Source organism: Peromyscus eremicus, chromosome 19, assembly GCF_949786415.1.
Source record: "Peromyscus eremicus chromosome 19, PerEre_H2_v1, whole genome shotgun sequence".
Lineage (NCBI taxonomy): Eukaryota > Metazoa > Chordata > Mammalia > Rodentia > Cricetidae > Peromyscus > Peromyscus eremicus.
In genome coordinates this window covers 52,967,674-53,039,762 of record NC_081435.1, presented here as the reverse complement: position 1 = coordinate 53,039,762, position 72,089 = coordinate 52,967,674, and the positions used below count along the sequence as shown (strand labels likewise).

Below are 72,089 nucleotides of genomic sequence, written 5' to 3'. Positions count from 1 at the left end.
AAAGGACAAGGCTGAATTCATTTCCCCCATGCCACCTCTTTCTAGTCTCGTAGGAATGACTCCTACATCTGTCGAGGTTGATCCCAATGACTCCACGGGCCACATTTATGGTGGATCTGAGCCCAGAAATCACCAAGATGAACCTCCTATGTGGAAGGAAAAAGGAACCATTGAGAGCGCATGTGGGAAACATGTGCCCTCTTCAAGTGATCTCACACGGACACCTTGTACTTCGTCTCCCAAAGGAAATGTCACACGCTTGTCACTAAGCCGTGACATTGAGGAACTGAAATCAGAAGAGCTCCCAATTGCAGAAACCAAACCCCTAAACTCATCCGACTCCCCAACAAAGACCTTGGCTTTCATTTCAGGAGAATGTGAGTCAGAGAAAGCCCCTGAAGGCTTATTACTTAAGGACCTGTGTCAAAAAGGCTCCACCCTGGAGAGCAGGAAAAAGTCCAGAGAGGAACAGCAGAAGCGTGTGGCGGCCCCGACCAGCAAGGCACCTGGGGCCCAATCAGCCATGGCTGGGCCAGAGGGGGACAAGAAAAAACAAGAGGGGAGTGGGCATTTAGCGGCAGGGGTGAAGAAAAAAATTCTATCCAGGGTCGCAGCCCTGAGACTGAGACTGGAGGAGAAGGAAAATCTGAGGAAGAACTCCGTTCTGAAGAAAACGCCCAAGTTAGAAAAGTCCCTGTCCCGCACTGACGAGAAAAAAGACCCCACAAAGGCCCCTTGCAAAGCACAAGGGAAAGGTGAGGCCTCGCTGCTTTTAGCATAGTCAAAGGGCTAGGCACGAGGCTCCTGTGTCCCTCTGAGTCCTTGTCAGCTCAGGTGAGCATCTGGTGGGTGTGGATGTCACGACTGTGGCCAAGTGTCCCACGGTTCTCAAACTCGGGCGGGCACCAGCTCACTGGTAAGCTCGTTCAAATGCAGGTTCCTGAGCACCACCACAGTTTCTGATGTCTTGTGTGTGTGTGTGTGGGGGGGGGGAGGTCCTCAAAAATCTGCACTTGTACCCAGTTCCCAGGAATCTTGGCAGGAGATGCACACCCGAGAACCCCTCGTCCAGGCTGCCTGCTGGTGTGTTTGATAGAGGGGGTGTGGCGAAGATGCTTTGTGGCTTAGTTATCCCCCTTAAAAATCTCCTTTAAAAGATAAACAGAGGCACAGGGGGTGTAGCACATCTGTAAAACTAAAAGGACCACACACTGTGCAGGGTCCATAAAGAAATATTTCAGCACAATTGGAGATTTTCTCCTTTAATTGTTAATTGCGCCCCACACACTCACATTAAGCCTAACTTAAGGGAACCTTGATTTTTCTTCCAAATTTAAGTATAATATTTCTTCCCAACTCTCTCCAGTACCTGATTCTACCCTGGTTTCAGTCCCTTTAGCCGCAAAGATTTTGGCATCATCCCCTCTGTTCTGTCTAAGGGACTGTTCAACCATGCCCATCCCACAGCCCCCAAACAACTGCATTCTTCTGGCCTTGTCCCTTCCCATGCTGCCTGGCAACAGAAGTCTGAAGAGAAGATGCCATGGGAGCCGCTGGGATGCTGGGTGCTGGAGCAGAGGGCTCCCCCACTGCTGGTTGGAGGAGAGTTTTCTCCATTCGTAACCTGAGTGTCTGATCTGGAGGCTGAGGTTTCCTATGCCCAGCCTTTAACCCCTGTGACAGAAAGGGTTAGAGACAAATTGTCATCTGCCAGAGTACAGACACACCCAGTCAAGTTCTTAGTGCATACATTTTATTATTTAGAGACACGATCTGATGTATCCCAGGATGCCCCATCACATCCCACTTATATGGTGATCAAAGTGGAACCCGGGAGGTAGTGCATGCTAGGCACGAACTCTATTGAAAGGCCCTTGCCCTTTCTCTCTATGTTTTAAGCATAACTAGAGAGAATGAAGCCATGTGTTTAAAGGTCTCAGCAGTGATTTCCGAGCCAGGTGTGGTGATACACACCTGTAATCCCAGCTCCTGGGAGGCCAAGGCAGAAGGATGGGAAGTTTGAGGTAAGCTTGAGTATAAAGTGAGTTGAAGGCCAGCCTGGGCTACATAGTGAAGGTCTGTTTCAAAACAGCAACAGAATGTTTCAGTCCAGAAAGAAATAATTCACTAGGTGTTCTTGTTCATAGTTTTTCAAGTTACACAGAGGCCCTGGGGTGGCGACCAAGACCGTGAAGGCCATGGAGAGGCAGATTCAATGTTAAGGTTTCTGCAGGTGTTCGCTGTTTGACTTTTCCTAGGGACACATGAATAAACGTCTGTTCATCCCAGATAAGGCATGGGTGCCAGACCAAAGAAATGGTTCCACTCAAGTCTGGTGATCCAATGCATTGACTGATAGTACTCAAGTCTGGTGAGCCAATGTGTTGACTGGAATTACAGGAGAATGGACAGGGGGTTACTCATAGGCACATGGATGTCTCAAAGCTGAGTCCCGGCAGGTCCCTGCACTGACTTGCAGTCAGCTCCCGGGGTCCCTTCCCCAGCTTTTATCCCGGTTATACAACCTTTGGGACGGGGCCCTGAGATTCTTGAAGGTTCCCGAAGTTTCCCAGACTTGTGAGTTTGCCTTGTTTCTGGAAATAAATTTCACTGGCTTCAATTCAGAAGAAACAGCGACACAATGGTGTTTGTGTTGCTGTGTGAGGGACAGAGGTTAGAGGTCAGACTGCTTGGCTTGGAGTCTGGTTTCTGCCAGGAACTGAGAGGCCTTGACAGATGTCTTCTCCTCTGGAGCCTCCTTCCCTTCACCTGTGGACTGGGGGCGCTAACGACGGGACTCATCCTACACATGAATGGAAAGCTATAGGCGAGAAATGCCGGACGTAGGGCACAGTGGAAGAACTTAGTTCAGACACGAGGTCACTGACACCACAAGGTTGATGCCACATTAGAAGGAAGAGCAGTTCTTAGCTGTCCCCCCACAAAGAATATGGTTCTTACAGAGGTGTGGGATCATCAGGTCTGAGGAAGTGGAGACCCTCACCTGACTTCCTATGGAGCCCTCAGTGCAGAGGAAGCTTCGGGAAGATCTGCTCACCTCTGAGCAGGGCTTTACCTGGTCCCTTTCCAGCTGGGAAGGGTCAACAGAAGGCCAGCCTCTGCCCTGTTGAGTGGCAATTTCCTTTGCAGGGAAGGAGACTGCTATGTGAAACATTGGCGCTCACTGTCTTAAGCTCCCAGCTCCCGTCCTACCTGCAAACCAAACCCAGGCCCTTACCTGATTTGGTGGCTGACTAAGGACGTGTTGTTTTTATGTGCTGACCCCAATTATCCGTGATGATTAGTGTGTTTCCTTAGTAAGCACCTGCTGTGCGCACTAGTCCACAAGTCAATACACAGATGAGGATCGGTGACCTGGAAAATGACTTACTACTGTGGGATGGTGGCTTCCATAAGCTCTGCCCTTGACAAGACCTGCTTTTTCCTTTTTTTAACTAATTAGCTCTAATTACCGTATATGAACGTGTCTATCAGTGACTGATACCTTTAAGAATCCACTTCAGCAGTGAGCGCTCCAAAGGCCTTAGCTTAGCTTTCCCCAGTTTTTAGTTTGTTGTTGTTTAATGTGAGCACTAGGAAAATACAACAGAAGTCTTCAGTTCTGGTGCTGGGGAAGGGGGAGGGCAGGTTTTGTAAGACCTGGGTCCTCATCTCTAGTCTGGGTGGGTCGCGTGATGCTGGGTGCTGCCTTGACCGCATGGATCCAGAAGCTTGGTGCTCTCCTTCTGAGCAGCCCAGATTTAATGCCCTCCTCCTGGGGTGTGGCGGGATAGGAGTCGGGTGAATGTGCTCAGGTGATCCCGAGAGAAGCAAAATGGATGCTGGTGTCCTTGCTTTGGTGTCCAAAGCTTAGCACAGTGGAGGCTTCCTGTACAACAGGAGACTCTTTAAAAATTACATTTAGGGGTGTGTGTGTGTGTGTGTGTGTGTGTGTGTAAAGACAGCTCACAAAAGTCAGTTCTTGCCTTCCACCAGGTGGGTCTCTGGGACTGAACTCAGGTGTCAGCTTTGGCAGCAGGTGCCTTTACCCACCAAGCTGGCTCTGTAGCAGGGATTTTTTTTTTTTTTTAATTGTCTTCCCTCAACCAGGCTGGGCAGAAGACAAGCTTAGTGCCATACTCATGTACCTTTGCTCACGGGCTGCATTTCTGCGTGTCAGCCACATGAACAGGGCCTTGGCTGGCTTCCTGTTTCCCAGAGTCCATCATTTAGCTCTGCAGCTGTTTTATGCCCTCCTCTCCATCCCACGGTGTGATCAGCTCTCGTAATATTGGCAGCAATCTCACTGAGGTTCTAATTGAGGGATGTGTGACACATCTCAGGGCCAGAGTCCGATTTTAACTTTTGTTCCGATATCTTATTATCTATGGGGTCAAGGGAAAATTGGAAATTCATTAATGCAACATATTCAGTGTAGCAAAATTCAAGGCAACCAAGTGAGTGAGGTCCTTCCGGCTGGCCTGTGGACTAGACAACGTTCTGTGATGGTGTGTTCTTTCGTATTACCAACGCTGCGGAGCTCTGCCACCTGGACTGTAATAAATTGATCACATTTCCCTTAATGACAGGCCTAATGAACTGTTCTCTTGACTGGGTCCCACAGCCTCCTGTCGTTCTAATGCCTATACTGCCGCCCAGTGGCTGCCCTGCCCAATTACACGTTTGCTCATAAGAGTCAACTCTCACTTTGGCTTAAACTCAAGAGGCAAACCCAAATCTCAGCCCAACCTATGGGAGTCATCTTCTTACTATTTCTGTTTCATTCAGGTAGATGTCACATTTGCCAGTGAGGTGGATGCCAGCCACATGACTCTAGTCCACCAGACCATCTTCACAAAGACAACTGCACTCTGTGTGTGTGTGTGTGTGTGTGTGTGTGTGTGCATGAATTTTATTAGTAATTTATTATTGAATTGTCTCTTATATTTGGCAAACTTAACCTCACTTACCTTGATAATGCAGATTTTATTTCACTCCTGAATCACCAGTTCTGATTTTGATCAGGTAATTGTTTAACAGCATCTTATTTGGGCCAAACCCTATGGACTAGGCTTCTATAATCTGCTAGACCTTGCCTCCTTTAAAGAAAAAACATTTTGGGCCGGAGAGCACTTGCTGCTTTTGCAGAGGACCCAGGTTCAATTCCCAGCATCCACATGGAGGTTCACAAGAATCTGTAACTCCAGTTCCAGGGAATCTGATGCCCTCTTCTGACCTCTGCAGACACCAGACACACATGATGTTCATACATATTTGCAGGCAGAAACACTCATGCATATGACGTTAAATAAATCTAAATTAAAAACAAAAAATAACTCAAGTTCTATTTTGCCATGGGCGTTATAGACCTTTGGAATTTAAGTAATAAGAAGCAAGTGCTTTCTTTTAGAATGGTTCATTTGGTTTCCTGCTGTTATGTTTGAGCCAGTCACATCTCCTCTCAGACACTTGGTTGCTTCATTCATAAGTTCGGGACGTTCTCCGTGACTCTCAAGATTGCTGCAGATAATTAACTGAGATGAAATGTGAAAGTCTTTTGCCCACACTAACCTGCAAATGTGCTTCTAGCTCCAGTGTTGCTGAAGAAGATCCAGGCCGAGATGGCTCCCGACCACTCTGGAAATGTGAAGCTGAGCTGCCAGTTTGCGGAAATTCACGAAGATTCTACCATCTGGTGGACAAAAGATTCGAAGTCAATAGCCCAGGTCAAGAGAAGGTGGGACACTTGTCCTCCCCGACTTTCCACACTTACTGTTTGTCTGTTTCTTACTGTGACTGTCAAGGAAAATGATAAGAGGAAATGAGAGGCAAGTTGAAGCAGAGATTCCATATCCAACATCTGTTATGGTTTGGATATGAAGTACATCCCCCCCTCCCCGCCCCAGGCTCATGAGCTAAAGGCTTGATTGACAGATGATGGGCTTTGGGGAACCAATTAGAACATGAGTGCTCTGACTTCACTGGCCGATCCGCTGATGGCTTCACAACTTGATGGCATTACTGGGAGGTGCTGGAAACTAGGATATGAGGCTTATTTGAAGCAGGTTATCTGGGGTGTACCTTTGAAGGGTGTGTCTCATCTGTGGCTCTCATCTGTCTGTTTCCTGGATGCTACCAAGTGAGAACTTTTATCTTCCATGTCCTTCTTCCATGAAATAGGCCTAGAAACATGGTGTCAACTGGCTATGGATGAAACCTTGAGTCAGAAAGAAGTCTTTCCTCACTTTAAATAGTCTACGCCAGATATTTCTGTCCCAGTGAAGAAAGGCTAACACGATATTCAAGAGGAAGAGTGGAGCCCAGCTGTCCAGACAGGGAACATGGTGGCTGGTTTTTGCTTCAGCTCTGCTGCCTTTGAGTTGTGTATTCCTAGGAGCTGACAGACTGGTTACAGTTTTTAAAGTCAGGATACATACAGAATAATGTTCTAGTTTGAAGCTCTATGGGCCTATGGATGTATACAAAACACTGGAACTCTTACTTATGGGTGCTTTCTGATTCATTGCTCCCCATTAATCTAACAAAGATCAAACAGAGCTAAGGAGAATCAATAGAGGGGAAAAGCCACAAGGTCCCAGAAAAATAATGCTTTTGAGGAAGACAAACAGCCTCCCTTAAGATAGAGCATATTATACCCGTGTACTTAAGATGTCACAGGAATCAGAGTAGGAGGTGAGTGTGAGGATCATTGCCCAAACACCTGATATAAGTCAAGCCCACTCAGCTCCCTAAATCAGCCCCGGTAATGAATAAATGCTTGTTCAAAAAAAAAAAAACAAAAAAACAAAAAAACAAAAAAAAAACTAGTGAAGTCCAGGTTCACCTGGCTGGCAAGTCCTTGAAATAACTCAATGGAGATCAGCATAATTTATGCAGCTCCCAGAAACTTCTTTCTGCCAGAGAGGCCTCGGGTCAGCTCCCCAAGTCCTTGGACTTACTCCTATCCCTTTGATCCCAACAGAAATAGGCTGAAAAGGTAGAAAATATAAACCCCTATAGCCAATCAAATACTCATGCTTGGCATGAGTGTCTGGAAATTATTTCTCGAATGTTCCCATTACCCTGCCTGTCTTGTGCATGACTTAAAAACAATTAAAATAGCAAAGAAGTGCTTTGATTTTCAAATCATGGCAGCTCCCTAGAGCTTTATTTTTAAATTACTCATTATTGATTTTAATTCTTTTCTGAAACTGTCAGTCAAGAATAATGATCCGGCACTTCCAGCAATTTTTAATGAACTATTCCTGTTCTAGGCTCGGATTAGTGTTTGCACTATCCAGGTCTTTTTGCATATAAGGAATATTTCCAAAAACCCAACCTCCCTCTAGGGAGCACACGTCACTAGGGAGCACACATCACTAGTAAGCATTCAAGGCCTTTAAAGTCTTGGTAACGTTTCTCTGTTTCTTCTTGGAAATGGCTTTGTTAGAACAATTTGCTTTGTTGCTTGAGAAAGTTTCCAAGTCACAACTCCCTTGTCCGTAGATCATATGCATGATTTCAGGTGGGTTTTCAAATGCTTGTTAGTTCCTCTCACCCCTCACTTCCAGTGGAGTGCTTTATTTTTATATGTCCCTACCCGAAGCAGCTCAGTGCCTTGCGTCAGCTGGCTCTCTATCCTTCTAGTGAAATAACCCGAGATAACTAACTCATAGCGGGGCTTATTTTCTCACCATTTTAGAGGTTCCATCTAAGACTTAGCAGACCTATCACTCTGGGTCTGGGATGGGGGTTCCAGATGCCAATGAGAGGGGCCTGTGTGAGAGTGAAATGCTGACGTCATAGCTAGGAGTACAAGCCTGAGAGCCACAGTCCCCCTGGAGGACATGTCCTCAATAACTTAAAAACCAATTTCTACGCCTTACCTCCTAAAGGACCCACTAGTACCACCCTGGGGACAAATTTTTAGCATGTGCACTTTGTGGGGGACATTCACCACCCAAACTATAGCACTTGCAAAGGTATAGATTTCAAAGAGTTGAACTCTCTCAGAGGTGACCTGAACCTGTAGCAAAGGTATTAAACTCACCACACGGGAAGGGAATAAATAAGATGATAAAACTGCTCAAATGGGCATCTGAAGAACGAAGATGTAAATAGCCAATAAGGCAAAGAGATATATAAAATGTATTTTCAAATAAATATAAAACAAGCTTATGTTTTACAGGAACTAAACTTGGGAGTTACCTTTTCTTCTGCAAAGAAACCTTCAAGTCAATACATGACTCAAAACTGTCTGGATGGATCATTTTATTGTTTGTTTTTGTTTTATGAGAAGGGATCTCACTAGTTGCCCAGGCTAGCCCTGAACTTGTAGTCCTCTTGTTTCAACCTCCTTCGTAGTTGACAGTACAGGCATGTGCCACTGCCAGAGCTGGATGTGTTCTATTTTAAATAAGAAAAAGCAAGGGCAAGCGTAGGGGCAATCTCCTATAAGTAAAGTAACCTTGTGGTGAGCCTACCAGAGACACGCAATCACCTCTGTCCAAGTTTTAGGTAATTTCCTTAACAGGCTACAGTTTGGAAGTTTCTTGTGACCAGGGCAAGACTTGTAAACCCTGGAGACACCACAAAAAAAGAAGCATGCACTGTGTGTGTGTGTGTGTGTGTGTGTGTGTGTGTGTGTGTGAGTGAGTGATGTGTCTTGAATGTCATGAGATTTTGAAGGAAGCGTTGTGCACAGGGAGTAGTCCAGCTGATTGCTGGGCAAGGTCTTACTGCTGGACTCCAGACAACAATGAGCTGGATGCTGCTGAAGGTACATCCCCGTCAAATGATCATGGGGAGGGAAAAGCGAGGACTGTTCAACCCAGCTTGGGTGCTGAGTGGATGCTGCCAGCTGCCCCTGGGTCCTTGGGAATGAGGTTGGGTAATTTCCGAGGAGTCTCTGGGTTAGGCTTCTCTCCTTCCAGCCAGTTTCACCTTTGGCTGTGTTCTTCTGGTCACACTCTTGGTATAGACGTCTTTGACATTTGTTTTCAGAGCTGAGCATCTTCTGTTCAGCCTTGGCTGCATGTAGCCCTGATGTCCTAAAGACAGAGAAATTCCTTCCCTATAGAGTATAGGATAAGGACTCAGATTTCCACTGTGGCTCAAAAGATACAAGATCCTTTTTTACTTTCCATAGTGACATTGCCATATCTCCTCTGGGTTAATGACTGCTTTTCTTCCATATCACTGAATCCCCATGACTAAACACATGACTGCCCTCTTGGAACACAAAGAAGTGGTTTTCCTTCATGGAGGAAGTCCATTGACACAAACAAACCCCACCTTCATGACTCACATCCAAGGTGAGGCCTTTTGCTAGAGACTCGAATGCCTGGTGTCTGCTACTCCCCATATTCCAGTTAATAAGAGGCCTTGCTCCTTCTGGGTTCACACACTGGAAGCTGAGGGTGCAGCTAAGTAATGTGTCCAAGATCCACCACACGATTGGAATCCAGGCCCTTCTGACGTCTCAGCATTTTTTTCCCAGAAGGAACTGGGGCAATGAGAGAAGGCAGCAAGTCAGATGAGATCTTCCTGAATCTGGACCAAGAACCAGAGAATTCTTGAGCTTCAGGGATGATGTTCATGGGACAATTTTCTTGAATTTAGTCCCAGCCGTTTAGGGGGATCTTAACTACCCCTTTCCATGAGTATTGTTGTGCTGGTCTATACATCCCTAGAGAGGGAGTCCCCACCACTCTCTAGGACTCCTCTGTATTTACTCTGCCAGGAAATGCTCCCCTTAGATATGGACCTGTTCCTGTCTAGTCTTAATCTTCTTCAGGTTTCGTTCAAAGTCCCAAACAGAGGAGAAAGTGCTCTGATTTGGTGGACCTTGGTTTCAACCACTGGTCTATTCCTGGCAGTATAAATCAAGGAGTTGACATCTATCGAAGAAACAACCAACAACAAAGCCTTATGTTGAGAGAACAACTGAGACAGACCTCGATGAGGGGATGCTTGTGGTCAAACTATGAGGCAAACCCAAACGGAAGTGCACACTGTTTGCAATCCTCAGGTGAGGACGCAACTACAACAGTGTTTTAGTACAGTTTTGCAGCAAAGTACATTGTTTTCAATTTTCGAATAAAGACCGCAGCTCTAACCATTGACATAATTATCTCCGACTTAAGGTCAGGGATCAGAAGTTACTTGGGAAGCCAGCCTAAGGTCCAGCTCCAATCTTTTAGTGTCTCAGTTCCCTCATCATCTGTGGACTGTCAGCAGTGATTGTTGGTCTCTTACGCTGTTCTGAGGATGACATGAAGATGATTTTTCATTTGCCTGATACTTAGCAAGAACAATACATTAGCTGTCACCATCATTATCATCATCATCATCATCATCATCATGGTCATCATGGTCATCATCGTCATCATGCTCTTTATCCACCACACCATCAGTTTTTGTATTCATAGTAATTAGTAATTAGTATTGGGCAGGTGGATGGAGAGACAGACACAGTCACTAAAGTGTAATTATTTAAAAGTGCCCCGTGTGGTGATATATTGTGTACCCCAATAAAGCTTATTTGAGGATCAGAGGACAAAGCCAGCCACTAGATTAGACATGAGGCCAGACAGTGTTGGCACACACCCTTAATCCTATCACTTGGGAGGCAGAGATCTGTCTGGATCTCTGTGAGTTCAAGGCCACACTGGAAACAGCCAGGCAGTGGTAGCACACACCTTTAATTGCAGGATTTGAGATCTCATGCCTTTGCTTAGAAAGTACACATGCCTTCAATCCCAGGAAGTGACATGGCTGGGTGGAGAATGGTATATAAGGCATGAGGAGACAGGAACTGAGCAGCAGTTCAACTGAGACCCTCAGGGGTGAGGACTCAGAGGCTTTTAGTCTGAGGATTCCTGGAAACAGGATCGGCTGAGGAGTTGATGAGGCGAGGTGGGCTGTGGCTTGTTCTATTTCTCTGATCTTTCAGCTTTCACCCTAATATCTGGCCCCGGGTTTTTTTTTTTTTAAATTAATAAGACCATTTAGCAATTTGTGTTATAGGCCTGAACATATTTGAAGGGAGACTGAGGCAAGAGGATTGCTTGGGGCCTGGAATTCGAGACCAACATTGTGAGATCCCCATCTCAAAACAAAATCACCTACCAAGTGGGAGCCCTCAGTTCTGAATCCTCATGTAAAGCTAGGAGCCATTTTCTTCTGCTTTTTTTTTTTTTATTGTATCTGTGTTTAGACTTGGAATTAGAGTCAATGATTTCTCTTATACACAGGATACCTGGATGATCAACCTAAGTCAGGTGAACTCTGAGCTATCTATGCTAACAGCAGCTCCCAGATTTTAGCATTCCAGCTCCTGCCTTTCCTGCTGTCCACCCTCCAGAACATTTCTGCGTATTCATGTTGTGTGTTGGAGTAAGAATATTAAACTGAAACCAGGCAGTGGTGGTGCACACTTTCAATCCTAGCATTTGGGAGGCAGAGGCAGGCGGATCTCTGTAAGTTTGAGGCCAGCATGGTCTACAAAGTGAGTTCCAGGACAGCCAAGATATTACATAGAGAAACCCTATCTCACACAAAAACAAAACAAAACAAAAAAACAGAAAAAGAAAATGAAAGAAAGGAAGGAAGGCAGGCAGGCAGGCAAGAACATTAAACTGCTAGGCAGTGATCCTCTCTATGTGTAAATACATTGTTTAATTAGCTGATTGGGGGAGTCGAGTCTATCAGCCAGCCCATTGGCTGAAAGCACCGGGCAGGAAGACGTTAAATCCTTCCTTCTCGAGAGCATTAGAACTTCAGAATGACGAAGCATGTGAATGTTAATGTCCCCTATTCCAGCGCAGGGGACAACTCCAGTGTTTCCTTGGCCATCGTCCAAGCTGGTCAGAAGGACCAGGGCCTCTATTACTGCTGCCTCAAGAACAGTTATGGAAAAGTCACTGCTGAGTTTAACCTCACAGCTGAAGGTAAACCTCGGCTTCTTCTCGGCTGCTCGTCAAAGCCCCGGGCCCCCGCCAGCTCAGAGGGACACCCATCCTGACTCCCATCTCTTTGTTTCCTTCTAGTTCTCAAACAGCTTTCAAGTCGCACGGAATACCGAGGTAAGTGACGTGAGCCCGCCTGTCAGAGAGTGGGTTCCCCACCAAAACACAAACCTGCTCCTTGAAGAACACTCATTGTTCGTGCACTCTTCCAACCAAGTGGAGCATCTTTCCAGAAGGGCTGCTGAAGTGCATGATAACTCGGGATCCGTTTCCATGGGTCTGGGAGGGCCATTCTCCCAGTTAGAATTTCAGGAGATTACAAATACCTAGGAGTGTATTGTTTGTGGAAAAGATTGAACAGTAGCCATGCAGTTTGGGGAAACAGTGCAGGGAAGTTTGGACTTGAATTTTTCCTTTAGGCATAAGCCTTCCTTGTATGGAACTTTCTCGCCATTGATGCTTACATTTTGATTCTTCAATTTTCTTTTCAGTTTGCCTAGCTAAGCAGAATATAACCTTGTTTGGTTGCATTCTAATGAAAAATGAAAGATGTGTTTTGGAGCTGTCTTTTAGTACTTCTGGTGTTCTGTAGTCTAATAGCTGCTCCTGAATATCCATGAAGCTAGCTGGTAGGCCATGCACTGAGTTTCCACAGCCTGGGGCAGTCTGAGCTTGCCACGCCATGTATTATTCGTGCTAGGAAAATGACCTGTCGACCTGCACCCACCTACCTTTACCCATTGTGCTAGGAGAGTGGGCAGGCTCTCGTCTATACAGTCTTTCAATTCTTGTGATCTAAATCACCCCCACACAATCACTTTTTGACAAGATGTGATGCTGGCGAGAACTGCCCATAGCAGCAAGGCAGCTCCACACACCCCTGCAGACAGTCCTGCATCGCCACAAGCTCAGGCAACCTCTGCCACAGCATAGCACCATTGACCGATTTCAGAGGAGATGAGCATTGATGGTTATATTGGATGAGCATCTGGAAGATGTGCTGTATGATATTTACAGCCAAGAAAATATCTGAGCCCTCTGGAAAGCAAGACAATGGAGAGAATCAGGATATTCTAATGGCTAGCACACAGAAAACAACAGAGATTGCTGGGCGTGGTGGTTGTATCTGTGACCCCAGTTCTGGTGCGTGAGGGGGTGTGTGTGTGTGTGTGTGTGTGTGTGTGTGTGTGTGTGTGTGTGTCTGCCTCTGTGCATTCAGGCCAGAGGCTGCCAATGGGTGTCTTACTCTACTGCTCTCCACTAGTGTTTTGAAACAGGACTTCTCACAAACCGTTTCTGCCAGGCTGGCTGGCAAACCCCAGTGGGTCTATCTCCACCAGGCCACCCCTCCCCATGCTAGGATTACAGGCACACAGCACTTTGCTCAGGTTTTTTTGTTTTTGTTTTTGTTTTTAATGTGGGTTCTGGGAATCGAAATTCAGGTCACGCTTTGGCAGCGAACACGTCACCCACCGTCTGTTTCTCCTGTCCCGTGGGCTGCTCTTAAAGCTGTGGTTTGAAAATACTCCAAGAAGAGAAAGATATTCCTGTATAAAATTGTGAAATGGGATTTTCACATGCCCATGATTTATAGCTTCTTGTAAATACTCAGAAAGATTTCAGTTTTTACAGCTTTGAAGAACAGAAAAGTATTTTTAAAAATGTAAACATTTTAAAATGTCAGGTGTGGGAGTACATGCCTTTAATCTCGGCACGCAGGAGGCAGACAGATCCCTGGTGCATTCAAAGCCAGCCTGGTTGACACAAGAAGTTTCAGGCCAGTCAAAGCTACACAGTAAAATCCTGTCCAAACATAAACAAAAATCTAAATAGTCCTATTTTATTGAAAGCTATCTATTTTGTTCACTTAACAAATAAGTCTGATTTGATCATCTCTAGTTTAGGTCAATTTTGGATTGGCTCAATCCACATCATGAAACTCAGAAAATAATCTATTGCTCTTTTATGAAAAATCCAAAATGATTCTACTTTCTAAAAGTTCCTCTTTGATGAAAATTCGTTTGACTCGTGCATTAGTTACTTTCCTATTGCTGTGATAAAACATGACTAAAGCAAGTTATAAAAGGAAGTGTTTGATTATGGTTCCAGAGGGTTAGTGTCCACGATAGCAGAGTGAAGGTGTGGCAGGAGGCAGCTGGAGCTGCAGCTGAGAGCTCACATCTTACAAACAGTAGACAGACAGTACCCTGGGAATGATCTGCGGTTTTTGAAGCCTGGGAGCCCACCTCTATGTCATACCACAAAAGAGGCCACACCTCCTAATCCTTCCCAAACAGCTCCACCAACTGAGACCTAGGTAGTCAAACAGATGAACCCATAGGGGCCACTCTTATTCAAAGCACTACCACTCTTGCCTACCGTGAGTGTGTGTGTGTTCCTTTCTTAGTGGAGTCAGTGTCACCCAGATGAGGGATTTTACTGTTCTTGTATATAAACATTGACATACATAGGGTACGTGAATAATATTGTGTGTGGATATATATATGTATATATTAGTATAATATATATATTCTAATATTTGTATCTATACACTTAGAGGTGAAATGGCTAGAAAGAAAACCCCAGAGCCCCTGGGGAGCACTGATAAACAAATGAATAGGATGCTGTCGGATCTCAGTGGTGCTCCCCTCCCCTGCTACACCCATCTTTTAGTCTTGCTTTTGGTTACTCTGCCTGTCTCTGCTTTTGTTTTCTAGATATGCCAAGGTCTTTCCTGGCCTCCCCAGCTTTGCTCCAACCAACCTTCCCTTGCACGGCCCTCTGTCTGCTCTTCTCACACTCTCCTTCAATGACCTCTGTCCTCTGCACTCCCTGCCACCACTCCTGTGAACTATGCCTCTGTTGGGCACTAAGCATGATCCGTCCCTCTGGGTTCTACAGGTCCCCTTCACCTTTATCCTTAAAAAGGGATAGTAGTTAAGTCACAGACCAGGACTGGAGAGATGAGCCTGCTCACTGAAAGCTGTACTATGTTTTAGGATGTGAAGAGATCGAATTCAGCCAGCTCATCTTCAAGGAGGACGTCTTCAATGACAGCTACTTCGGGGACCACCTACGTGGCCAGATCTCCACGGAGGAGCTTCACTTTGGGGAAGGGGTGCACCGCAAAGCTTTCCGCAGCACGGTGATGCAGGGCCTCATGCCCGTCTTCCAGCCCGGCCACGCATGCGTGCTCAAGGTGCACAATGCTGTTGCCCATGGGACCAGAAACAATGATGAACTTGTGCAGAGGAACTACAAGCTCGCTGCCCAGGTGGGTGAGTGAGCCCAAGGGGGTCTCTTTGTGTGTGAGAACAACGTATAACATGAGGTGAAAATGGGACTCAGGTTTGAGAGGAGTATTTCCGCAAGGGCGTTCGGCTTCTTCAGGGTGCGGATTAAGGCTGAATGTTTGGGGGACTTGACTTCTCGGTTTTCATGAGGAATTGGGCTTAGCTCAGGGATAACTTTCCTCTTGTCATCGGGGTCCAGTGGGCTGTGGTCATGTTGGTCCCTGAGGATATGAATCCAACTGGACAAGGGGTGATATAGAAGAAGTGTTTCTAAGTGACAGTAGATTCTGGGATCCCCGAGGACAGATAAAACCAGCATTAGTCTGTGAAGAAGAGGGAGAGAATGCTCAGAAGGGTCAGGATATTCGCCATATTTCTTGCTTTTCTGGGTTTATTCAAAGTCTGCCTATAAAGTCTAAGGAAAGATTGAGTGAAATGTCTAGCTAAATTTCCTCTCTCTAAAAAGGAGCTTCGGAATGAGATAAAAAGGGGTAGGAAGAAAGGAGATCAAGGGGCAAAGAACACTAACTTATTCCTTCCTGTGCCTTGACCCCTGTGGTTCACCTTGACCCCTGAGGTTCACCTTGACCCCTATGGTTCACCTTGACCCCTGTGGTTCACCTTGACCCCTGCGGTTCACCTTGACCCCTGCGGTTCACCTTGACCCCTGCGGTTCACCTTGACCCCTGCGGTTCACCTTGACCCCTGCGGTTCACCTTGACACCAGCAGTAGCTAAGCTGATAGGTTTAGGTCTAGAACTTTCCCAATGTGCCCCTTTAAAATGTTACCCACGGAATTGGTAGACAGGATTGGGTGAAGCTCTCGTGTATCATCAACCATTGACCACCCATGGTCCTGTCGGGCACAGAAATGTCCCGTGGTGCTGTGTGCTGATAAGAGCAGTTCCTACACTCCATGTGAGACAGTTTTCCACTTGTGTTGACTTCACCCCAGAAGCCAACCTATTCTCTTCTTCTCCCCTTCTTCCCTGCCCTCCTCCCCCTTTCTATCCTCTCAAGTACACCCATCATGGGAAGTCCCCACAGCATCCTGACTCCTGGGTAAAAAACAGAATCCATTTGGCTTTTCCTAAGGAACAGTCTTACCAAATGTTCACTGTTTACTATTCAAATTCCACCTCTGAAAAGGAATCGGGGAGGATCCTGGGGAAAACCAGGAATGCCCTTACTAACCATTGTCTGACATCATGCCAAAGAGCCAGTTCCCTTAGGTCAGGGACAACCTTCCTCCATGCTGGTTCTAGAAGTATAGTTCCCAGACACTTGGCCCGACAGGCCATTACCCGAACGTGGCTTGGGTAAAGAGCCCTTTGTAACTGGTACCACATTGTAATTTTTGTTTCTGGGCTATAGTTCACTGGTGGAACACTTCCCTAACATTCACCAATTCCTGGCAAGGGTCCCTGGCACTGAAAAAAAAGTTGCTTCTGTGATGCCAACTAGATATGATGGGGCCTAGGAATCTATTTATCTGACTAATCTTAGGAACATGTATCATCTTGCTGAGCAATATTCTGAATTCTTCTAATCATTCGGATTTACGATGTATTTGGGTAATACAGGAATGCTACGTTCAAAATACTGCCAGATACTATGCCAAGATCTACGCCGCTGAAGCTCAGCCTCTGGAAGGCTTTGGAGAGGTGCCAGAGTAAGTTTGTTTACTGCCTGTGACTTTCAATGGATGTGGAGGGTCTGGAGGGTAGGAGGATAAGAAGGACCCATGGACAGGTCAAGTGTTGGATTTTGTCTCTCTGATTCTAAACTCTGTGAGGGATCACATAGCTACTGTCCTGTTCTGGTTCGGTCTCCAGAGGTGTAAGAGAATGCCTGGTAGATATTACATCTTTAAATTTAAAACATTTAATTATATGGGGCTGGAGAGATGGCTCAATGGTTAAGAACACTGGCTGCTCTTCCAGAGGACCTGGGTTCAGTTCCACTCACATGGTGGCTCACAACTGTTCTAGGAATTCTGATGCTCTCTTTTGGTCTCTGTAGGCACTGTACACACGGGGTGAACAGGCATACACACATGCAGGCAAAACACCATACAAATGAAAATAAGTTAATTTAAAAATTGTAAATTATCTGCTCATATGTGTGTCTCTGTGTGGGAACGTGCACACGTGAGTGCAGATGCAGAATTCAGAAAGGGCATCTATTCTCCTAGAGCTGGAGTGACAGGTGTTTGTGAGCCACCTGACATGGGTACTGGGAACAAAACTAGAGTCCTCTGCAAGAACACTGAGTACTCTTAACCACTGAGCCATTTCTCCTGTCCCTTGATAAATATTCTTTTTTTTTTTTTCCTGTGCTGCCAGAGGGATGGCTCAGGGTTTAAGTGCACTTGCTGCTCTTCCAGAAACCCAGATTAAATTCCCAGCATCCACGTGGTGCCTCATGACCATCTGTAACTCCAGGTCCAGAGGATCTGATGCCCTCTTCTGGCTTCCACAGGCACTGCATGGATATGATGCTAAGCTATAGGAAGACAAAACACCCCTACACATAGAACACAGACACTATTTTTAAAAAGTTTATTATCATTGTTGCATATGTGTGTGCATGCACAGTGGGGCTTACATGCCACGGCACACGTGTGGAGGTTAGACAAGAGCTCTGTAGTGCTGGCTCTCTCCTTCCACCTTGATGTGGGTTCCAGGGGTTGAACTTAGGTCCCCAGGCTTGTAGAGCAAGACCTGATCAGTCACCTCACCAGCGCCGCTATTCGTTAAGTAAATATATGGGTGAATAGAAGAGTGGATTCTACCATGTGAAATAGATACCATGGGATCTAGAAAACTGGACACACTCCCACTCACAGACTGGCCTTCATCACCTTGTCTAAAGAGTGAACAACAAATACAAGGGAACAAGAGACTATCACAATACAGCTCATAAGCTATGATGACATGGTGGGGAAGACCAGGGACACTGGGGCAGAATCCACCTCCCGTAATCCTCTGGACAGGAATTATACGCTTGATCCACTCATTGCCTAAGTATTTTGAGGCTCAGCCAATTTCTGAGAGCCCGGAGCCTGGTTCATTAGCTGTTTCTATGATAAGGTCATGTTTGCATGCTAAGTAGGAAGAGAAAGGGACATGTCAGGACATTCCGGAAACGGAGGCAGAGCGGCCATTTATACATCAGAGAAAGACAGAGGGAAAGAAGGAAGCAGTTCTCGTCTGCTCCCTGTCACTCAGAAACCCTTCCCCTTGGGTGCTATGATATAGTAGGAAGTCCAGTACTTTCTACCAAGAAGCACTTGATGCGTGTCTAGTACAAGGAGATTCGGCAGCAACTTCAGCAAAACTAATACGCTGCTTTTCCTGTTCAACACTAAGACAGCAGTTGGGATGAGTTCAATTTCATGATGTAGAACTTGCCTGTCCATTGTCTTTCTTGTTCCCTTTCTCCCGCCTCTGTTTTCTTAAGTTTTACCTTAAGGGAGGAAAGGTAGAAACTGTAACATTGTCTTCAGGCAAAAGCTACGTCCTGGCAGTTCCAACAGGCTAGGCTTGGACCCCTGTCCCATTGTGACCAGTGATGGTGAAAATCGGAGAAAGGGGATTGAACTCGTGCTTTGGGAAGAGGAATGGAAAAGGAGTCCCATGACTTCAGGTTCATCCTTGGGATACTGAGAGCTGAAGGTTGAAATCTAAGAAGAGCCAGGCAGTGGTACACGCCTTTAATCTCAGCACTTGGGAGGCAGAGGCAGGGTGGATCTCTGTAAGTTCTGGGCCAGCCTGGTCTACAGCGTGAGTTCCAGGACAGCCAGGGCTACACACAGAGAAACCCTGTCTCACCAAAAAAAATAAAATAATTTAAAAAAAGGAAAAGGAAAGAAAGAAATGTATCGGGAGGCAAGAACTATGCATAACTAAGCAATGTAGAGGGCCAAGTGTATGCATAATTAATCCTCTATCTTCGCTTCTGCAAGGTGCGCCAGGGTTGTTAGTGCCGTCACCCCTGAGGATGTGACCTGGTTCCTGCTGCTGCTCCAGGGTGCAGCCGCATCCTAGCGGATGATTGACCTATCTAGGGTGTGGTCTGTCTTGGGAGGTTTTGCTGTTTCTGGAATCCAGGGATTGGGAGGATGGCTGGTCTCTGTGGCTTCAACCTTGACCTGAGATGAGACAGGTTCGGTAGGCAGGCACTCCTTAAGTGTTTAACATGTCTAGGCAAAATCAAGCAGGACTCTAGCCCAAAAGAAAGGAGTCAGATACAGAATGAAGGCACAGCTGCCAGGCTTCCAGCCTGCTTTTAGTTATCTTGTGGCCCCAGATGGGGAGTCAATGCTTTTATGGTCCTTTTTTTTATTATTACATTTTTATGAAGTGCGTGTGTGTGTGTGTGTGTGTGTGTGTGTGTGTGTGTGTGTGTGTGTATGTGTGTTACAGTGAATGTATAGAGGTCAGAGGACAACATGTAGGAAAGAATTCTCTCCTATGACAGTGAGGGTCCTGGGTATTGCACTCAGGTCATCAGGCTTGGTAGCAAGTGCCTCACCCAGTGAACCATCTCACTGAGCCACATAAGCAGCTTCTAAGTGCCTGTTGTACAAACAAAGCCATGGTGTCCTACTACAAGGGAGACGAGTTTTGTGCAGCTTGTCTCTTGTGCTACTTGGGGACCTTTAAAAGGAAAAGAACACACAATGAATACCAAGATGGGTATCACTCAGAAGGGTGAGTGCAGCTAGGGAGTGGAAGCTTAATTGATTTCATCCATATCCACCAAACAGGACACAGCCCTAAGGACAGATGAGGACATTTTTTCTATCAAAAACTGTTTCTCCTTTCTTACAATAGAAGAATTTGTGACTATATGAGTGATTATAGCATATGAAAAGGTTAGTATTCTCTGAAGGATGTCTAGGCCAGATAATCACAAACCTAAATCTGAGAACTCTACATCAGGGATGAATACATGTGTGCCCTGAGCTGGCCCTGCACACATACACACACACACACACACACACACACACACACACACACACACACCGTGTTTACTTCCAGAAATGGGCCCCTGAAGCTGTTTTCTTTGTAGGAGTTTTAGGGATCTGAAGACAAAACACTCCATACTCCCTGCAGTTTTTGTTTTTGAATTCATGAATACCAATGACATCACATTGTCTATGCAAACGGCTCCAACTGGGCAGAGACCAGGCTAATTGAGATTGTGAGTAATGCCCAGACTTTGTTCTGGCTCCCCAAAGGCTATAGAATTAATAAGAACCCAGACAAACCTTGAGTCCTTTTCTTTGGTGGGTAATTGGCTAGGAGCAGTCTTCAGGAGGTTCCCCGAGTCTTGCAAATGTGACATATTATGATAGACAGACAAAGCCTTGATGAGCAACCTGGTGTTTTTTAGGGATTTGCAGCGGGGCCACGGCTCCAAATATGCCCCCTCCCATCTGACGGCCCCAGATACCTCTTTAACAAGACACAAAGGCTGCCATCCTAAGTTGGCAAAGAATGCTATAAGAGTCTTTCACTGGCTCCTCCTTCCACCTGGAAGGTTCTCTCCTAAGATACCCTCATGTGGGCTCCCAGCTTTCCGCAGGTCTCACTCAAATGTCCTCTCTTAATAAGCAAAGACTTCTGAGTTCCAATAAAATGACAGCTCCTTCCCCCCACACCCTGGTGCAGTATCCTCAACATGGCATTAGACTTCCACCTGACATTGAGCACATGCATTTAGTCACAGCCTGTTACCCCCATTTACATATAAGTTTAATGGGGGGTCAGGAGGGGGGGCGGCAGATGAGTGGAAAAAAGAATAAACAGGAAAGGCCATGGCTGTTTCTGGGTATGGTGGGGGAGAAAGTTTATTGTAGATAAAAGGGAGAATGTCGGCAGGGACAGGGACATCTGGGAGAGTCCAGAGTGGACATGACCCTGAGCTGAGCCATCCGGGAGAGGAGGAGGGGAGGGTAGAGAGGGGAACCAGGTGCAGCAGTCAGGAGGCCAAAGGTACAAAAAGGGGCGGGCGGGTAACCAAAATGTCTGGAATGTATAGGGAAGAGCCTCTGGGGGAGGGGCAGCCCAGCGCCTGGGGAGGTGGGTGGGTAAGGAGCAGGATATGCCAGCTGTACCCTGTAACAGGTAGGCACTGAGGGGTGCTAGGAGAACCTGGCGGCCAGGTCCGCTTTGAGGTGTTAAACAGACACCTCAGCCATTTGTCCCGGGTTTGAAACTTAACAGCAGGGCCTCTGTTATTGATTGATTGATTGATTGATTGATTGATTGGTGTTTGTGAAAGAATATCTGGAACAATGTTAATACACGGAGGCCACTGAAGATGAATGTTTGCTTACTGAATGAAGGATGGATAGGTAAGGGATAGATGGATGGATTGGTGACAGTTACTGATCCAATGGATTACCGAGATAAAATGATAGAGCCTGGCATTGTGGCTCAGGCCTGTAATCTCAGCACTCTGGAGGCTGAGAGAGAAGGAGCTAGAATTGTGGGCTAGTTTAGGCCAGGCTACCTAGTGAGACCTTATTTATTTATTTATTCATTCATTCATTCATTCATTCATTCATTCATTCAGTTATTTATTTAAAAGGGGGAGAGGTGCTGGAGAAATAGCTTGGCAGTTAAGAGCACTGACTGCTCTTCCGAAGGACCTGGGTTCCACTCCCAGTTCACACATGGTGGCTCACAACCTTCTGTAACTCCAGTTCCTGGGGATCTGATACCCTCTTCTGGCCTCATGGGCACCATGCACACATGTGGTGTACATGCATGCAGGCAAAACATCCATACACATAAAATAAATTTTAAAAAGTGGAAGCAAAGCCAAAGCTGGATGTGGTGGTTCATGCTTTTAATCCCAGCACTTGGGAGGCAGGGGCAAGCCAATCTCTGTGAGTTCCAAGCCAGCCTGTTCCATGATAGCAAGTTCCAGACCAGCCAGGGCTGTAGAGACAAGGTCTCAAACAAAACAAAACACAATGATATTAAAAGTAATGATGGAAAGGAGTTTCAAAACCAATTCTAGAAGCAAAGTAGAAATGAGTCTTCTGGTTTCATTAAAATAATAATCGAGAGCACTGCAAAAATATAAAATAAAATATGGGTTGGGTCCTGAATTGACTGTCGTGCCCTGCTGCTCCAGGGGATGGGAATACCCAGACCCTTGTGTTCCCATCTGAGAATGTGACCGTGTGACCATGTCCTCCTCCCTGACAGGATCATCCCTATTTTCCTCATCCATCGGCCCAAGAACAACATCCCTTACGCCACAGTGGGAAGAGGAGCTGATTGGAGAATTCGTGAAGTATTCCATCCCGCGATGGGAAGGAAATCACTTCCTCAGAAGGGACTCGGAGGCTGGTCAGAAGTGCTGTACCTTCCAGCATTGGATATACCAGAAAACCAGTGGCTGCCTCTTGGTCACGGACATGCAGGGTGAGCAGAACGGACCACCCCGGCTCTGGGGATGCTGTGGGCTCTGGAGTGTTCCTAAAGGTAGGAGGATGGAAAGGAAGGGAAGCGAAGAGGAGGAAAGCTGTGCTGGGTACCAGCAAGCATCTTCTCCCCAAGATGCTGTTCATTTCCAATTGGGAATGAAGCTGGGCAATGGATGATTGGCCGAATGAAGTAATAAAATTCATCTCAATAAACTACCAGCCGTGCCTTCCACTATAAAAGGTGGAGGCTGGCTTCATTGTTACACCCCAAAGTTCAGTACATACAGTAGTTCACGTGCACCCCCATGAGTAAGTTGAGATGTAGTATTTACTTCCCAATAAATGAAAGTGTCACTGTAACCTTTAGACCTTGGACTCTTCTGAGGAATTTGCAGTGTGCTTTCCATGTGCAGACAAATTTTAAGGAATATTGCTTCTTATAGGAAGTGGGCGTGTCATAATTAGGGTTCTTCCTGGAACAGACCCCGAGACCAGTATATCTGGGTATCCTCAGGGGGTTGGCTCCAGGACCTCTGGGGATACCCACTTCTCTAGATGCTCAGGCCTCTTGTATAAACATGGCATTGTGTTTCGTGTGTAACCTCTGCCTATTCTTCTACATACTTTGATCCACCTCTAGATGACTTCTAACACCTAATGCAATGTAAATGCTCTCTAAGAGTCATGGGCTACATTGGGTCTGTACATGCTCAATGTAGATTCAATGTTTTTAAAAATATTTTCAGTCCCCACCTTCTTTTAAGTTGGATCTGAGGATACAAAAACCCACCGATGTGGAGGGAAAAACCAGAGAGCTGCAGTCTTGAGTACATACAGCTCACTCTGAGAAAGGAAGCCCAGAAAACAGTGGTAGAAGACCGAGGAAACGCAGGCACTCAGTAGCACATGGGCAAACACTCAGTTTCTACCCGGGGGCAACTGTACTCTGCTGGAAGCCTACACTGAGCACACTTCCCAGAATTCTCTGCCCACGGATTGGGGGAGCAGGAGTGATTAGCTCCCATGTAACACCAGCCAAATACTGCTCATGGTGGGGCATCGATTCCCCTGTACTCAACTCTTGTTACATTGGCAAAACAAAGTTTTCAGGCAAAGTGGTACCCGAAAGGTGGAACCAGGCAGAAAGGACAATGGTGAACTACCTACCCACAGCTTCTGTCTATACATTTCCTTGTCTCTTTTTATTTCCAAATAATGCTGCTGAGAAAAATGTGGACTATGTCATTTGATGACTACAGGGCAGTGTCACATACAAGGTACTAAAACTGTAGTGGGAGCCTCCAGGGTGTCCTTCTTGACAGTGTCACTGTCCCAGCCGTGGGCCTTTGGGCCAATGATATACCTCTCCAGGCTCCAAGTTTTCCATATACCAGTTGTTTTGAGGATTAACCGATATGGTAAGAGGCTTATTGCAGCATTGCTGAGTAATAAATGTTCCCTGTTTTTTTAAAAAAAACTCCTCATTCTGAAGTAATAGACGCATAAGAACTTATAAAAATATAAACCAGGCATGGAGGCACATACCTGTAACCCTAGTGCTTGGAGGTAGAGCAGGAGGGGTCAGTCCAGATGAACCTGGGCTAGAGACTCTGTATTAGTCAGCGTTCTCTAGAGGGACAGAACCAGAGGAAGTAAATATAGGGTTTTATATATATATATATATATATATATATATAATATATATATATATATATATATATATATATAGTAGAATGTGTTAATTCAGCTTGTGTTAGAATAGTACAGTAGTTGTCTCATACCTGAGAGCTGAGAACCCGATGGCTCCTCAGCGCTTGAGACTGGGTGCTCAGCATTCAGAATGGTCCCCCAGTGGCTGACTCCCACTGGAGAGGTCAACAAACCTATAGCAATTGCTGGGTACACAGGGCCCAGGGCCCATGCAGTCCCTGTCTGTTGCCCAAACCCTGGACAATTCCTGAAGCCACTGGCCTTTAGTCCACTTAGAAAAGCCTGGAAACACTGGTTCTGCTCTCAAGGAGAGAAGAGCAGCAACAGGGTGAATCAACTTGGCAGCAAGAGGCCAAGGAGCATAAAGGCAAGTACCTTCCTCCTGCCTCACCCTTTGTGTGAGCTGATAGCAGAAGGTGTGGCCCAGGGTTCGGGTGGGTCATCCCACATCAGTTAAGGCAGTTAGGCCAGGTCTTCAGTTAATGATCCCTACTGAGATGATTCTTTCTGTTTTCCTGTTTTGTTTCTTTGAGACAGGGTTTCTCTGTGTAGTTTAGGAGCCTGCCCTGGAACTCACTCTGTAGACCAGACTGGCCTCGAACTCATAGAGATCTCTCCTGCCTCTGCCTCACAAGTTCTGGGATTACTCAGATGATTCTAATGGCATGTTGACTTTAAAACCATCCATAACGGGAGAGAGAGAGACAGAGACAGAGACAGAGACAAAGAGAGACAGAGAGAGACAGAGAGACAGACAGAGACACACAGAGACAGGCAGAGAGATAGAGACACAGAGAGAAACAAAGACACAGAGATAGACAAAAGACAGACAGACAGACAGAATCTGCAAAAATGTACAGAGCAGTGCCCACATACCCTTTATGGAGCTTTGTTTAATGATCACAGCTCATGTACTGCTGCACATTATCAAAGCTAGAAGGTGAACACTGACCCAGCAGAGTGGCTAGACTCCAGGAATGACTAGATTTCTCCAGCTCTTGCATGTATTCGCTTTTCTATGATTTTCATTTATTCCACACGATAACCCTATGTAGAATATATCCTGCTCCCATTTTACAGATGAAAAAGCTCAGGCATGAGCAGTGGTTTAGCTGCTGCCAATCAGCTAATGATTGTAGAGGGATCCAAGACCCCAACCTACATGTTCAGATTCTGGATATTGCACTTTCTGCACAAGACGACAAACCAACAAATTTGCAGTCGATTCACTCCCCAGGCTTTTCAAGTGTCCCCCGATGTTAAAAGGTTCTGATGTGTGAATATCTTCTACAGGGCTCTGAGGGACTCCTGTGAGTCTGTCCCTTCCCAGGAATGACTTCACACACGCACACGCACACGCTCACGCACACGCACGCACGCACACATTCTGAACAGACAGCTATTCGTTTTATTCAGATTCCAGCTGTACAATTGCTCCCCCTAAGCTGTCACCTTCGGAGTTAATTTTGCATTAAATGTATTTTGGCTACTGAAAAACAGCACCCTGGAGCTTCACGCTCAGCTGGTTTGTCTTCCGGGCACTCGTAAACAACTGCAGTAGAATATTACATCTCTCCGTAGATGATGTGTGTGCTTAGATGTGTTGGCCCAGTGCTTCATAACAGGGTTTATTTACTGTCTGCTGCTTGGAAAAAAAAAAATCTTTTCATTGCCCTGTCACTGTGGTGCCAGCTCACACATCATTCTTTAAGCAATGTCTCGGCTCTGTACACACCACAATTAAAAGTAAAAGAGACAAAACCAAATGCAATTGTCCTCTTCCCTGGGTGCATTTGTTGGTTGATAGAAGTTTGATGGGACTGTAGGTTTGTGGGGGTCAGAGGTGGGTTCGTGACTTGGAGTTAAGACCTGAGACCTGTTGAGACCACTAGGCTTTCTAAGGAGCCATCCCCAAGAGGACCGCAAACTCAGATTCGGAGAATAGACTCCTGCCCTTCCTCCCGTTAGAAACAACCCATAGTCCACTCTCAGCCTCACCTCCGTTTGACAGGTGCCCATCAAATTGAAAGGAATGCCCTCCAGCGATTGTTGAAAACCTTTGCTGAATTGCTGACAAATAATTACAACAAGGGATGAAACTAGACTTCTGGGAAATTCTCCATCTCTGCCTCCCGTTTCCCCAGAGGCACTCTGAGATCACACACACACACACACACACACACACACACACACACACACACACTACATATCCAGCTTCTAGGTGAGTTCTGGGGACTCGGATCAGCCCTCATGCTTGCACACTGAACCATCTCCCCTGACCCCGGCACCCTACTTTTCTAAACCAAAAATGGCAGCTGCCAACCGTGACAGCAAGGGAGGACACTGCCCACGTTCAAGCACCTGCTGCCAAATGACTTTAAAAAATTGAACCTTACTGGAACCTAGAGCTGTGGTGTTTAGACAGGACTTTCCATGGAAAAAGATGTCCAAAGGGGCCTTTGCTATTTGGCGTCTTTTAAAAATGATTGGACTTCCTACAATAAAGTAATGTAGAGCAGGCCTTCATATGCTCGGGTTATTAGTAGCTTTGGAAGAATGAGATGACTCAGCTTTTAAAATGGTCACTGGGATCTCCAAAGTGCCACGTGTAGCTCACAGGTGTGTGTACAAAAGCTGGGCTTATTGCTACTGGGTGACTCAACAGTCTGAATAGCATCATGGCAGCATTATTGCCATACTCTGAGTGGATACTGGTGAACCAGAGCATTCTGCCTTCAGCTTATCTTCCGTGGGCCTTTGGGATGGAGAGCCATGGAACCAGGTTGTCATCCAATCCCATCCCAGAGTTGGTTTTAGAGAGACTCGGAGCCTTCTTCCATATCCCAGACTAGTTTGTCACCTACCTGGACGCTCCATAGCCAAGTTACCTGCTTTGTGGCAGGGATCTCAATGCTTACAGCCCAGCTTACATAGGGCCAGAGTCAGAAATATGTCAGAAGTGTCCAACAGGTCCCCACTGGATTGCGTAGATGGGGTGCACTGAGGTAGGGCAAATGCCCAGAGCCACCATCCTAGAAAGTCAGAAGCAGAAAGAGTACCTGGAGAGAGCCAGAAGATGCTAGAAAGGCCCAGGGACCGCTACACTCTGAGCATGAGAACTGATACTCTTCCTAATTGCTAGCCTGAGCGAGGTTAAGGATGCTGGCTGAGGCTGGGGCAGAGGGCAAGTGGGCAGTCCTTTACTGGAGTGGGATGCTCACCTTCTTCACGCTGGAAGAGCAGGCTGTTTATTTTCCCTTCATCTCTGGCTCCCGAGCTGCTTTCCAGCTGTCCTTTCTGGGAGCACAGTAGCAAAAAGGGTCCTGTGTGCCTGGGGCTTTTTGGGGAGCCAGAGTGGGAGGCTCAGTAGCCATTGTATTGTTTTGGATTTGGTATGTCCCATCACCACCACGGTTCCATGAATGAGGTTATTAAGAGTCTTAAATGGCTGGGCCATGGATTTCAAATGTCACTGTCCCTAGGCCAATGGCTAAAAGGCTACTCATTATTTGTGAATGTTTCATAGCCAACGATAGGAAGCTATCTGAGTAGAAATGAGAAATTACGTATGTGGAGTTTGGCTTTGAGTATGTTACCTTGAACTTGCTTATTGTTGAGATTGACCAAGGCAGTCCATGCCCACGCTTCCTTCTATTTAAGAGTTTCCACTTTCAGTGAGGAACAGGGGACCAGACCTAAGTCCAAGAGACATCATTTCTTGGGAGAAAACTCATGGGGAAAGTGCCAAGTCTCAAATTCATCATCGAGCATCTGAGTCCCTCCTCCATCCTGGGGCAAAAGCTAAGCCTGAAAGAGGCCTGCTCTGGGTCCTGCTGCCCGAGCCACAGGTCTGCCCTCCCCATCATTACCTGCCACAGCAGGGGCAGGTCAGAGGGACTGTAAGTCTCCTGAGGCTCTGGGGGTAGGAACTGGGAGGAAAGTACACATGGATCCAGGAAGGCGATAAACTGTTCCTATCTGGCCTGGGAGAGTTTCTGACCAATCAATCCTTTCTGTGCCTCTCCTAGCAACTCAAACTCCATCTTTGCTCTCTCCTTCTGCAGGTGTGGGAATGAAGTTAACTGACGTTGGCATAGCAACACTAGCCAAAGGGTGAGTAGGGAAAAATGAAGTAGGTATCCTTTCCCATCGGGCTTCCGGCAAACGCGGCTTGGCTCATGCGGACGAGTGGATTTCTTGTCTTTACTGTGGATGACAAATGGCCTTGGGAATGAATTCAATTCAGTTCTTTTACTTACATAAAATATGTATGGACTTTGTTCTCCGAGGGGAACACATTTGCTTCCTAACTTTGAAGCAAACAAGAATGCTTGCAAATGCATTTCCAGACTAACTACGCACAGGAGTGTCGTGGTGAGAAAATTGTCTGGCATTGTTGGGATGGATGTCTTTCAACTCAAATCCCCCAGTTTCTACACTTATCATCATCTATATTGAAAGTGTTTGTTGTTTTGGTTTTTGCAATTGGGAACAATAAGTTTTACATGTATATTTTTAGTTCATTTTCCCTACCCCCCCCCAAAAAAAAATCCTTTGGGTGGTTCATGGGCACGAGAGATTAGTACGGGAGCTCAGAGCCATTCAAACACCCGTGACTGGGTACCTGTCTTTGCTGCTGTTGGATTTGTTCCCCTGGCTGAGTGTAAGGACGCTGGTTTGCTCAGTTGCCCGCTCAGGCAGGTGAGAGAGAGAGAGAGAGAGAGAGAGAGAGAGAGAGAGAGAGAGAGAGAAGGAGGGAGTGTATATGTACACACATCCACGCCACCGTGCACATGTCAAGGTGTGAAACCTATCCTGAATGTGGGAGGTGCCTTTCCAGGCAGATTAAGAAGGAGAACACAAGCTAAACTCCAGCGTTCATCTCTCTGCTTCCTGACCACGGATGCAATGTGGTCAACAGCTCTACTCTTCTTCCACCACTGACCCCAGCAGAGTGCCATGGTGAGCTGGACCCTACACTGTGAGCCAGAATAACTCCTTCCTTCCATAGGTTGCTTTGCTTTTTGCCAAGAATTTTGCTGTAGCCATGAGAAAAGTAATAAAAACCACAGGTTGGATCATGAAGTTGTGATTAGCCCAGGGCCTTCCATTTCCCTTAGAACCGAGGTGCAGTTGAGGTATCTCTTACCCGGTGTCTTCCTTTGGAAACTGGCTCTGTGATGTCAAGCTCTTACCTTGGAACTTCCTCTCACACTCATCCCATGGCACTGAGCCTGATTGCTGTAGGCTTCAGGGCATTTGGTCATGACATTGGGCTTGTAAAAAAAAAAAATGTGTCAGAGAAGCTGTGATGTCCTGGGGGAGGTAGGAGCTTTTGAGAGACTTGGTCCAAATCTGGGCCAGGCCAGTGACCTCTGCTTCTCCTGGTGGCACTGTGGTTCATAGCGCCATGTGCCTTTGTCTGTTGAATGCAATGGCTGGGTAGGGTGTTTCCTCCTGTTGGTGCCATTTTGTGCCCGATGTCCTTAAAAGCCATCCAGTTCAGCATCTGTCCCGGGTGAATGTTCCCATAACCTGTGATGCCCGATTTATGAAGGCCTCTGGTTGTCACAGCAATTTCCCAAATGAGGTCTTCTCTAAAATTCACTGCTGTCCGCAGAACAAGGCAAATTCTATTTCAGTCAGACCTGGTTTGGTTTCCCATCATCCTGGGGTCACTGTGGTCTGCTGAAGATCCATCCCCCTGGCTAATCTACCTCCAGGCCCTGCCACTGGATGGGAGCCCAGTGGGAACTTCCTTCTCCTTACCTCAGCCTGCTGCCAGAAAACAAAAAAAATCTTAGAGCATCACTTCGAGCTGTAGTTCTCAACCTTCCTAATGCTGCCACCCTTTGATACAGTCCCCCATGTTGTGATAACCCCCCAACCATAAAATTATTTTCATTGCTACTTCATAACTGTAAGTTTGCTACTGTTATGAATCGTAATGTAAATATCTGATATGTGACTCCCCCAAGGGGTCGTGACCCACATGTTGAGAACTGCTGACTTAGAAGAACCTTCTACTAAATCAAAGCTGCTCAAGAAGTCCCCAGACCAAACTGAGCACAAGAGCCCGGTGATTTACGACATCTTATGAAGCATGTCAACGGCTTCCAGGAATGGGAGAGCTCCAAATGGCACTACTCCTCCTAATTTAAGAAGAAATCTAAGCCCTCGGTTTTGTCCCCAGCTTTTATGTTACTTTTCTAGCCTGGGACAGCTGCCCAAGGCCCATTAGTAGAGAGGAGAGATGGAGCCAAGGGCAAAATGCTGCCTGTGAAGTGTTACTTATGACCGCTTTCCCACCCAAGGAGAAGTGGGAAAGGAATCCTGCAGAGCTTGAGAGCTCTGAAAGAACACTAGATCGTCTCGTCCAGGTTTTAAAGTTTGCTTTAGGAGTTTGAAGAGAAGTCACACGTTTACAAAGAACTGTATTTTAGGAGCTTGGTTTGGAAAATCGATAAATGGGGAATCTCTCAGAGATTGAGGGGTGTTTGGGCTTCCTTACAAATCCTTATTCTTAGAGTCAATTTTGATGACCACACCCACCACCTAGACTCCCGACTCCTTCCCCCTCCCCCCCCCCCACACTCTGGAGCAGGGCCAGAACCAGCAGTGAACTAGGGAAGGGGAGTGAGGAGGAGGGTCAGTAGCATTCTCTGCATGAAGGAGGGTGCACAGGGGGGGTGTAGGCTAAGCACCCTTGATGTGGAGGGGGAGATCTCAAATGCTAGACAGTAAGATTGATGGAAGAAATGTTCCCCTCAAAGCCAGAGCTGCAAAGGGAGTGAGAACAATGGCAGCCGACTGGGAAGGGGTTCAAGTTCAAAGACACTCTGCAGAGAGGATGAGAAAGAAAGAGGAGAGTGAGCAGCAGACTTTCAGAGTACAAAGCAGGACGTGGGTGAAAAAGGATCCATTGAACCCAGTCTCTTCATTCTGAGTAGGCTTAGCTTATTCGCGATGCAAAGGGAGAGTTGTGTTGTGATGTCTACGGAAGGCTGGTCCCTGGCGGCGCTTGGCTGTAGAGAAGGGCCCTGCCATAAAATGTGGAGCTCTGTGTCGTCTAAAAACATTCCTAGGCTGAAGGGGTGAGGGGGAAAGAGCTGAGTTGGTGAAGGGTTGGCCAGCGTGAGGACTTAGGCTCAATGATAAGAATTCATATGACATATATATGTATATGTCATATACACGGTGTCACAGTCCTCCTGGGTTATCAGTATGATTATGTCCCGAGGTGTCATCTCCCTCCAGACAGACTGGAGATCCTAACTGGCTCTTAGAGGATTACATTTCTGAGTTGAATTCCTCAGCCACCTTGAGTTCTTTGAGAGAGACAAGGAAAGATAACCTGGTAACTGAAGATTTGGAAACTAAACCAAGACCTGCAGGGGTAACAGATTTGTGCTTGTTACCACGGTCCCCTGAAAGCATCTCTCTAGGCAATGGTGGAGGTCCCCCAGGAGAAAGTGGAAGGGTCATGCATGATTTAGCCACTAGAGGGAAGCAGAGGCTACACTCTGTGCTCGCTGGCCTAGATCGAAGACAAAGAGGGGGCTCACCCTGAGCAGATCTTCCAGTCAGTACCTGCTGTGCCCAAATAAGATGGTTATGAGCAGCTACCTAGAACATCTCTCAGTCTGGCTGCCTGCCAGAATGGGCCTTTATACCTTCAGAAGGAAGAATAACCATGCGTAAGGATTCACGGGGTTCTCAGGCATTCCTGATATGGAAACCACATTTAAGAGACTCTCACCACCAAGGACGCTTGGAGGCTTGTGAGGGAGCAGAGATCACTTTACATTTTCTGGCAAGATGACATTATAGCAGTGAGCTGTGTGTGTGTGTGTGTGTGCTTGGATCTCCAGGGCCCAGCAGGGCCAGACAGAACACATCTCTCCACCAGGTAGAAGTAGCATGGTGGTCTTCTGGCCCCTGCCCAGAAATCTTACAAAAAGTAACTCTATCAAAAATAACCTGAGTAGGGAGCCATGGGGATCCTCTTACCCCTGCCTGGACCTCCTCCTTTATCACACCCATGACCATTTGCAGGACCCCAAGGACTCCCCGGTGAGCTCCTTGTCAGTTGTCTGGTCCTATGGCAGATTTTACAGGCAATGTAAAAGGGATCTTTGTCATGGAATCCTGCCATTTTGGGTTGATGTATCTGCTTGCCCTACAAGATGGTAGGTTCCAGAGAAGCCATTCAGCTGCTTAATCCTTCAGTTCTCCCAGTGTCCACCACGTAGCTGGTACCCACCAAAGAAAGAACCCATAAACACGAAGCAATGAATGACTCCGATGGAGTTTCAGATCATGTTTCTAGAATGAAAGACTCCCCAGTGGTCCTTCTGTGTAGAAGATAGCCTGACCAACTAATGAGCAAATAAATCCCAGCTTTATTTTCAGACACACACACACACACACACACACACACACACACACACACACACACCCCTAGGACTTTGTTTTGACCCTTCACCTGCATCCTCAAATTGAGTTCCTTCCCCTTGCAGCCATTTCCTACAAATGAACACTTCCTTCAAAAAACAAGACCAACCTACAAGCACAGATGGCCTCTGGTTTGCTTCTAAAGGGGTTACCAACACAGAGAGGAACTGCTCTTTAGGTTTTTGCCTGTCTCATCCAGTGTTCCTTAAACAATCCCTCGTGTGGCCATAGAAGCTCTGTAGCACAGCCAGACCTGGGGGTGTCTACAGCTTTGGTCTACCAGCCCCTCTCTGGGTGTGTTTGGAGGTGGTAGCTTGTTCAGGGATGATGTGAGCAGAAGATCAGAGAAGCTAGCCATAGTCACCTGCTGATGTTTGTGGGAGTCTAGAAGTCTGCGCCAGCTCTCCGCATGTCTGGAGGAGATAGAGATTCCTCTGAAGCGAGATATCAACCTCACACCATTTCTAACACACAGTGAGTTTTATCTCTCTGTGCAGTGAGGACAAGACTGTTGAAACAGCCTTCAGGTTCCTTCCGTGTGGAATGATATGGTGTGGTTTCGTCATGTTCTTAGCACACAGGTGTCAAGAACCAAGTCTATACTATGTCCTCACTTAAATATAAAGACCTTTCTAAAGCCACATGGGCACGATTGGAGAGTGCTTTGGACTATTAAAAAACTTGTTAGTAGCAGCACTTCAGCCCCTATCCAAACGTGCTGAATCCAGATTACCATTTTAGCAAGTTCCGGATGCAGCTCATACCCACCACTCCCATTAGGGGTGGAGGGGGAAGGAGGGAAGGGAAAGGCATTTGTTAATAGATGCGCTGGATGACGCCCTCTTCAGTCGGTTTGCTGTTCCACTTCTGTATGTTTTGAGTGGCAGGCCAGGTGATATGAAGTTAACTGGGAAATGATTGTAACTGGAGATTAAAAAGCAAAGGTCCAACAAGTAAAATTTAGCACAGCTAAGGTTTCAAAAACTGAAAATATGCCAAAAAAAAAAAAAGGTCTCTAATACAAAGTTCTCTACCCCACTGTGCTAGATTCTTAGGCCACAGATGTAAATGTTTAAATTAACAGGAGTTCATAGCTCTGGAGGCTGGAAGCCTGAAAGGTGTCGGGAGGCGTCTTAGCTTTCTGTTTTTGTTTTTCTGTTGCTGTGATAAAATACTTGGACCAAGGCCACTTAAGGGAGCAGAGGTTTGCTTTGGCTCACAGTTCAAGGGTGTATTCTGTCATGAAAGGAAGCCAAGGGAATGAGTGCTAAAAGGGCTGCTCTCACTTCATGCACAATCAGGATGCAAGCCTAGGGAATGGTACCTCCCATAATGGGCAGTCTTCTGACCTCAATTAGTTTAAAATAACTTCCTACATGCCTGCCCAGAGGCCCCTCTCCCAGGTGATTCTAGATGTCACCAAGTTGACAACCGAGGTTACCTATCACAGCAGGGCTGGTTCCTTCTGGAGTCTGTTTCATGCCTGTCCCCTCCCTTCTGGTGGTTGACCGCAATCCTTGATGGGTTTTGATTTGTAGATGCATCACTAGAACTCTGCCTCGGACATCATTTCTTGTGTGCCTTTGTCTTTTCTCCTCTTCATATGTGAATATCAGTAATGCTGGAATCAAAGACCCGCTCTATTCCAATAGGATCTCATCCTAAGTCGTTAGATCTACAATGGCCATTATTTACAAATAATATTGCACTCTGAGCTTCTTGGATGGACAGACTTTTTCGGTTACTATGCAAATCTGTATGTCTAATCAAGAAAAACAGTGGTGAGTTTCCACAGTGGTTTATGTGCATTGTTCATGTTGGAACAGTGTCACGAAAAGCCTAGGTCAGTAGTGTCCACCAAGCCCGAGGGCAGCAGATGGTGTATGTGGCTTGCAAATCAGCTCACACGCTGAGGACTGTTTCCTATTGCTTGGGTAGATGACAGCTTGGTGAAATTAGACTTGTGTCCTTTGAATACATCTGTGGTTAATTGGTCTAGAAACATACGGATGTTGCTTTATTTTTCTTCCTGGGCAAAAAACCATTTCACGGTAATGGTTGCCAGTTTGAGAGAACAACAGGACAAAGTCCAACATCCTGGTTGAGACAGAGACCAAATTTAGGGAAGGGAAAGATTCTGAATTCTGTAGATACCAGGTGGCTAAACCTAAAACACACATGTGCATCCGGAAAAGCTGTGGAAGGGTTCAGTATTGCCTGAGTCCGACTTCAAAGTGTGCTGTGGTTTGAGTACACCCTCTGGGGGTTTGTGTGCTTGAAGCTTGGTCTCTAGTGAGTAAATCTGTAGAACTGATTGGTTCTACAGTGAGAGGTGAGACCTGGTGGAAGGCAGACCATGGGCAAAGCAACAGGAAAAGATTGATGTTGGTCTTCTGGAATGAGGCGCCATAAACCAAGGCCACAGCACACACTTGGTCCCTTCTGTGCTCGGCCATTTCTCTACCATATGGCAGTGTAGCCAAGGGCTCTCACGAGGACGTTGAGGCCACAGTTAGAACCTTTAGCCACCAGAGTCATGAGCCAAATAAAGTCCTTTTCATTACAAATTACATCTGGGTAGCATTGCGTATTTTGTGATTATAAAAGCAAACAGAAACCCAGCAATGTGATGTGGGAACCCATCTGGGCTAAGATCAAAGAGCCTTGCTGGTAGGGCTGGTATCTGTTTACTTGTTCTTTGAACATTCGTAGTAAAAGCCTCCTCTGGATAGGGATCCTGGACATAAAACATTGTCTGGGGAGAGATGGCCCCCGTGGAGAGATGTGGATATGCACTCCTAATTCTAAAATTGGGATATATTCTCCTAATTCTGAAAAGTGGATATGCACTCCTAATTCTAAAATGTGGATATGCACTCCTAATTCTAAAATGTGGATATATTCTCCTAATTCTGAAAAGTGGATATGCACTCCTAATTCTAAAATGTGGATATGCACTCCTAATTCTAAAATGTGGATATGCATTCCTAATTCTAAAATGTGGATCTGCTCCTCAGGAAGATATAGCGTAGCGACAGGAGCGGAGGATTCATCCTCATGCTGTGGAGAAGGTTCAGAGCGTTCCATGGAGTCTACCCTACAGCATGAGCTTGCAGAACTTGGGTGCTGAGAAACATGTCCCAGAACTGTGCAAGGCTGCCTTTGCTCCCATGCCTGTCTGTGTGTGACACCCTAATGACAGCCAGTCAAATTCTAGTCTCTACTGTGTCTGCACATGCGTACCTTGGGTCGTGTCCCCCAACATACACACACACACACACACACACACACACACACACACACATACACACACATATACATACACACACACACACCACACATACACACACCCCCACCACACCCCCCACACCACACACACACACACACACCCCCCACACTCACATATACCACACCCCACACATACCACACACACACACCACACCGCACACACACACACCACACTCACCCCACACATACAACACACACACAACACACACATACACACACACACAAACACACCACACACATAACACACACACACACACACACACACACACACACACACACTCATGGGGTAGGGATGAGGGATGCTCAGGCAGGCAAGAAGTGCACACAGGCTAGCATCTGACATTTTCTGGAATCTTCTGCAGAAGACAATAGGGATGTAAAGCTGATGTGCTCAGTGGTGGGATTCTCTGCTTCTGCGGCACTCAGTTGCTTCATTTTGGTTGACTTTTTCTTCCGCAAGTACACGTGACCGTTAGAAAGCAGCTGCATCTCAAGAGGAAATAGACTCCTGGAAGCAGAGAGGAGGAGGGGCAAGCTGGAACTGAAGCACACCTGTCAGGATGGGAGTTTCCACACCCCTAAAAGCTTAAGCCCTGGTGTGCATCACCTAGGGAAAACAGCGGAGTCTGACCATCCATGTATCAGGCATGAAAGAGGGCGGAGTTTTGAGTCACATTAGCTATGCAGTGGCATCACACCAGCACTGTGCTCCTCTCTGGCCTTATTAGTGAGAAAGCTTCACACGCTCACACCCTCACACCCAGTTGTGGGTGTGCCATTCATATGTCCACATTCAGGAAAGTGCTATGTTTAGTTTAATCTGCTGTTTTTGTCTTCAAATTCGTACTACTTTTTGAACATCTTTACGTTTGGCACTGGACTCTAAACATCGGGTCAATAGCTCTGTATTGCAGGCTACCTTCATGATTGTACGCTTGTCTGTCATGTACCCGCCAATCTCTGCTTCCTCCTGCTGGAGGGCCTGACCAGTTATAGCAGTGACAGTATCTATAGCTGTGACCACTCACGGCCAGGAACTGGATCTTTACTGTGTGCAGCTAGGCGAATATCACTCATTTTCTCATTTCAGTGGCTCACCCACCCTATAGGGTGGCTGTTCTTCTTCTTCCCATTTGAGAGCTGAGAAAATGGGCAGGTGCCTACAAAGGCTCAGTATCCAGGCTTACTAAGCCAGCAATGAGTTCTTCACCAACATCCATGTCACCGGGTGATTAGACACCTATCTTCCTCTCTAGACAGGAAGTCCGTGGGCCCACGGCTGTGCTGGTTCACTGATGTACCTGTTGCCTCTAGCACAGTACTTGGCTGGGTGCTCTGTGGATTAGCAAAGGAAGAAAGTTGTTAGCACTTTCTACTGCTTGTCTTTCTGTGTGAGAACTCAGTACTGACTCAGGGCAACACAAAAGTGGAACATTAACAAGTACCGAGCAACCACAAGAAAGCACCCAGGCTTGTTTTCACCACCACCCTCTATGTATTGGCTTCCAGTGGCTGGGTGTCAAGGTGAGCCGGTAAGGAGAGTGCTCACCTCCACTCTGTCCTTGTGGAGCCTACAGCCTACTGAGGCCCCAAGTCCTTTGCTAATGATGACAGTGTGTGTGTGTGTGTGTGTGTGTGTGTGTGTGTGTGTGTGCGTGTAGGATGTTGCTTGGCTGGGGAGGTCATTAAAAAGCTCCCTAGGAGAAGCACAAGGAGCTGAGGATGGAGGGTGAGCAGGAATGTGTGGGAGAAGAGAGAAGGGCATCCCATAGAGAGAGCAGTGGTTCTCAACCTTCCCAAGTGCTGTGATCCTTTAGTACAGTTGCAGTGACTCCCCCAATAAAATTATTTCATTGCTACATCATAACTGTAATTTCACTGCTGTTATGAATCATAATGTAAATATCTGATATGTGATCCTGTGGGGAGGTCACGACCCACAGGTTGAGAACCACTGATATAGACAGATTTGTCTGAGCAAATTCTTGGAAGGTACATGCATGGCCTTTCCTGAAGGAGACAGACAGGTCATGGGACTAGAGACATGTCCAGCAGCAGGACTAGGGGAGGGTGAGGAGTTTGCCTTTATCTTAACAGCAGTGACACTTTAAACAGGAGGTGACCTGACTTACTTCACTCGTTACTTTTCTCATCAGTTTGACAAAAATACCTGACTAAAGAAAAAAATAGTTCTGCTCACAGTTTCGGAGGATTCAACCCATAGCTACTTGACCAGAACATCATGGTGGTGGGAGTTACAGTAGAAGAGTGTCTTCATCTCCTATTGGACAAGAAAGAGAGGAATGGATGGGAAAGGACCAAGGAGGGAAGATAGGCAAGGACCTACCTCCATGACCTAGTTCCTCCAGCCAGGTCCCAACTTCCTCTAAAGTTTCCAGAACTTCCCAAAATAGCACCACTAACCAGGCAACCAAGCATTTAGAATATGAGTCTCTTGGAAGAACATTTCCTACCCAAGTCAGAACCCTGACCTTTTGTAGAAGTCAGTCTTGTGAGAGTGTGCAGAATGCCTTGGTGGGAAGGGAACTCGTGGACGTGAGCTGGACTGCATAGGTAGATGTACACATATTGGCTCCAAGCCTTTAGTTGTGGAGATCCAAGTAGCTTCCAAAGACTTTAACTGGGAAATTCAATAGCAATTAAATAAGCTCATGTGTGGTGAGAAGGAGGACCGCTGGAGCATCTCAAGGGAATGCCAATCATGGGGGAATTTATGGCTGCTGAATGCATTCTTCTTGGCTCAGCAACACTTGTAAGGAGTGGAGGTGGAGACTGGAGTCAGCACATGGAACTTGGAATTTGGGTGCAGCTTAATGGAAAGATCTATAGAATCATTTTCCCAGCTACAAAATTAGTATCTGTAGTCTGACTTCCTTGTAAATTCTGCATATGTATGTGTGTGTGTGTGTGTGTGTGTGTGTGTGTGTGTGTGTGTGTACATGTGGGCAGAAGCCAGAGGTTAATATCAGGTGTTCTCCCCTATTGCTCTCCACCTTATATTTTGAGACAGGGTCTCTCCCTGAACCCAGTGCTTCCTGATTGGGTAGACTGGCTGGCTGGCCAGCAAGCTCTGGGGATCCATCTAACTTCACCCGCCCTCCCAGCACTGGAGTTAGAGATGTGTGCTGCCACACATGGCTTTTGACATACATTGTAGGGATCTGAACTCAGGCCCTCACGCTTGTGTGACACGTTCCTTACTGACTGAGTCAAAACCCAGTCCAAAGTGTTGTCAAGTCAACATCAAATCAATGGTTTCCTTTTTTCCCCCTTGTAGTCCTAGGCATTGAAATTAGGGTCCATGCATGCTAGACAAGTGCTCTACCACTGAGCTACATCCCCAACCCTTCAAACAGCTTTCCTGATGAGTCTTGTTCACCCGCAAGTGGAGAGGGACACTTGGAGCCCTGTGCATGTGCCATTTGAGGGGCACACTGACCTGCCATGCTTAGCATGGGAAACCATAGTTACTCAGAATTCAAGTCCTCATTGTCTCAACCCAAAGTAACAGCTCCTGAGAGTCCTTTGTATAGCCAGCTGAAGACAAAAGCCCAGGTTCCTCTCCTCCTGAGGACAGGTAGGAGGTCAAGGGAAGGAGATCTGCCCTCTTAGGAAGACGCAAAGGGCTGCCTTTGCATCTTGGCTTCTGAGTCATCTGGCTTTGTTTCCTTGGGCCTTCCATGTCTCAGATCGAAGTCTTTCGATTACAAATGAAAGGATCTACACTAAATAATATATTCCAGTCCCAAAGTTCTAGTATTCTTTATTCAGAATCTCTGAGTGGGGTATGATAGTATATTAGTTGGTTTTCATGTCACTCCAGCAAAACACACAACAAAACTAGGAGAGAATGGCTTATTCTGGCTCACAGTTAGAGAGTAACCATCCAGGGTGATGGGGAAGAAAAAAGACAGAGCAACTCATCACGGCAGCTGGAATGTGTGGTGTAGGCTATTCACATCATGGCCGACAAGAAGCAGCCTAAGACAGGAAGTGGGAAGGGATAATACATCCATATCTTCCACCTCCCCAGCTTCCAGTGACCTACTTCCTCCAGCTAGGCCCCACCTCCCAAAGTCTCCAGATCCTCCCCAAATAACTCAGTCAGATGAGGATCAAACATTCCAAACATAAGCCCATGGGAGACCTTTCTGACTCAAACCACAGCCACTGGCTTGCAAGTCCAGCCACACTCAGTATTATGGCCAAGAGAAAAGGAGGCCTTCGTCTGTACTACATCTGCCAATGACTCTTGGTTTTTATTGGATTTACACTCTTTTTTTTTTTTTTTTGGTTTTAGTTATTTATTTTTATTTTATGTTAATTGGTGTTTTGCCTACATGTATGCCTGTGTGAGGGTGCCAGATACCCTAGAACCAGAGCTATAGACAGTTGTGAGCTGCCATGTGGGTGCTGGGAATTGAACCTGGGTCCTCTGGAAGAGCAGCCAGTGCTCTTAACCTCTGAGCCATCTCTCCAGCCCCCGCCCCTTTTTCTTTTAATTGTCAACCACGTGGCTGTTGTTACCGAAAACAGGAATAAATGTATTTTCCATGCACCATGAGTTCCTCTTTCAAATATTTCCTTTGAAACTGGTAAAATGTCTTCTTTTTAAAAAACGGTTTCTTTTCACATCCACTTCCAGGTACAAAGGATTCAAGGGCAACTGTTCCATGAGCTTCATCGACCAGTTTAGAGCACTGCACCAGTGTAACAAGTACTGTAAAATGCTGGGGCTGAAATCCCTCCAAAACAACAGCCAGAAGTCGAAGAAAACGAGCATCGGGAAAAGCAGAGTGCAGCAGACAAGCTCGGCGCCAGTGAAGACGTCGGAGCCTGGGACTCCCACAGAAAAGAAAACCTAGCATCCATCCCTCGTCCCTTAGAAACCAGTGACCACCCGCTGGCGGCACACAGGCTTCCAAGTGGACATCTGCCGAGACACAGGGGACAGGAACCTGCAGCTGCAGGGTGTCCCAGTCCTCCCCAGCCCGCGGTCACTCGCAGCCTGCCCAGATGACTTTGGAATGGGTCTTTGTGACTAGCCTTGTAGGGAGACCCGTCGGCTCTATTGTCGATCTCAAAGACAGTCCACTTTGTTGTGGACGCACTAGCGTTTCTACCCACCTCACGTCGTGTGTCTTGTTTGTGTGTTGCACGTGGCTTGTTGTCCACGAGTTCCATGCTGCCTGGCAACCGGCCACCGTCAAAATCCCTCCCGCTTCGTCTCCTCACCTCAGGATGTCTGGACATTTCTGAAATCATGAACGTCAAGTTGCTGTATGAGTGTCACCCATGCTATTGTTGCCGGAGGTGGCTTCCCGGGGGCGAGGCCGTTTCCACGCACTATTCACACAGCCTGGCACAGTGTTCTGTTTCATTAAATTCATATCTAAGCAAAAAGGATAGAAGGTGTTCACTTGTTCATCTGAATCTGTGCTCTTTCCACATTCCTCCGAGATTTTGTAATTTAGAAGTTTCCTAACAGGTCTACCGGAGCACATAACATTTACATCTGTGTTTTCTCATCTTGCAGCTGAGGTTCCATCACTTTCTAAACGTGGTCTCCCTGGGGTGCTCCTTAGGTAGGGTGTAACAGCTGCAGAGATCCTGCCCCGCCCCCTCACTCCTTTTGAGTCTCCTCGAGGCCACACCCCCTTCCCTGTGGCATTCTGGGAAGGGCAGAAGCTGTGGATCATGTGCCTGCCGCCTTTTCGGGTCGCTGCCTTTTAACACGCCTGGCTTCTTTAGCTTTAAAATCTGTTCTCCGCTGGGTCTTGGCGGCAGAGACTCATCATCCTAGTTCCTGAGGAGGCAGAAGCAAGAGGGTGATAAGTTCAAGGTCAGCATGGATAGCTTGGTGAGTCCCTACCTCAGAGAAGAAAAGGGTAAATGGGCTGGGATTATAGCCCAGTGGGGGACGACTAGAAGGCCTTGGGTTCAATCAAACGATGGGAAACAAAACCCTCTTCTCTTCTACATGGGATATTTGATGAAAAAACGGAACACAGGTGAGATTTTTTTTTTTAAAAGGATTCGAGGAGAAAACAATTGCTAGTCAATATCTTGTCTTTTTAAAAATAGTGTGCAATTCTAATCTTTCTTTTGAGGTGGCTCCCCTGACTTTCTGAGGATAAAATTGTCTTTTTTTTTTTTCCTTTTTCTCCTATGAAGGAGACTGTGGCCTGACTTGTTCACAGAGATTTTAGAGATATGTATTAAACAGTGACATTCTATAAAGTTCTATAGTAGCAGAAAGGCACAGGGCATATTTTGATTGGGTCAATCTGTCTATCTATCTATCTATCTATCTATCTATCTATCTATCTATCTATCTATCTATCAGCTATTATCTACCACATGGAATCTCTATCACCTATCTAAATTGGCCATTTACAACTTACCTTGTGTCTATAATCTATCATTCATCCATAGTAATACACACACACACACACACACACACATCCTGTTTATCTTACCCATCAATCATATCTCTCATCTATGTGTGTGTAAGTGTGGGTGCAACCAGAACCCTCTTAACAGATTACCACTCCTTCTTGGGTAATAACTTGTAATTATAAAAATATCAAAATTCATGTTTAAAACAGCATAGAAAGGCTTGACACAGAAGCCGAAGTCATCTGGGAGCCCTCCTCTGTCTGGCATCAAAATCTTGACTTGAGAGAGCTAGAGGCTTTCTTGGTGGAACTCTCTCTGCTTCCTTTCGTGGATGCTTAGGCTTTTATTTTCAAAGCGCCTGTATTATTTATTGTAGCGTGATTTTTACCAGTTTGCAAATATTTGGAGGCCCAGAGACAGAAGGCACACCACAGTGAGATTTGTCCCAGCCAAAGCTCTTGAGGATGGCCTGGTGTGACCACACGGCCACCCAATCTTCCATTATGTGCTAGTTTCCTTGTACAGTCAAACAACAGAGCGAGCAGGAAGCAGGCTTTCTCACACCAAGGCACAGCTCCAGGATCTCATAATACCCAACCCCATTGCTATGGTTTTAGTTCAGCCAATTGCTGTTGATTCTCCCACAATGCAACCTCAGGAAGGCTATAAATACAACGGATGCTCCACTCAGCCAACAAACTAGGGAGGTCCAGAGAGCCCAGAGGGGCTTTTGACACCTGACAATGATCACATACAGACATGGCTTAGCTTCCTCAAAGGCTTGGCCATGGAGTTCCGTGATGGGCAGATCATACAAATGACAGTGTTATGGGAAAAGGCCCATATTTCCAACAGCAGGCTCCTCACTAATGAGAATGGCTGGGAAGTCAAGACTTCTTGCCAGTGGGCACCCTCTCCTGGAGAGGTCCAAAGCTGGCCACACGGACAACTGGTTTGTATTTCCTGTTATCTATTGTACCTGCGCCTCCCAGCCGTGCTTCTGATGAACTTCACCACAGTAAAGGTTTCAATGGAATCTGATTAAAAAGAATGCCTAAAAGATTAGCAATTATTTTCTAATTACACGGTCCTCTCTTTTCCAAATATGCATTGCATTTGTGTGTGTGTGGTGGGCATGTGTTCAGCTGGATGCAGATGGGAGGAGCTTGCCAACCACCCCATTCTGGTTTGCTTTCTCTGTATACTTTCTGCTCTGCTGGACCATGTGTGCCATGGGAACAGAGCAGGGCTTCGCCTACTCACACCTACAGCTGCTGCATTGGCTTAACGAGTTTTCAAAAAACCAGAGAGGCACCCAGTCCTCTTCTGTCACTGTGGCAGATCTGCTTGTTCTAAGATCAAAGCTGGGAAGCAAGATAGCAGCCATTTCCAGCCACAGGATCGGATGACCCTTCCAATACTATTAGGAAACGTTAACACTCATCATGTCAATTAGTCATGATTTTCCAAAAATCTTCTGTTCTTCATTAGGACCAAAAGATCCCAAAGGCAAAGGAAAAGTACCACAGAGATTTTTTGTTTTGTTTTGTTTTGCTTAGTTTTGAGACAGGGTTTCACTCAGCCCTGGCTGGCCTTGAACTGACTGGATAGTGGAGAATGAACTTGAACACCGGATTCCCCTGCCTCTCCCTCCTGACACCTGGGATTTACAGTCATGCACCACTGTGGCTTTCAAAAGGCACACTCTGAGTCTCATCAAAGGCTTCTGCCTTGCAGCCTAGATGAATCGAAGCAATTCTGTCGAGGTGTGGAGGTCCTGTCGCCTCCCAGCCCACTACTTCCTCTCTGTGTTTCTCCGTCTGCATGGGAGGCTAAGGTGGGGGCTTGCAGTAAGCTGCTTGCGGGACTTTCTTTGGTGCTTGCCTTAACTCATAAAGTATAGCCTGGCATAATCAAATGACCACAACTGTTAGGAGGCGCATTATGTATGGAAGCTGGGAATCCTACTTCTCCAGGTTGGCAGGGATACAGTGGTTTCTTTTACTGTTTATTATAATATTAAACTCGGGGACAAATATAAGGATAAGGACCCGAGACAATTACCATGGCCGAAACACTTCCGGCACCCCTTGCTTTCAGCTCAAAAGGGCCTGCACATCCTTCTGGCCCGCCTCCTCTTCGGGGCCTCTCTTTCTTAAGTTTGGGGAAACTCTATGATCAATCTAGACCAGCTGAATATATGTCCTTGAACCCATGCCTGGCTCTAATTGGACAATGGACCATAGCATCGGTAAGATTCCGGTAACACAGGGCTATCTGTATCTCAAGGTACAAAGGAAGCCTCTGCTGCAGACCTCTTTCTTGCTTCCAGAAGGCCCCTGGCTGATGGCGGCCTGACCCCAGCGTTCACGGCTGTTCTCTGTGTCCAAACTTCCCCTTGGCATATATCGACACCAGCCGTGTTGGATTAAGGCCCTCCCCCAAGACCTCATTTTTAACTTGGTAAAGGACTCTTTAAATAATGCCACATTCTGGGGTTCTGGGGAGTAGGACTGTAACCCAGGCATTCCACACACAAAGGTGACCAGTCTTGCACTTCCATATCACTTCTGGGCCCCTTGTTCAGGCCAGAGGCCCAGCTGGGAGCAAATAAAGATGGCACCTTAAGGCCCCCCAGTGCTGCCTCATGGCCAGCTAGTAGCCTGGTGTTGAGAATCTGGTTCATAGGAATGTTCCCTGGTTCCCACGGAGCTTACTTGCACCTTTAGTTCTGGGCATTTTTTTTTTTTTTTTTTTTTTTTTGAGGCAGGGTTTCTCTGTGTAGCTTTAGAGCCTTTCCTGGAACTCAGGCTGTAGCACAGGCTGGTCTCGAACTCACAGAGATCCACCTGGCTCTGCCTCCCGAGTGCTGGGATTAAAGGCCTGCGCCACCACTGCCCGGCTAGTTCTGAGCATCTTTAAAGAGAGATCATCATTTGGTGTATCCTAAGCCCTTTTCTAGAGTGTTGAGGAACTCTTTTTTTTTTTTTTTTTTTTTTTTTTTTTTCGGTTTTTTGAGACAGGGTTTCTCTGTGTAGCTTTGCGCCTTTCCTGGAACTCACTTGGTAGTCCAGGCTGGCCTCTAACTCACAGAGATCCGCCTGGCTCTGCCTCCCGAGTGCTGGGATTAAAGGCGTGCGCCACCACCGCCCGGCGAGGAACTCTTTCCTCAAGAGCTGAGATGGTATGCCTTGCCATCTGTGGTACAGCTGTCCCCAAATCCCAGGGGCCAGGGTGATGACCACACTGTCTTCTCTCAGCCCCAACCCCCCACAGTGTGACGTCAGCATCCTAGTGGAAAAACAACAACAAAACAACTGTTCTCAGAACCTAACTGCCAATACAGTTGTACCATTCTCCGCAGCTGACCCAGAGGAAACCAGTGACAAGATGTACTTGTCTTTTAACAGCTTTCCATCTCCCTCAGAGGAGGCGCCAAGTTCATCACAAAGGCCGGTGAAATCTCCCGGTATATCCCAAATATCTTTCTCACCTGACCTCAGGGCTTCTTTCATGGGCTCCAGTAACACTGGCCTTGTTCTCTGAATGCTTCTGCCTCAGGTCCTTTGCACCTTCTGTTCCCTCTGTCTGGACGTGTCTTCTCCGGTCCTCCTATTTAAAACCCTGGCTCCTCAATCCCACTCTGTGCGTTAAGTGTCTTTATCAGCACGAGACATCATACAGACGTCATTATTTTTTAAAAATTGCCTCTCTCCTCCAAGGTTTCCCCCATCCTGGTTTATTCAAGATGCATCCGAATACCAGGAGATGTCTCCAGTGGAGGACCCTTTCGTGGACACTGACTCTTTGTGTGAATGTCTGTCTTGTGGATGCTGGTGCTCCCTGAGGCAGAGGTACGGCCTCCTTTTTCAGGTCCCTCTGAGAGGATGAAAGCCCCTAACTCCCCTTCATTCTGCACATGGGCTCATTATCATTCTGCACGTGGGCTCATTAGACTGAGATCTTTCTTAAAGCCCTGAGGCAGCCATACAGAACACTACCTCAGCTCCGAGCCAGCAAGGGTCCGGGCTCCGTTTTAACACTGTGTAAATTTAAAGGACCTGAATCTTTCTGAATCCCATCTAACAAACGGATATAACCACAGCTATCTTGCAGGGATGTGACTATTAATTGACATATGGAAAGAAGTGACTCAGGATGGCATTCCATAATCACAAATCATTATTATAATCACTAGGTTTTAACCCTTTTTAGCCCGGGGAAGAACTACAAAACTACAACATCTGGATCTCATTCATAAGGCAGCAACTAAATTTCATCAATCATCTTACTATTCGCTGGGAGGAAACGGTATGATAAAGATCCCCTCAGTGACTTGCCACTGTAAATTAACTACATTTTCACTAGTGTTGACATTAAGAAAAGAAGAAATGTCATAGAATGGATTTCTGTGGTGATTTTCTCAAAGTTCCGTTTTTAAGTCATTTCATACTGTTTCATTAGCCCCAAACTGTAGAGTACTCCACATTAGCCCCAGGGACCCCCAACCCTGTTGGCTCTATGAGCTTTTCATTATTTTGACTCATGTACCCCAAACTCACCTGAAGCACCAAGAAAGTCCCGCTTCCTGAAAATGTCCGTGGCATGGTAGCAGGGCCGTGGGCATCGCGGTCTTTGCTGCTTTTAGGGAAGTGAGCTTTGATCAGTAACCCTTCCAGCTTCCTGCCCCTCTTTTATCTCCCGTCTTTCTGAAAGAGATGTGTTTTGAGCAGAACTTCAAAGAAGGTAATGGGTCGGCAGGGGGAACAAAGGCAGGAACCCTCTCACAATCTCGAAGCTGGTCTCGGGCAGCAAAACATCAAAACATCCTTGGGCAACAATAAGCAGCGTTACCTGGCCACAGGGAGCGTGGTCGCAGGAGTAAGGAGAAAGGAGGAGCAGAATTCGGGGGGGGGGGGGGTTCAAGATTTGGTCATGACTGATTGGTTGGGGAACTGGGCTCGGTTCTAGAAAAACTGAACCTAGCCCTGGCCATGGTTGACCTACAGGTCCTTTTGAGAGTACAGTGTTCACCTAGGCAGGAGGAAAGAGTAGATAACAGGACGTCTCATCACAGGCGGCACCTTTACCATGTGAAACGTCTTTGGGTAAAACAAGGACAACAGGAAACCAGCAAGACACCAGGGCTAGAGAGGCAAGTTCTGGGGAGCCAGAGTCTAGCACGGTACAAAGAATGCTTGTCTCGCCAGGCAACAGTGGCGCATGCCTTTAATCCCAGCACTCGGGAGGCAGAGGCAGGCTGATCTCTGTGAGTTTGAGGCCAGCCTGGGCTACAGAATGAGATCCAAGAAAGGGACAAAGCTACACAGAGAAATCCTGTCTCGAAAAACCCAAAAAAAAAAAAAAAAAAAAAAAAAAGTTTGTCTCCCAAGGTTCTGTGTTGAGATCCTAACTCTTACAGTGGTTTATTAGGAAGTGGACTTGGAGAAATCATTGTGTCTGGAGGGTAGAGCCCTGAAGCGTGGGATCAGCTTCCTCATAAAAGCAGCCTTGGAAAGACCCCATCTCTGCTACAGTGGACAACTACACTGAGAAGACCCTGTCTAGGAACCAGAAAGTGGGCCCTCACCAGACCTTGAACTTTCTGGTGCCTTGATCTTGGGACCAACTACCAAAGCTGTGAAAAAATAAGTGTCTGTGGTCGATAAAACCACCAGGTCCATGTTCCTCTGTCACAGCGGCCGGAATGAACTAGGAAGGCTGGAGACACGGGAGAAGAAAGTGTGGCCTTGTGTGCTCTGTTTCCTGTTTGCTTTCTCTGCCTCACGATGCTAGTCATAGGTGTTCTCTCTCTAGACTTTTATTATAGGAAAAAAATTAAAGCTCCATTCTATCCAAACCACCTGTTTCTTAACATACCTTGTGTAAAATGCTCTGGTTTGTAAGTAAAGTTCCCCCGAACAGGTCAAAGCAAAGGGTTAACACCACCCTTCCTGTACCGAGCTCAGTCCTGGCACATCAAAACGGTGCGTATACTTCACTATGTCCCCGCATGTCTCTTGTGGCTGGTCTAGGACGTATCCGGAGCATAGAGGTTTCTGGAAGTTCCCAGAGGATCCTAATTTGGAGCCATCTAAGGACACACTCACTGTGCTTTATTCCAAGGCAGAATAAACTGGCTGACTGAGCTCTCCATTAAACACTAATGAGAGCATCAGTGGAACCACGGAGGTTCCCAGCCTGGGTCTGTATCCAGGCCCTGGGGAGGGGTGGAACATCTGCTGCTGGCCCTTACCCTCTCTTCTGATCTCACGGGGCTGCTGGGTCGGATGATTTTCGTCTCCAGCAAGCTCTCAGGCGCTGCTGGTGCAGCTAGGAGAAAGCATAGCTATTACCATGTGTTGTCTGTCCCTTGTCCCCTGCCGCCTCTTCTGGGCCCACTCCCTGCCCAGCCCAGATCTGGGCCCCAAGGGTGGTTTGGTTTGACTTAGTATTCCCATTGTTGGAAGCAGGACACCAACTGTTCGAGTTTGCCGCGTGACCCCCTTACAAAACACTTGCCCAAACTCATTGCCTCGCATATAGCAGTTGCTTGAGAAATATTGCTCTAAAAACAGATCCCTTGGGTCATCAAAGAAAAAGATTTTCTTCTCGCAAACAAAATTTCATAACACATTGCCCACATCCTTGGGCGGTGATTTAGAGTTAAGTCTTTGGGGACCCAAAGTTGCCCTTTCTGCACCCGACAACACCAGGAGTATCAGTCACTCTAATTTCTAGCCAGTGGCCCAGTCTGAGATGCCCTGAGCTCTCGCAGAGACACAGGAGACACTAGAAAAATCTCGGCAGCCAGAAATATCCAGTTAGAAATACAGAAGCTGGCACGTCCAAGTAAGCGGAAAAGAATCCACTTTTTGTATCCGACTCAGTGTGAAGCCAAGCAGAAAAGCAGGGCAAGATGGGCCACAGCAGACAGACACAGGCAGCCCCAAGAAAAGGGAAGGCATTTAATTAGCTCTTGCCTGGCCCAAATGTGCCAGAAAAATGAAAAGCAAGAACCTTGTTGTGCAGGTAGAACAGGATTAGTGCTTGTCTGCTGCATTTAATGGGTCAACAGGCACTCCATGGAACAATCCCCTTCATTCTTCTTCCTCTCTCTCCCAGGCCTTTGAAAATGCACCTTATCAAAATTAGGCCGGATTCTGCTGCCAAGGGATGCTCAAATGTAATCTTTTTCCTGGCAAGCCTGAAATCCCATCCAGGCACAGCCGCTATGATGTGTAGGGACCCCATTCCACCACTAGAGGCCAGCATCCTAAGAAAAGTCTCACCCCTGGGGCTCAAGTTTGCATGGCTACTGTAGCCCCTCAGCCCGGTTCAGAATACTGACTTTTTCTGGTTTGTTGCTGATTGGTCAGTAAATAAATCACTGATTGGCCATTGGCTAGGCAGGAAGTATAGACGGGACAAGGAGAAGAATTCTGGGAAGTGGAAGGCTGAGAGAGAGACACTGCCAGCCGCCACCATGACAAGCCCGCATGTGAAGATCCCGGTAAGCCACGAACCATGTGGCAGGGTATAGATTTATGGAAATGGATTAATTTAAGCTGTAAGAACAGTTAGCAAGAAGCCTGCCACGGCCATACAGTTTGTAACCAAAAAAAAAAAAAAAAAAAAAAAAAAAAAAAAAAGAGGAAGAACAAGTACCAGTTGGATTAGATCTTGAAGGCATTTTTACCCAGCCTCTTTCAGGAATTAAAATTCTTTCTGTTGTCATGCTGAGAAACAAACTCGGGATGTCAAATACGCTAGCTAGGCAAGTGCTCTACCGCTGAGCCACATACCTGCCCTGAGAAATCAAGTCTCCGTGTGTGCTACCACGGAGCACGCAAGTATAGCGAATAGTTTTGCAAGTTGGGATCCTACTTGGTTTGGGCTACCTGTACATCATTTCCTAATTACGCACTTGACCCCTTGAGACTCTAGCCTGCACATGCTATACCCACGCTCACATACCTCGCTAAACATGAACCTATTAACCTGCTGGCAATGTAGAAACTCCCCAACTTTAATGAGCTGCTCCCATACCACTCTCTGAAAAACTTAGATTGTATTCAATAGGTCTCTCCAGAAAGGCTGATCCAGTCTGAACTGGTTTGGGGTGCATATATAACATTTCCTTAAAGTGAACTTTTAGAGCGAATGCTCTATTTACCACCTTTTACATATGCATAATGAGGTGTGCATATGATTGAATTCTGGTGCATTATGGAAAAGGGACATGTAAAGAAAATTTTTTATTAAGAATCTTTTTTTATTCATTTTACATACTAATCACAGATCCCCTTCTTCCCTCCTCCCAGTCCTGTAAAGAAATTTTTATATAATCTAATCTGTCCATCAAAATAGAGAACTACCCAAACTGCATTCCTTAATAATCGATTCCTTCTCCCATTAGGCTTTTTTTTGTGTGTTTGTTTTTTGAGACAGTGTTTCTCTGTGTAGTTCTGGTGCCTGTCCTGTAGACCAGGGTGGCCTTGAACTCACAGAGATCCACCTGGCTCTGCCTCCTGAGTGCTGGGACTAAAGGCATGCACCACCACCGCCCGGCTCCCATTAGGCTTTATGGAAGGAGATCACAGATAGTAACCTGGAGCTATAAGTTTCTTCACTCATGTGACCTTCTACACTCTTTCAGTACATTCTATTTTTTTTCTATTGCTTTGCTTCAAATAAAGTTTGCTTGCTACTTTTGAAACACCAGACCCAGGCTCCCAACTACTGGCAACAGACATACACACACACCCTGTCCTTAATCATTTGCATACTAGTACCAAGTGTTTCTTGAATTACAAGAACTATTTTTGTGGGTGTATGGCTGCATTTTGAGAGAGAGAAATTCCTCAACTTCCCTCCACCCCCCAACACACACACACACACACACACACACACACACACACACACACACACAGAGAGAGAGAGAGAGAGAGAGAGAGAGAGAGAGAGAGAGAGAGAGAGAGAGAGAGAGAGAGAGAGAAACACAATCCCAGAGTTATACTTCAATGGTCTTCTGGGTGAATCCTGGAGAATGCTTTGGAAACTTCAAAGTCATTTAGCCTCTATCAAAGTGGAAACTTTGGGACTTTCCTTGATATGGTCATTGGATGGTTGCTAGAGCAACAGAAAGCCTGGAACACCCTAGTCCTGTCTTACCTACCCTCTATATGTCTCATGTAACCCAGGAGGGTCTTGAATTCCATATGAAGTCAAAGTTGACCTTGAGTTTGAAATACCCCCATCTCTATACCCAAGTACTGAGATTACAGGCGCACACACAATGCTGGGAGCTGATCCAGGCTTTGGGCACTATGGTCAAGCACTCTAGCAACAGCTGCATCCCCAGCTCTTATTCGTGCACAGTGGTGCTGGGGACTGGTCCAGGCTCTGTGCACTCTAGTCAAGTACTCTAGTGACAGCTAAATCCCAGCTCTTATTCTTGCTTTCTCACTAGCCACAGATGCTGTCCCTTTCCTTAAGCCTGATGGTGTCACACTCACTTCCAAGATCTGACTGCTTTGTCTGTGTCTTTACCAGAGGGACCACAAGCAGACTCTGGGAGATCATCTCATCTTCAAATTATCACTGACCGTCGACTCAAATGCTGCCTGACGGTAAGTAGGATCATGTGGTTGAGTGGCAGTTGAATAAATGAGTGAGGGGGTCAATGTTGGGTTTTGCTTGCTCATCTGTACCTCTGGTGCAGTACCCCAAGGACACAATAAGTTCATGCCACATTAATCTTTCTTCAGAGAAATGCTTCTTTCTCTATTAAATAGAGTCACCAGCGGCCAGCTACATTTCTGTGAGCTGGTGGGTGTCTGGCCCCTTTCCTTTTCAAGCACATAGCACAGAAGGGAGTTGGATACCCAAGAGAAGAAAGCTGATGTTCCCCGCCTGTCTGCCGACGGTGCCTAGTGTGGGCTTGCTCTAATAGCTGTCTGGAGGATAGGTCATCTGATGAGGGCCGGTGAAGTGTTCCACTGGGGACTTAGTAATAGCCTTTTTGGTCACTTGGAAGAGGCAGCCACGAAGGAAAGAACCTGGTGACCCGGCCCTGCAAGTGCATTGTCAACCCAGGCAGCGTACATCCTTCCCAGCTCCTCTGGGAAATTAAAATTCTCCGAGTGTCACTGAAAAAGAGACAGCATCATTCCCCCAACCCTTCAGCAGAGTCCCAACTGCTCATTAAGCTGCCCAATCACAAAATAAAAGCAGCAGTTCAGATGATGTGACATTGGGGCCCCAAACTATGGCCCGATGGCTTCTGAATGTTTAACATGAGCAAGGAGGAAGCTTTCCCAGCACTAACAAAGAAAGATCATAACATCAAAGACTTGAGATCCCTTTCTCTGGGGAAAAACGAAGGGCATAATTCACAGCTCTTGGCTCCCTGTCTATGACTCCGGGTTGGCATCTACCACAGGGAGGAACGGATGTGTTTAGGAATCTGTCCAATTACTAGATGGGAAAAGTTTGGGGAAAGGACTTGACCTTATTCTTTGTATCTCCAGAGCCCAGTACAATACCTGGTACACAGTAACTACACAAGCCATGTTGCTCCCTGAATGAGCAATAAAGCTAGGGAGTGATGGTGTTTTTAAACCAACTAGCAAATTCTAGAATCCCTGGGCTTCAATTTCCTTGTCAGAATTAAGAGTGAGCTGGTTTCTAATTAGAGCCTTGAGTTATCTCCTGTAGGAAGCATGCAACTGTAACATTTTACAGATTTCTGCAGGGTTCAGAAGAACGCACGCATGAGCCCTTGGTATGTGGTGACTCCCCTGGAGCTGGATGAAAGTAGGAGAGGCCCTGAGTGGTGATTGTCATGTTCAAGGAACACACTGTACTGAGATGGATGGACTCGGGACCTCACTAGTGTGAGGCACAAAGTCAAGATTCAAGACTCAAATGGCCTGTTTCCTGAGAAGAAAACAAACACATTAGTGTGGCTGCCCGACTTCTCAGTTGCCTCTCCAGGTTGAGAGTGATTTTAAGTAACATGTCCACGTGGACCCTTTCTTTTTGCAAACATCACTTGGAGTCATTCAGTATGCGTCCCCAGGAACGGTTGCCTGGAAACTGCTGGCCATATCTTCTTTAGGGGAGGGAAGGAGGTGAAAGCAGATCTGGGCCAGGATGCTATCATCAGAGATCTAAAGCAGCGGGACTGTCGAAACAGTATCTTTAAAGTGGGAGACTTGTAAGGGCTGGGAAGATGGCTCCGTGGGTAAAGGACTTTGCTGTACAAGCATGAGGACCTGAGTTTGATTCCCCAGAACCTACACAAAAAAGCTGGGCACAGTAGTGCATGCCTATAATCCCCGTACCTGGGAACCTGGAGCTTGCTGGCCATCTAGTCTAGCCAAATGGGTGAGTTTCAGGTTCAATGAGACAACCTGTCTCATAAAAACAAGATGGAGGGCTAGAGAGATGGCTCAGAGGTTAAGAGCATTGATTGCTCTTCCAGAGGTTCTGAGTTCAATTCCCAGCAACCACATGGCAGCTCACAACCTTGTATAGTGAGATCTGATGGCCTCTTCTGGCATGTAGGCAAACATGCACACAGAGCACTTTGTACATAATAAATACGTTTTTTTCAAAAATAAAATGAAAACAAGGTGGAAAGCAACCAAGGAAGACACACACATACACACACACACACACACACACACACACACACACACACACACGAACACATGAACATATGCACAGACACACATAGTCACATAAAGTGGGCACGTGGGCGTTTTCCTTTCTATATGTGTTCCTTGGAAACCTACAGAAAGAACAGGCCTTTTTACCTTGAATGAAGAATGAGTCTAGGTAGTAATCATAACAAGCCATTTAATGAGTCACAGTAGTAGAAGAGAACACAGAAAGCCCGTCTTTATGTTCCCGGGTTAATGCCATCTAATTAAAGTCTCAGCACGATGGAACAGTACGGACACTGCCCTCAAAGCTGGGAACAGTTTTCAGCCAGAAAAGTCTTCAGTGCTGCATACCTCAGTTGAGGAGGTCACTAAGGTGGCTGCTCCATGTCTGGGCAGTTTCTGACCCCCTTAACTGCCACATAGAGGTTCCTTTCCCTCCATTTTTCAATTAAAGTGTTCAGTTAGTGTATTTGGCTTTCTCTGCACCTCGAACCGTCATGGGGACTGTTGCACACTCATCCCTTGCACAGGCTTCCCTTCAGTGTCCATCACAGGAAGATCCTCGGAGGACTGAGGATGCTAATTAAGCAGGAGCATGTTTGACCCAGTTTCAACATGGACCCAGCCACGAAGCGCCGCAGGGTTTTGTGGAAGAACCAAATCAAGGAAGGCTACAGGGAAAGCACAGGACTGTAGATTTAAAAGATCCATACTGTGTTGTGGCTGCATGACCAGATGACTCCAGAAGTATCATTCTCCGTTTGTTGTCTATAAGAGGGGACCAAAACCTGTATCATCTTGGCCCTGTGCCACACAGGCCAACAAAGCATTGTGCGTGGGACAATTCCTATAATGAGAAAGGCCTCTCTGTCAATACTTGCTCAAGTGATGCTATCCCCAGAAAGACACACATAAAGGAACAGCAGTAGATTAATTCTTTCAGGGGGTATTCGATCTCCTCTTGGCAGTTGACCAGGCCAGGAGAAAAGCAATGGAAGGGGAAAACACACAGGGCAGATAGAAATATACCTCTGTTTTTTGTTGGTTTGTTTTTGTTTTTGTTTTCTCTCTTTGCACAAAGCTACTCATAACCTTAAGCGTTTTTAGTACATCCTAAGGATGCTCTTTTGTGGTGCTTTCTAGCAGGGAACTTAGAATCCACTGACAAAGTTTTCTCACTGGGCTCCTTAGTAAGTGTAATTGGGGCCATGAGAACTGTGCTCCAATAGAATGCAATCCAATGAGTGCTCATCCCTAGAGATAATGTCAGACATTTTTCAATTATAAGTACCTCTAGGGCCTAGGAGAGTGCAAGGCACAGGGAAGCCACTCTATACATATTTGATAAGTGATGGCTGGCTGATGAATGAATTTGTTTCTGATGGTTGATCCAACCCTGTCGATTTGACTAAAAGTATAGTTCATGCAGGCAAATCAACAGAAGAGAACTTTAGCCCTCAACAGAGCTTTTGTTTTTACATTAGAAGCTTCTCAGAGAATGCATTCCACACCAGACCACCCAGCTGCACCACTATCCCAGAAATGGGAAGGCTTGAAAATATTCACATTTGCTATGGCAGCTCACACACAGTTTATATGTGGGCTTCTGATGCTAATTTGTGAAACATAAGAAGGATCTAGCATACAAATCCAGTAATCAACCTGATAATTGGTTAAAATCGTAAAAATCAGACAGAGAATGCCTGAAGGACGTTAAGCAACATACAAGTTTTTGTTTTTCAGTGATAGAAAGAAGAGTACCCCCATGCCCTAATTTATTGTCCATCAGCTTGTGGTTTTCATAATCCCATGTGCTGGGTAGTTTTTCTATTTTTTAAACTTGACACAAGCTAAAGTCATCTGAGAAGTGAGAACCTCAACTGAAAAATGCCCCCATCCAATCAGCCTGTAAGCAAACCTATGGGTCATTTTCTTGATCGATAGTTGATGCGGAGGGTCTAGCCCACTGGCAGTGGGAGCTGGGGGGAGCTTGACATCCCTGGGCAGGTGGTCCTGGAGTGTATAAGAAAGCAGACTGAGCAAGCCAGGAAGGGCAAGTCAGTAAGTAGCACTCCTCCGTGGACTCTGTCCCAGTTCCAGCCTCCAGATTCCTGCCCTGCTTGAGTTCCTGCCATGGTTTCCCTCAATGATGAACTGTGATCAGCACATACAAGCCAAATAAACCCTCTCCTCCCTAAGTTGCTTCTGGTCATGGTGTTTATCACAGCAGTAGTAACCTAACTAAGAACCTTGTTTTAGTTTTGCATCTAACATTTTCCTAACATCAACTCAATGGGATGACAACTAGGTATCCAGCCTTGTGCTGGGTGCTCTGGGAGACTCAAATATTTTTAATAATTTGGGGGAAAATAAAGAAATCCACCACCATTATGATTTCAGTGTGTGTGTGTGTGTGTGTGTGTGTGTGTGTACATATATTTTCATCCATGGGTCCTGGCTCATAATTCCAATCTGCTCTGTCTGATAATCATTCCTCCTCATTTCAGAGGGTTCCTTCCCTAAGACTGTAAAGAAACATCTGAATAGACAGCATTGCTGATCTCCCACCCAATCATTGGACCTAGATGGTCCCCTCTATCCCATCACATTTCTGTAGGAAGCACAGCTCAGAGTAAGCGTTGGAGAAGTCAGGACTGACAATCACATGGGCCTGTTTTCTTCAGTGGGAGGAAATGAGTGATGCTTGGTCCCCTGGAATGCCAGAGAGAGAGTGGTCAAACCACCTGGTGATCCTTTGCTAGTCTATTAGGAGGCAGCCTCCCCCTGAATCCCCTACAGTATCCTGAGTGTTGTTTAGGCCCTAATCTTGAGCTTTGTGTCTCAGTCAACAGAGCCCATCCTTGCAAAAGAGATCCCGTGTACTTTGCACCCCCCACCAAGAGTCTATCCTTACACTTGTCACGGATCCTTTAGCCCTAGCCCTGAGCTCTGTTTATCAGCCAGTCGAACTCAATTCCTATTGCAGAGGCCCCAGGTGCTTTGCTACTTTGGCAGGGAGTTTCTAGTAGCTACGCCTAACGCTTTGTTGTGTTATTTGCCACGTGCTGACCTTTCCCCAGTGTTTTCCTGCGCTTACATGCATAAGACAGATAAACCACGAGGTCGGACTCCGGAAGTTTTTGACCTGGTGCCTGACTCAAGTTTCATTCTTCACCTTCTGCACACATTGTCTCCCCATCGGCCATGAGGCTTACTGGATCCTCGACACGTTTCAAGGTCCACTGAGTCAAGCCTGTGCAAAGGAGTACCCAGTTTTGGAGAGCTTCTGGGTAGCTGAACATATGTGGTTCCTGGAGGGGATCGCCACTCTGCCTTTAAGCTATGCTTTGGAATGAGCTGGCCAGCACGTTTCCTGAGTTCTTAGAGCCACTCACGCATGCTAATTGGACCCGAGAACACAGCTGTGGAAACACCAATTTATACCTGGTGGGTCAGAAGCACAAGGAAAGAGACTTGTGATATTCAAGGGGCACCTGAAAGGGGGCTTTGGAGACTGTGCCCTCCACCTGCTGGATCCGAGGCTATCTCCAGGTAGACAGTGTCAGCAGGGAATAGGATCAGAGAAGACCTAGCTGGTGCTCACATCAAAATTAATAATGTGTCTAGTGCTGAGGAGAAATGGGGTTTCAGGAGTGATCTGTGTGGGGAGGTTACCGTAGGAAAGGTTGGTTTTAACTGACCTTTTTCTTTATGCCACCATCAGAATCATTGATTTCATATCCGCATATGAGGGGAGGCTTTAGGCAGATGTACAGTTATAAGCGCAAGAATATCAGATTTTATTCAGAAATTACACACCGTGGAGAGGGGTAGTCTAAGACAAAACTTCTTGCTCCGAGAGGACAGACGCCAGGACACTTACGGAGCAGATGAGCTGCCTAGCAGTAGCTATTTAGTGTGATAATGGCGTTTGATAGTTTGCACACAAACACCATTGTCACACTCCACAGCTCTGCTAAGGGAAATCTGTCAGTTCAAAGGTGTTAATGTCACCTTCACATCTCTCCGTCCTCACTGTCAGCGACTCCTCCGTGGCTCTATGCTGTCATAGGAAAGAGCCCCGGCTTCTTGAAGGAGGATTCATGAAGGCCTCTTACCAAGAGGAACAAACTCCTATGGAAATAGATGGGAATTTGTTTACACCTGTTTCTAGGAAGCTTGAATTCCTGGAGGAAATAGATACTTTACACAAACCAAATTATACATGGAAATGACTCCCTTGGATTAGTAGATTCCACCAACTCTCAGCTCATCATGGTTTCCAACCTGTCATTAGCAAATGTGATCAATTCTTCAGTTCAAGAAAATTATGATGATTTTCTTTTCTTTTGAGACATGGTCTTACTGCATAGCCCTGGCTGGCCTTGAACTCACCATATAGACCAGACTCACAGAGATCACCTATGTCTACCTTCTGAGTGTTGGCATTAAAGGCATACACTACCACTCTGAGCTTGTGATTTTTGTTTATGGGGCTGTGGCACTAGGCTATGGCCTCCCCTCTGTGGAATCTTTTGGACACAGGGACACCCTACCTTGCTCAAACTTTAAATCAGATTCAGCATAGTCATTCTCTAGTAGAGTAGCAGGTAGAAGATGAGGAATCTAACTAAGAAAGACAGGATGAGAAGAAAATAGTCTAGTTAATATTCATTTACTAGCAGAAAGGTTGCCTTGTAAGTGAATCTTCTGTATCTACTTGTGTTTCCAGTTAAATATGGTTTCCAACCTCTGCTCATGGTGGAGAATGAGAGTTAACAGAAGTTTTCCCTAACTCTTTATTTTCCCCAAATGCTGGAAAAGGAGAAGACTGGGAACCAGTTTCCCACCTCCAGAACAGCTGAGTCATTACCATTTAACTAGAAATTTGCTTTAGCTATAAATCCAGCTGTATCTAACTAGTGAAAATGAATCCTCCGGCATTCTTCAGTCCCTCATTCCCATGCAAACCATGAAATCATCCCTTTAAGCCAGATCCTGCAGGGACAGCACCCCCACACCCTCCTATGGGTATTAGCTATTGCTAGTTTTTTACTCTTTGCACTTTAGGGGCCTGCCACCCAGCTCCCAAATAAATACATGGAGACTTATTCTTAAAAGTCTATGAATGCCTTAGCCTGGCTTATTTTTAGCCAGTTGTTCTTAAATTACTCCATCTATCTTTTGCCTCTGGGCTTCTACCTTTCTCTACTTCATATACCTTTCTTTCCTTCTTACTCTGGGCTGGTTGTGTAGCTGGGTAGCTGGCCCCTGGTGTCCTCCTCCTTTTCTCGATCTTCACCCTTCACTCTTATTATTTATTCTCTCTGCCTGGTAGCCCTGCCTATCCTTTTTTGTGCCTTGCTATTGGCCATTCAGCTCTTTATTAGACCATTAGGTGTTTTAGACAGGCACAGTAACACAGTTTCACAAAGTTAAACAAAAATGCAACATAAAAGAATGCAACATGTCTTTGCATCATTAAACAAATGTTACACAGCACAAATGAATGTCACATATCTTAAGCTAATATTTCACAACCACTGGCTCCTCCTTCACCTTCCCTTTCCTTTTCTATCCTGCTGATTGGCTCATTTTCCACTATAAAACTGGCTTTCTTTTGTTCCTCTGTGGCCCTGACAGGCATCAGGAAAAGTGTGCCGCTCAGCGCTAAGACGAGCATTCCTCAGGGGAAGCTTTGTATGATGTAAAGGGAATAAATGAAACCAGGAATGTCCTGCTGATGCCCAGCCCTGCCCTAAACCCTCTGCGCTGACTGTGCAGTGATAGGGGACATGGGTGGTGACCTGTCCTTTCCCTACAGCTCCTTCCAACAAGAGATAGGTTAAACTGATGTCTCTTTGCCTGAAGGACCTAGACCAGAAGTTCCCATTTCGTGTTCACCGCCCTGGGGATGCCCTGACTCTAGAGTGAGGCTCTAGAACCCATTTGTGCACATTTGGTGAGAGCAGCCAGTAGAGGTGAAGCATTCACTAGTGACCCAGCTCCTGTTGGGGAATGCTAGGAAAGCTCCATACTTAAGCCAGTTTGGCCTAGTCCATTTCTCTGGGCTCTGCAGCAGGGTCTGAGGACCTGTCTGTGCTAATCTGCAAAAGACAGAAGGCAGGAGGAAGCGTGATCATGAAAGAAGAGGAGAGAACCAGTGCGTCACACCCAAACTTCCCCTAATCCCTCCCCTCTGTGGACCAGTTGTGAACCAAGCACGCATCTCAAGGAAAAGGTAAAATAACTAACCAACTAACTAACCAACCAACTAACTAAACAAATACAGTTTCTTACATATAAGGTAGTTCATAGTGACATTATTTAAAATGAAGAATTGCATGCCATTTAAATGCCCAGCCACAGGGAAATGGCAATCTGCTCACCACAGTACATTGTCTTCTCTTCCCAGTCACTGAATTGTAGAAAGATGGTTGTTGACTTGGAAACAAATTAAGATTTGGTTTCGAACAAAGAAGTGATTTTTAAAACAATGCATACAGCTTGGACTCTTTCTGTGAAAATTATGTAGCATTCATGATATGGCGGCTCTCTTACCAGATAGAAAGGGAATTATTGTCCTATTCTTCTCTTTATCTGCATACCTGAATTTCCACAATTTTTACAGGACTTTTGAAATGAGAAAAAGAATGAGAATTTTAAATTTTCAAAGTCCCCCTTCCCCCTTCTGGATAACCTAATTAATTCCTTCTTACAAATACTTTTCTCAAATTGGGAGGCTGGGACCTATCTAACTCAAATACACTAATTTGTCACTGTGAAACATAGTTTTGCAGAGAGAGGGACTTTGGGTCAATTTTTTTAGCAAATTATTACTGAAATATCTTTTTATACAGCATAATGATTTTATGATCTTACATCAAGAAATAAATTCTTATTTATTAGGACCCTGTAAACAATTTTTAGACATTAGTGAAACATTCATTTTTTTTCTTTGCTTTCTTTGACCCAGTGATTAAATCTTGTCAACCCCTCTGCAGGCAGTCTGAAAAGGCCAACAGAGTATTTTCCTGCTCATCCAAATGTCATTTACTAATTAATGTATCACTCATAAGAAAGCCAAAGTGGGTAAGTCTAGGGTCAACTTCTAGTCACATGGTCCAGTCTCACTCTTTAGCTTTAAAAGGGCTCCTGCTCTAAAGGTTTGGATTGAACACTTGGGACCTCACCAGTGCTAGCTAATATCCAACAGGAAGTGTGCGAGCTGGTTGGGAAATAGCAACACCTGTTATTGTCTATGATGCCCCCCCCCCCAAAAAAAAACCAATGTTGAAGATAAAGGTGCCGGATTTTAATCAGGGTGACATGTCCGAATGCCAGCAGCATTTCCCACGGCTCAGAAAGGCCTTGTGGGATCATACCTCTGCTGGGACGCCAGGAACCTCCCACCACCACAACGAGAATGCCTTATTTCCCTAGACCTCCCCTAGGGGGGCTGAGTGAGGGGGTGTTCCTAAGTGTCTGACTCTTAAAACTCAGTTTCGGTGCCAGCTCCTCCCTTTCTCCAAGAGGATGGAGTTTCTAGATATTTCCAGGGGCTGTGAGGAATTCCAAATGAAATTTTCCCATTGAATCCGTGTGCATGAAAAACAAGTTAGCCTCAGGTTGCTCTCTGTTTAACACCAAGGCATCGCTTTTCCTAAGTGGGAATGAAAGTTCACTAAAGAGGAGGGGCCTTCAAAAGGTCTAACCTGCACCAAATGAATTAGTATGTGCCACAGCTCCCAGGAAGATGTCTTGGATTTACAAGTACCAGGAGATCATGACACAGTAAGTTCTCAGCCTGTTCAAGGGGTCGAAGAGCATCCTGCAGACAGCTTCGTAGGACCAAAGAGGGACTGCTTTGGGGACTATGCAGAGTCGCTTTGCTGCAAAAATAACCCATCAATACCACACAAGGATTTCTTAAAAAGCAAAAAGTAGAGATACTTTTGTATTGCAAATCCATTTACTGTAGCTAGGTAGAATAGATGAGTTAAATGCACCCATTTGACTGTTTTAGGCCATTACAGTCTAGACAAAGACAAAGGCAGTCAGTTCATACTTCCTGAGTCTTGTCATCTTTGAAAGCGCATGGAACTTCTAAAATAGAATGTTCTTGTCAACAGAGAACAAAGCAGCTTTTCTTTTCAAGGAAACCCATCTAGAAAGAAAAATCTGGAAAGTTCCTTATTCACACATGAGCGAAATCAGCATCTAATCACCAGCCGGAGGTGAAGGGAGAATCAGCTGGGCAACTTCTCAGCATTTAGGGTCTTGGTGGATTTTTAGTGAAGAGCCAAGGCTTGGTCGGGGTTCCTAGTCCCACCAGTTTCATCTCTGTGCAGGTGGCCAGCTATTTCTAGCATCTTTGAGGGGGCAGTACAAATTGGACACACACATGCAAAAGGAGCAGTTGTGATGCACGCATCTTAGACATCTAAGAAGAGAGCATGGTGAGTATGGTCTGTCTGAAACACAAGTGAAGAACAGGGTTCTGGGTCAAACCAACCCCGTTTTAATTACACCGGTAGAGTCTTCACCCAAGCCCTCGGTGGTTTTGATAACCAGGCCGTTTTAACATGGGAGCTGGCTTATTCTAGCCACTCCTAGGGTGGAAATACAAGCCTGCCTTTGGTTCCTCCATGTCTCTCTAGCCTCACCCTCCCCTTGTCTAAGGAGTATAAAGAAGCTTCCAGGAAGTGTCCAGTTTTGCTCAGGCCTTCTGAAGAGAGTGAATAATCATGGCAGACAAATTTGAATATCATATTGTTCAGGAGCTGTGTGGAGCCCTTTAGACAGCTCCTGACCCACACCTCACTCAGTACCCCTGAAGAACAGCCTTATTCCCACAGTGGGCCGGCAAGGCCCTGGGAGAAGGTACTTACCTCAGTCAGCACTTGCCTTCTTTCAGCCCAGGGCCCCTTTTCTGGCTGGCAGGACGGTCCCTTCCATGTTCCCTATTTCTGCTGGGGGTTCAAGGGCAGCTGTGGGTGAAAGTCCCGAGCATCTGTGGCTTTTAGGACTCTGCGCTGTCCCTTTATGGGATCCGGGGTTTAAAAGTAAACAATTCCTTCTCTTTCTGATAAGTCACATTAAATTATCGATTGTGGGGGAAGGGAGGGCATGACCTTACTCCACTAAGTCAGAGTCACCTTTGGTCAAACACTAAGCAAAACTGAAGGTCCAGTTTCCCTGTGTCCCCTCGGCTACGTGGTGTACACCATCTGCAGCTGGACATGCAGGCCAAGGCCTGAAGTAGGCAGCTGAACCTAGTGAACATTTTCCTCTCAGGACGGTGATCGAAACTTACTCCAGTGTTTTCCTCACGCTGGAAGGGAGCGACACCCAACGCCATCACCTCAGGCTTCTAGGACTGGAGAAGCCACCTGGCCATGTGAACCTGTGAGATTACACCTCCTAGCTCATCCTACTCCTGAGTCTTGACGGATCCCGGGGAGCCAATCTCGTGGTCTTGGTCATTTCCGATGACCTGGCATCTAATCACTTGTTTGCACGACCGTATATGAAACCCTATTCTGACAGCTAAGCTCTGGGAAGCCAAGGGGAGACCAGGCAAGCAGAGCTGATGATCCCTTGGGAGTCAGGACAGACATAAGCAGTGACAGCCACCCAGGCTGCATGGTCCTAAACGCACTGAGTTGTCCCTAGTCATTTCTCTCTCTCTTTGGGTTATTTGGACAGGCTGCTTTCTTAAGCATTAGAAGAAACCCCTTCTTATACTCTCTCTGGTCATCTAAGGTGAGGCCAGGCCTTTCTTGAGAAAGCAGGTGATCTGTAGCCTCGACTTGTAGGTCCTGTCACCCTGCCCTACACTCTTTTAGTGGTCATATTTCTTCTCTTAGGTAAAAGCGAAGGCCAGCTGTGGTGCAGTTAACTGGTCTCTAGGACCAAAGAACTGCTGCCGTTTGTGGGCCTCGCTGCTGCCCGCCCTTCCCCTGGGAGACTCGGTTCTTCCCCCTGGTGTCATTTGACTATCTGAGGTAATCCCGCATCCTTGCCCCTGGGAAAGACTGGGTCTCCCCGTGTCTTCAGAGGGACTGGAAAACACACTCATAAGGTAAAAGCCCAAAGTCCACCCTGAGGAAAAAATTACCCTAAGGGCCTTCTGGGAACCAGTTTCCTGCAGCAGATACGGCACATATAGTGATCAGGTGATTTCTAAGAGTCCCATTGCTGGAGTAGCCCCGTGGGCCACCGGTGGTGTCTTGTGCCTGGCTCTCTTATTGCTTCCCCTACTCACAGCAACCATATTTCTTTACATGAGTACTGTGGGAGCTCTCCTTTTCAAGTGAAATGACCTCCTCATAATTCGGCATATGGACGTTCTTTCCAAGGGCAGGGCATCCCTCCCTTCACCAGGTCACTTCCAGCAGCTTCTTTCTGTCCTTGAACGTTGATGTCCTTTCAGTCAGACAGCCGAGATGTGGGGTGGGACATGTAGTACAGTGTAGACTGCTTGCCCAGCATGTGCAAAGAGCTGCCTGGGGTCAATGTTCGACCTCAAAGAAAAGATGACTAAATAAATACCCACAACAAAACTTTTTTTGTCTATAAAAGCACGATGAAGCAAGTTCAACTTATGGACGATTTTCTTAAACCCCAGAGATAGGATGCGCCTTTTCCAAACCTCTTTAAGCAACCTTGAAAACTGACTCATGTTAATGAGAGCTAGTCCTTACTCAGCCAGGAGGCCTGCAGTCAGTTCCGGCTGGACTCCTCCAAGTCCGTTGTCTGAAGTGTACAGTGTCTTCAGCAATGGGGTTTCACTTTCAAGCTCTGGGAAGCCACCAAGGGCAACAGCAATAACCTGTACTATTTGGAGTGTCTCTTGGACTCCCCTGACCAACACCTGGAAGGGATGATGTTCCCATGCCTGGCACTGAAAGTTTTTTTAGTCTATGGCTCTTGGCAGTGGCCGGATGGGGGTGAGGGGAAAGACATCATCACCTCAAGTGATGTAACTTGATTCAAATATATGTGCAGAAAATATACTTATTCATATTCTATATGTATTTTAACTGAGCGCAAAATGTTTCTTTACGGCTTTCAAACATACTTAGTGTTACTCATCCTCCCTCTTCCTCTGTATTGCCCTCCCCACCCAATTCCAAGCTAACCCCCCTCTCCCGTTTTCCGCTTTCCCCCTTCATAGCACCTGAGTCCTACTAACCCCTTGCCTGGAGTTCCTTCTCCTCCCTCCATCATGGAGGTTTTTTTTTTTTTTCCTTTCCTAGTTTCTGTGGTTACTCCAGGCTACATACATCTAACAATTTGGAGCTAAGAGTCACAAATAAGAGAAAGCATGTGGTGTCCGTTCCTCCAGGTCTGGGTTACTTCAATGGAGAAAGGCAATCAATAGATCCATGCAGCCATAAAGCCTATGAACCAGTACAATGCCCAATATGGCAAGATATCCCCAAGGGCGCAACAGTGGCACTCATATGTTAGGAACAACCAATAGCTCTTTAACTGGACTCAAGGCCCATTCAATAGGAAGTAAGTCATGCCTGGTACTGAAAACCTAGCTCACTGCCCATGTCTGGTGAGGTCATGGATCCTAGAAGACAGGCGAGCATTGTCACTTTCTCAAACCAAATTCCTAACGACATTATAAAAACTTACCCTCATACCCACAGATAGGTGTGGTTCCCATTCCTCCTCTGAGAAGCTTCTTTCTGCGGTAGACTGAGACCATCATGGAAGCCCCAACCGAAATATCTACAACACAAGCCCTATACCTAAGGCTCGGGTAATACGGAGGAAGAAGGGGCGGGTAATACGGAGGAAGAAGGGGCGGGGAGAGGGTTAGAACCAGAGGACAAAGATGCCTGCTGTGTCTGTGGGCAGCTACAGCCATGAAATCTCAGAAATATGGCTGCCCAAACAAGGCTTGCTCCCCCCCCACCAGGCGACATGGCAACGTGGATGGGGACATCTCACAAGGCTCTGCTCCTAGATGAAGATCACAGGCAATTAATGGCTGCGGGGAGGCAGAGAATCAGTGTACTTCAGGGATGAGCTCCCTGATAAGTTATCCAGTCCTAAATAGTCAGCCCTAGATCAATAGACGTGTGAACAATAACACTGAGTGGATTCAGCAGGCTGTATTTACATATATACATACATACATACATATATATAAAATAAAAGAATTAGATGGAGTGGGGGGGCTTAGAACATATGTCATGAATTAGAAACGGAGTGAGGGGAGATGGGGTAGAAATGATGTAAACACAGTATTCGTGTATGAAATTCTGAAAAAGGTTAAAACATTTAGATGAAACAGAAAGAACACTGGCTTTTATTTTTCTAGGAAACGAACCATGTGAGTTCCCCTGAGAGATGGTAGCTCCCAACCCTTCAGGGCTGCAGTTCAGCCCGGATGTCTAAACTCCTGAGGTCTGTGCTCGCAGGAACAGGAAAGAGCCAAACCCTGTGACCTTGCACTGGCTACAGTTGCGAGCAGGCTCCACCCCAACAAATGACCAAGTGCTCGGTTTTCCCCTCTTCCTGCCACGACCTAGAACTTTGTGAAATGAATAGAAAAGGAAGCAAGGCAAAAACAAATGTAACCGGTTTCGATGAAGAATGCTCAGCTTTTGCCTGGAGGGACACTGAAATTTGGGAAAGCCTGGGAGTCATTCAAGAGTCTTCACCATCTGGAGTTTTGCCTTTGACCTTTGCCTCTCTGAGTAGCACAGCTGAGAATCCTGGCTTTTTTATTTCCCGTGACTCCTCGGGTGACACAGAAGATGGACAGTCTTTATGAGCAGAGAAAAACTAAGGCGGATGTAGAGACATTCCAGAGGTCACACCACTAGCGAAGAGAGAGTCAGAGCTGTCTAACTTACCACACTCAGGGAGAGGGCTACACAGAGCAGAGCTGAGGGGAAGGTGGGTTGCCACAGCCTCTCACTGATGACTAAGGACACCGAAATCCCTTTCTAACTGATGTCACAATCTAGGACCTGGGTAAAGGCTGAGTGTTGATAGCAAGGCCTGGTTTCATCACTGTGGTGACATATGGGTCACATTCCTCTAACAGCTCTCCTGTCGTTAAAGGAAACAGGCCCAAATCGCTGGTGCAGCCTGGGAGAGGAGGGTGGGTCAAGGCCTGACTGTGGGGGGGTCATCACTTGAGTGAGCAGTACCCGCTCTTAGGAGGCAGCAAAAAATAAAGCATAGACATTATGACTTTTCCCTACTAAACACTTTGACATACATCCCCAAAGCGGAAGAGCATTCCACCTATCCTGGGTTCCATTATCAGAGCTAGTTAATAATTCTCTAATGTCATATTTAACTAATTTTCAAACTTCCCAATTGTCCTCATAGATATATTTTTATTTTTAATTTTTTAAAATTTTATGTGCGTTGGTGTTTTGCCTGCACATACATCTGTGTGAGGGTGTTGAATCTCCTGGAACTGGAGTTACAGACAGTTGTGAGCTGCCATGTGGGTGCTGGGAATTGAACCTGGGTCCTCTGGAAGAACAGTCAGTTCTCTTAAGCACTGAGCCATCTCTCCAGGCCCCCGAAATGTTTTCTTTGGATATTTTTTTAAGCTAACATCTAAACCAGGTGTGATGGCACAGCACTTGGGAGGCAGAGGCAGGCAGATCTCTAGGAGTTCGAAGCCAGCCTGGTCTATATAGTGAATTCCAGGACAGCCAGAGCTACATAGTGAAACCCTGATTCGAAAAAGCAAAAACAAAACAAAACAAAACAAACAAACAAAAACAAAAACAAAAAACCCACTAACATCTAATCAGGATTCAGGTGTTCATTCAGTTTTTCTTTCTGCCTCTTTTCAAATGACATTAATCCAATACTTTCCAGCATCCTATCAGATGTCGTTTCTAGTACCCACCACCACCAAAGATCAGCTACTGCTCTCAATTTTCTAAGAAGCAGTGGTAGAGATTCTAAAATCAGAGGGAGTGCATATTTCCCAAGGTCATGATGAGGCACCCATGTATTAATGTGAACAAGTTTAGGAGTGTCAAACACAAAGTAATACTGCAAAGGTTGATACTAAATTCTTACAATGGTTTGATTGTGGTTTTTTTTTTTTTTTTTTTTTTTTTTTTTTTAAATTTTAGCAGCTTAAAGGTGCCCCTGGGACCTGTCAGTGGGATCTGAAGTGCATTTTTCTGCAGGCAATTTTTATTGCCTCCTGTCCCCTCAACCCTGATACATGTGAACCCTACACCCATCGTTCATGACTCTGCTTTTCCAGGACTAACTTAAAAACCCAGTCCTGTTGCCAGACTCTCTAGCCACCTGACTCTGAGCAGTCTATGTTCTTTCTGCAGATGTTCTATCGTGCTGTGCAAATCTGTCCTGTCATCCTGAGGCAAGAACAGACCTCTGCTAGATTCTAGAAGACCCCGGGGAAAGACCTCCCCAGGAGGCTAGGGGGTGCCCTACAACTCATTCCCTAAGCAAGACAAGGGAGCTATGGCTGCTAGAGAGAAGGGAGGTGTTCATGGAGGGAAACCTGAACTACATACCCTCAGGAGACAGAGGCCAATCCCAGCCTTCTCCTGTCTTTGTGACTAGAAGTTCCTGACTGCTCATCCCAACCCACCTCATCATCTCCAGATCCTTCCCTCAAACAAAATCATGTGTGAAATGCCACGTGAAGAAATGATATATTTGATGTGTTTGTTCATTTGTTCATATTTCACCTCAGGTAGCACCTCCTGGGGCTTGGGCTAGTTCACAGAATTATCTCTGCCCCTAACATGCCCCCAAGAAGAGCATTATGAGACTTCCACGTATAATCCCAAGGTGACCTAGATGGTTAAACATTAAACACTCAATGATGTCAAATGGACTCCAGGTTGGTGGTTTCTGTTATGATTTCCTTGAAGGCCAGGCATATGAAACAGTTAACAGAGACAAAACAGGTTGTGTTTCTGCAGTGTGCCCTTGAAATGGGGATGTGGCATGAAGTTACAACTATTTGGTCACTGTGTTAATGGTCTCTGTCTCTTGTTAGGTCTTGTGTTGATATGAGAAGTCCTGGTATAAATTCTCGGTGTTTCTGCAATGCACCGGGGTCTGTGGTTCTTAGGAACTGGGGACAAGCTCCTCTATACTGCGATATAGATCCCTTTCTTCTCCTCATCTTGCCCTCCACCCCATTACTTTTCCCACACTGCCTGGCACATTCTCCTCAGACTCCAGGTCCCTCTGAGGGCTATCCACTGGCCCCTTCCAACAACCATCTCTACCCTGTTTCCTCTGTGGGGTGTCCTGACAGAAGCAACCTAAGATTTACCCAGAGTTAAAACTGTTCAGTAGGACTTTTAACCATCAAATGGACATCTTTGCTTCCTGTCTTGGCAACAGCTGTTTACTGTTTCACATTAAAAGAAAAGAAAGAAAGTCAGAGATTTTTATTTTCTGTTTTACGGAGTCAGATTCCTCCAGAATTTATGGATCTGGATACCAAGCCAATCCTTTTATCAGTGGTTTAACTGCTTCACTGCACTCTTGGGTGAATTCTGTGCTCATTTCTTTCCTCTTATCCCACCTGGCTCCCTTGCGTGGCCTGGAGTTCATTGTCAGGCTGGGTGATTAGTGTGGTTCAGACCCAATTTCAATCCAAAAGGGTTTGCAAGGAGCTAAAGATTTAGACGCTGTGGACACTGATATTAGACAAGGGACAGAGTGAGGAGAGAGGATTTGCTTGCTCACTCTTGTGTGGAGAAGTAGGCACACAAGTACCTCAGAGAATGGAGAGCCAGGCTCAGAGTCAGAGCAGGGCAGCCTGACACAGGAAAGAGTTACAACCGATCCTAAGCTTATGCCAGGCCCTCTGGTTCTCTAGCACAGGTACAAGTGTGTCTTGGTGGCCATGCTGGGTAGCAAGATTGAAACCAGTCAGCCACCGGGGCCCAGTAGACACAAGGCAGTACTAGAGGACATGATCTGCTCCTTCTGAGCACAAAGCTCGAGGGATTGGGGGACACACAGGAGATGTAAGGTGTTCAGGGGATTATGGGAAATAAGGCAGGTCTGAGAAACAGCAAGGAGATAACGATAGAAACAGATAACGGCACTGGGTGTAGGAAGTGTAGGGAATCATAAGAGTTATGCAGAGGATCATGGGAAGAACATTTAGCAGCTTTCTGGTGGCCTACATAGTATATAGAGAGGAGGGGACAGAGAAGGGCATCACAAGGAGCAGGAAGAACAAACAAATAGTAAAATTGGAGAAGTGTGGGTGGTCATCAGGGTCCTTCTTCAGAAAGATTTGGGAACTGGGCTTTGATTTTCTGTTCCTTCCTTGCTGGGGAGGTTGGAACCTAAATTCTTTATTATTTTTTATTATTATACCTAAATTCTGTAAACTTCAGGTAATGATACTTACCTTCTAAGACTATGACAAGTACTAAGTCGCCTGCACACACGCAGGCATGCATGCATGCACGCAAACTCTACTGCAGTACCCAGCATAGGGTAAGTACTCAGTAAGTATCTTTTTTTTTTATCAGACAGGCCTTACAGCATTGATAGGAAAGGTGTCCATTTGGTGGGCAAGGGTCTGGAATGTTTTCTCACAGAGCCCTCAGCCTGGTCCTTTGGCTTGCCTCGTCTGGCCACGCAGCCGTGATTTCGGACTCTTGTTGCTCAAAGTTTCCTTCTTCACTGCTGGGAAAGAAGGGCTCTTGGGCCAGAGATTTAGGACCAGGGCAGAGCACACATCTGGGACATTTCCATCTACCACAGTCTCGTGGATGGCTAGGGCTATTCCAGATAACAGCTTACATGCCAATTAAGCAGGGATGTCATACCTGCCCATGGACACCCTTCTCTGTTCCCACTCTTCCTCCACCTATCACTCAGAGCTGCTGTGCCTTGCACAAGAGACCGGGGACATGGAGCTTTCACAATCTCACCCCACCTTTCCCTTTTGCGGAATGGGACAGTACCAGAAGTCAGCACAGAGGACACGTAGCCATAGCCCTCAGAGTCAGGCTGGCTTCTCCTCCCTAGCTCTGTCCCCACCTTCCCTGACCCTACTTAACTGGCCCAGGGAGAAATCCAGCCGCTTAGGTTGCCCTGCTGATCTGTGATAGGCAATCACAGCAACGAACGCCAACATCTCTTTAACTACCCGCGTTCCCCTTCTTGTGCTCTATAAGGCATTTGATGATTGCATCCCAAGAAAATACAAAATGACGGTTGTTTGTTCCAAGAGGAAAATTCCTATCACTAAAACTTAGCCCAGTGTCTTCTACCTTGCTCTCGTGCCTTTCTGTACAGAGAGTCTTTCATTTCAATGCCAAGGCTGGTTGGTGTGCTTTTTGAAGCTCTTTTAAATGGTTAATGTTAAAAAAAAGTGCTGTACCAAAATGCAGATAACACAGTTGAGGTCACATCGTGAGCAGCAATGACTGAATGCTCACATGTCATGGTTATGTCATGTCTGCACACACACACACACACACACACACACACACACACACACACACACACATCAATGGCAATTAAGAATTCTGTCAAATCCCAAAGGTATCCTACCTTCAGAGATCACAAACATACCTTTCCAGGTAAAACGCAGTTGTTTCATGAAAGTCTGATAAATTTTAGCACTTTGTATTTTTATTCTGTTTTTCCCCTTCAGCATATTTCCATGTCAAGGAATATCTATATCAACACTTAAAAATACCTTTGGCGGGGTCACATTGCCTGAATTCATTATTTGCCAAACTTATTATGGAGTAAGTTGGCTACCTACCCCACAAAATAACAAAGACCATCTTTGTTGAGGAATAATTGTTACATCTTTAGTTAC

The 72,089-nt window shown here is 46.2% G+C and overlaps 1 long non-coding RNA gene across 1 annotated transcript; it reads left to right on the top strand.

The window, feature by feature from the left end:
- Positions 1 to 41,852: 41,852 nt before the first annotated feature.
- Positions 41,853 to 62,713, top strand: LOC131895733 (uncharacterized). Its single transcript, XR_009375251.1, has 3 exons — positions 41,853 to 42,042; positions 52,137 to 52,213; positions 62,605 to 62,713. It is a non-coding gene; the product is annotated as an uncharacterized LOC131895733 (long non-coding RNA).
- The last annotated feature ends 9,376 nt before the right edge of the window (positions 62,714 to 72,089 follow it).